Source organism: Amborella trichopoda, chromosome 13 (genome assembly GCF_054954075.1).
Source record: "Amborella trichopoda isolate Santa Cruz 75 chromosome 13, AtrichopodaSantaCruz75HAP2 v2.0, whole genome shotgun sequence".
NCBI lineage: Eukaryota > Viridiplantae > Streptophyta > Magnoliopsida > Amborellales > Amborellaceae > Amborella > Amborella trichopoda.
Window position 1 is genome coordinate 19,344,505 of NC_142348.1, and position 72,089 is coordinate 19,416,593.

A 72,089-nucleotide genomic window follows, 5' to 3' on the forward strand; every position below is an offset into this window, starting at 1 on the left:
CAGACCATGAGAAAGAAGGAGTACAAGTCACAAACCAAGAAAAGAGCAATCAAGTTAAAGGAAGATTCATTTCATCACAAAACTAAGGTTACAATTATCAGTAGCTACAAAGAGATAAATTTGCTCTAAATAAGGCTCCCATCCAGGGATACGACATCCAAATACGTTGCCTCCTTTCAAAACTATGCTCTCTTCAAGAGAACGATATTTTTATTTTCAAAGACTACTTGGAAACCCTAGAAAAAACCACTGTCTTCTTCTTACCATTGGTTCATGAAAAAGAACTAGATGGTAGTTAAGGGAACAAGCACAGATCCGAGCAGATGATCACCTGCTGGACATATTGGCAATCCGTCCAAGCGATAAGCATTGAAGTTGCCTAAATCATTCAGGCGTGAAACCACCATGAAAAGGATTACAAACCAGCAACAATCACCATCACTCGTCATCATCTTCGAATGGACAAGATTGGGTTCAGGTTTGATGAACTTAAAATCTGGTGTATAGCCTTAGACTATGTTTTCCGCATCTCAAACCAATCTCGAAGATCTGGAGGCACGAGCTCACCATTGATCATACGATCATCATCAGCACCTTTTTGAGGATGAACATCTTCACCCACAAAGGTGATACTTTGATGCGCTGTAAAAGAATGCAGAATAATTCAAAAGATATCCAAGACATCGAAAATAGAGGAAAGGGATGACTAAAAGAGCAATAAGGTGTTCATCACACCTAAATCTAAAGACCATGAGCAAAAGAAAGCCAAAGAGACAAAGGGGAAACTGTGAGATATTTTTACTAAACACAAAAGGTAAAAAGAAGAAAAAGTTGAAAAAGTACCTTTTGAAGCTCGAACCCTGGTACCAGCAGAAGCCATGGCGTCACAGGCAAACACTCCAAAAAAGAGGAAAATCTCTTCTCTCTCTCTCTAGAAGGAAAGCGGGGAAGCCAAAGAGGTAAGAAATTTCTCGAAGGGTAAAAGAATGCCATTCTCTCTACCTCTACGCCTGCTTTTATAGGCCGTTTCTATCCTCGGGTCTGTCATAGAAACATGTCACATTCCTGGCAATGCTTCATCTGCTCACGGTTCCATAACATAAATGTTTCGCCTTCCTAGCAACAATCCATCTGCTCACGATTTTGTCACAGAAACGCTTCACCTTCCTGACAACACTTCATCTGCTCGCGGGTCTGTCACAGGAAACACGGCTCCGTTCAAAAGAGCTTTCTCCAGCTCTTCGCTCACACACACATGTTGTGGCTCTGGTGTGTCTTCCCGAACAAACACACAGCTACGTCACACCTCCATTCTCTTACAGCTCACCTAGGGTACCTGCAAACCCTGGGAGCCTTATGCAAACAAGATCCCTCTGACCTATACATCGTCAAGGAAGAAGGATCCTTGAGCTAGGCATGATGAACACTCGATAAGAATCATCATGAGTAAGAAAGAGGTTTTAGGTGCATGAAAGTATGGGTAAAATGGCCAAGGAAAAAAAAAAAAAAATTATCATGGTGAAACCCACAAGGGCTCCATGAGTAAAAATGAAAGATGGGCATGGCCATGAAGCCATGAGTAAGAGAGTCATGAAAATGAAAACCGGGTATGGTGCAATGCAAAAGGGCGCCATGAGTAAAAACAAAAATCAGAAGTGGACGCGACCTTAGTTGAATAGGAGTTGGTGAAAACCATTATTGTGGCACCACTCCTACCCAGTTCAGGTGAAAACCCAAAAGGGCGTTGGACTAATGAACAGGTTGATGCAGTTCCTTAACCAAAGACGACTTCAGCAATCTACAGAAAGAAAATTGGAATGTACTAGGTGCAATCCAGACCATCCCTTCCCCACCAACAAGATTGGGACAAAACGCCCACTAAGGGCACCACCCACAAGCCGACCCCTAGAGCAAAAAATGAAGTTCTTACAACACTGGGATCAAGTCTGCCAAGGACCCTCAACTGGTGCAAATAAAGCAACTAGATTGGAGCAAAACGCCCACCAAGGGCACCCACTTGCCGACCCCAGAATCAAATTGAAGTTCCTACAATACTGGGATCAAGTCCACTGAGGACCATCAACTGTTTCAAATAAAGCCACTGATGTGGGGCAACGCCCTCAAACAAGGCACCCACTTAGAGCCAAAGAAAATCGGAAGGTACTGGGAGCAATTCAGACCAGTCCTTTCCCACCAACTAGATTGGGACAAAACGCCAACTAAGGGAACCCATTAGTTGATCCATTAGGAGGTCTTATTGAGATAGAACGGTAAGCCCTTCCACAAGGCACCCTATCAACAAACTCTCCAAAAAAAAAAAAAAACAGATTCCAATTTCATTGGGAAGGAAGCCCTTAAGCAAGGCCCCCAATCACTAGAATCCTATTCGGTCACACCTCTGGGAAGAAGCTTTGCATGATCTCCTCCTCAAGGATTGTGCTGACATCAGTGATCGAGAATTTTTTTTTTTTGAGAGGCAATGAAAATGTCGTAGTAAGGATTCGAAGGAAGAACTTCGACATCAAATTTTGTTCCGAATACTACACTTCTCGCTTTTCTCGAAGAGAAGCATTCAGCGGGGCAAGTTGTTATATGTAATTTTTGACGTACTTGAATTCCTAAGTTGCATAAAGAGAGAGCCAGTAAAAACCTGGCCTTGTCGGTGCCCAAGACACTGCCAGACCACAGAACGCCTAAAAATAAGCTTAAATGTGGGCAACTTTGAAAAGAACACTAGAATGGCCTCAAAAAGAATGAAAAGGGTAGTTTGGGATTCCTTAAGAATGCTCACAAAGTTTCGTTACATTCCGATGAGATTTGACATGATCAGGGCGAAACACAATTCTCAAGTCCACCTCCTATCATGCTAAAAAGATACTTCATAACCACATACCTATTTTTCGCACTTCAAAACAATACCAGAACACCGCTATCAGATTTGGAGTATCGAAAAACCCTAAGGACCAAATTTGGGCTCAATCAGACCTTCCATGACTATTCTATGCTCAAATTACTACAAATGGGTAGGTTTCATACTATTGCGATGTGGCCTCAGTAAACCAGTTGCCATATCTGAAAACATTTTTTTCACCCCTTGGGACAATTTTCAAGTGCTCATACCTCGCTCATTTGGAATCAGAACAAGCTCAATTTTGGTCATTTTGACATATGAGACACGTCATGGCGTGGCTCGAATCAAGAAAACTTCAAGAGAAAAGGTGGGACCAAAAGCATGAAAATCAGAATTTGGGGAGAGGACATCTCGTACTTCGAGACATCATAACCAAAGATGTGGGTATCGGATTGATGCAAATGTGAGTCCGTGGCGATCGCATCGTTAAAGCGTACAATTTGGTATAATTTTGTGTTAAACTGAAGGACATATACCATGAATTTCATGGTTTAAGATGGCAAGAGTTTCCCGGTAATTGGAATCCCATTTTTCGGTGACTTCCCAAATTTAGAATGTACTCAAATGAAGATCAAATAGGACAAAACCTAGTGCAGAATAATCACGACAATGTCCTCTTCAAATCAAGATAAAAAAGCAGATTCGAAACATCACGGATCGCACTACATTGGCGATCAAAGGCAATGAACTTGGCCAGATTTTTACCATTCAGGAAAAGTTCATTTCAAGGAGATCAAAGGACATCAAAATGTTTAGAACGGATCAAGCATCAATTCTACTAAAATGGATCATCCCAACCACTACCACAAGAGTTCGAAAAAGCTCCCGAAGTCTAACAATGGCGAGAGGTCCCTCGAGTAGGGATGGTTCCATCATTAGCCCATAAAATTTAAAGGGTATTTTGGTCATTCTGTCCAAAAATGGGAATTTATTTTAATTCAATTAATGTGTAATTTTCAGCAATTTAGCTTAGTTTTGAGTGTTCCACCCATGTTTGGGGGTTGCTATATATAAACAAGCTTAGGTCAATTGTAAAAAAGATAGATTATTAGTTAATGAAATTGAGGTATTAGCTTGCATTTACTCAGCTTTGCTTCAAATTATTGGATCCAATGGCCAGTAGAGAGAAAACTTTTAAACAGAGAATTTACCCTTAGCCTATCCCCCTAGCCTGCCCAGTGGTCCACGTGCACCAACCATGGCTCGTGGCTAACTGTTCTTTTTCTCTTGTGTGGAAACAAAGAGGTTAAAGCGGCGTGCTCAGGCTAAGTTACGTCTCAAGTCCACCCTCTCTCCTCTCTTTCTCTTCTTTCCCATTTCTTCCTCTCTCTACATCGTCTTGCCTCGCACAGTAACTCAGAACCGCAGCAAACCTACAGTCCCATCTTTCTCTCTGTGCCTTTCTCTCTTTTATTGAGTGATAAGTTTCGGAGCCAAAGCACCAGCGATCCCATCTCTCTCTCTTTTGCCTCACAGAGTAACTTGAAACTGCAACAAACATGCAGTCCCATCTTTCTCTCTGTGCCTTTCTCTCTCTTTCCGCGTGATAAGTTTCGGAGACACAGCACCTACGACCTCGTCTTTATCTTTGTGTCTCTCTTTATTTTGCCTCGCGCAGCAACTCGGAACCATAGCAAACCTACGATCCAGTCTTTCTCTTTGTGTCCTTTCTCTCTTTTACCGTGTGACTAGTTTCGAAGCCATAGTACCTACAACCCCATCTCTCTATGTGCTCGTCTTCTCTTCCTAGCAACTCAGAACCACAACAAATTTGCCGTTTTGTCATTCTCTCCTCTTTTCCTCTTCACATCCTAACTTTGAGTGTGACAATAGCAGATCTATTGTCTCACTCCTTATCTCTTATATCGCTCGTTGTTTCGTATTGAGCTGCGATAATGCCCAACCTCAGCTTCCTATAACTCCTTTCTGCCCTTCATTTTCTCCATTTCTTCTTCTATTTGATACCTCACGCTATCCACCACACGCTCAATTTGATACCTCCTAGAGGAGTCTCAAGAGTCTCAACACTCAGATCACGACTCTAACTTCCTCTCCGTATAGTGGTGTTGAGTCACGAAAGATATACACGCTCTTGCTATCACTCACTCAAGTGGAGTCATCTTGAGTTGGTAGTCGAAAGATTTTTGACTCTTTAGTCCCTTTGATCAGTTTCATAGCGTTTGCATGGATAGGGACCTATGTCATCCCTTCTTCGTCATTCTTCATTCGCCAGTCAGTCCCTATTCGAGGGCACCATTGTAGAGGAGTACTTTTGAGTTCACATTGCAAGCACTAGAGTAAATGAACGAGACGATGGTTTGAATGTATTTTTCAGCACCTTGGTCCCTGGTAGGAAGCAGGCCAATAAAGTCTACAAAACAGTGGAAAATTCCTGACAGTTTCATAATGGCTCTAGAATTGCTTAAGATCGTCATCAGCACTTCAAAAGACCACCTGCTAAGTTTCATCACGATCAGACATGTATAAGGAAGCAAGCACACAGAAACAGTTTTCAAAAAATTGGCGTCTAGCACCATGAAATGGACCCTACAACTGGAGCTACATTTTTATTGTCTCAAATTACTGTGGAACCACTACCATTATATTCGGCAGGGTAAAAAACCTCTATGGGCCATGTTTCAGATTAATTGGACAGTCAAGAACAAAGATATGAGTAAACATTGAAACAGGAGTGGTCGTACACTATTCCCGTGTGGCCTCACTACACCATTAAAGGTGGCTGTTTTTACAGTCACAGGTAGTCGCTTTCGGGGCCCGTAACACACTCGTTCCAAGTCGGATCACTTGAGCGTATTCATATCATCAAGACAACAATCCAATATGTGGTACGCCCCATGACAATGTCCGAGCTGGGAGAAAGCTAGAGAAAAGTTGTCGATCCATGAAGAAATTGCAAAAAATTCAGCAGCGACATGCCTCGCTCGATGGACCAGATCATGACGGTCGTCCCACGGATCAATGCAAAACCAATTCCATTGTGTGCGTAAGGTCTAGGACTATCATTGGTCTGAACTTCGTACATGATGGATGGTCAGATTTCATGCATGAAGCCGATGAAGTTACAGAAATTTCGACCGTCGGATTCTAGGTTTCGGCCAAAACTCAAAAGTTACAAAATCTTTGTTCAGGCTCCAAATCGCGTTCTGTTTGTTGCCATGCGATCGTGATGAAATGCTTAGTATGCTACGATGAAGAAATCACAGAAAAAAAATTAAGGAAAGACTGTGCTATCGATTCGATATTTTCAAGATTCAAACAAATTTCAAGTCTCATGATCATGACTCAAAAACATGATTCATGGGTCGAAGTTGGTATCAAAACGATCACCATGTCGAGCCCAACAAGAAAACAAAAATCTTTCGATCAGACGAGCATCATAACAACGCCAAGTCAGCCACAAAAGATCACGCAAGTTCTCGGGCAGCCACAGGGACTATTCTGGAATTCCATACATTGTTAAACAGGGCAAAACATTCCTTTTGCAACAATTTTAGAGTTTCTTTTCATTCAATTAAATCTTAATTTTCAGCAACTAGGTCTAATTTTGAACACTCCACTCATGTTTGAGCACAACTCTTTATAAACAAGCACTGCCTCATTGTAAAAAGAGCTTGGGACAGATAAAAAAAAAGACACTCGATTCATTCTTGGAGAATTCAATGAAATTTTCATTGTTTCATGAGCATGTGAGTACGTCTTGGAGAGAGAGAGGAGAGAGGAGAGAGAAGAAAAGGGTCGGTACCCTTCGAGCAGGTAGTTTTCTCTCTCCTCCCCTCTCTCTCCCCTCTCTCTCTTTGATCTCTCTCCCCTCTCTCTCTTCTCTCTCTTTCTCTCTATCTCTCTCTTTCCCTCTCTTTATCTCTATTCGTCTCTATCTTGTCTAACCTCTTATGTCAACTGGCGAAACCTAACGTCGGATGGTCTTCCTTCTTCTCTCTGTCGAAGAGACCTAGTGCCGGTTGGTCTTCTCTCTTCTCTTATATTAGTTGGCAAGACCCAGTGCCCGTTGGTCTTCTCTCTTCTCTTCTATCATCCGGTGAGACCCAGTGCCAGTTGGTCTTCGCTCTTCGCTTCTATCAATCAGCGAGACCCAGCACCTGTTGGTCTTCGCTCTTCTCTTCCATCAATTGGCTAAACCCAGCGACAGTTGGTCTTCTCTCTTCTCTTCTATTAGTCGGTGAGACGCAGTGCCGGTTGGTTTTCTCTCTCTTCTCCTGTCAACTGGCTAGATCTAGCGTCGGTTGCTTTCTCTCTCTCTTCTTCTGTCAGTTGGCGAGACCTAGCGCCAGTTGGTTCTTTTCCTCTTTCTCCCATCTTCTGATACAGTCGGCAATGTCTAGCGTTGATTGCATTTTCTCTTCCTTCTTCTCTTTCATTCTATCTGTTCCCTTCTTCTCTTTCATTCTATCTGTTCCCTTCTTCTTTTTAACCCCTACTCTGCTACTCTCTTGTTCGACTAAAAGGGATTGAGGTTAGCCTCCCATGGTAGTCTTGTCGTCTAGCCGTAATGTCGTTGTGCCTAGATCACTTGGCCCCCTTTACTTCCACGACAGATTGACCATCGTGCCTAGCTAGTCAATATCGGTAATAACGTCTAGTAGTGATACCGTGAGTTAGTCTTAGTTATCGAGCCCATTTTACTACCTCATTAGACCAATTATCCATTAGCTTAGTCGTTACTCTGATCCTCTCGCTTGGTTGAATTCTTCTCTGCCCCCCATCTTTCTTTCTTTTTCTTGAATGCGCATGCTGGTGTACATTCATCAGAGAGGAAAAAGGGTGAGGACTGACCCACCTGTCCCGTAACGTTTACTATATATATTTGTGATTGCAAAAAATAAGAAAAATACGAGCTAAGGGAGGCAATTTCGAACCAATTTTATTATTGGGGGGCTTGCTTCACGATCTAAGAGGGCACCCGCGAGAGTCAGCCCGAGTAAGTCTCGAACCTACCTTTTAAATTCCTCTCTCATTGGTTGGTAACACCTGCCCTCGTTTTCAAACGAGGTTTTCGAGGGAGCGATCTCACAAACATCTTAGGTCTTCCTCGAAACTTGAGACATGTGCCGCCTGATCCTCCAGGATCCGAAGGGCGAGATCAAGGCACCTAACCAACTTTGCGACTCCACTGGGGACTTACTACCCCTTAGTCGGATCGTTCTTATTTGGTTAGTTTCTTCTTTATCTACTTTCATCATCTTTTCACATTCACTAATGGCTGCTGGGTTTTGTATCCCATTCTTCCAGATCGGGGATTTTCTTATCCCTTTATTCGAAAGTATCCTTAGGGAACGAGGTCCTTCGACTTCGTTCCCGAAAATCCTCTTGAGCAAAGATCCCTTGTCTAGCTCCCAGGTATTAACCTGGACCGGTGTGAGAAGGGACTTGATGGTCCCTCACTCTCCATCTCTTCGCTCTAGTGGAAATTCCACCAAGGTGCTTTGCATGGGCGGCACTTATGTTGCCCCACATCGCATGCACCCAGCGACCAGTAAGTCATTTACCGGTCATGTTTATGAGGTACACCGGAAGGCTGCCCAATCCCTTTCTACAAAAGGCAAGCGAGTTGTCATTGCTTCTAAGGGTCTCCATAAGGCTACTCCCCACATTCCTACACCAGGGGTCTCTATCCCTAGAGGCTCAACACAGAGAGGCGGAAACCCCATAGTCTCCACCCCTTACACACACCACAAGACTCATGGGTCACCCACTCGAGTCACACTTTGGGGAAACCCTTATGTTACCTCAAGTCTGTGTCCAGGATCGAACCTTGTGAGGCTAGATCCTCCACATGCCACTTATGTGCATCTCACTACTCCAGGCAACGCCATTATTGCGCCAACCCAAGTACACAGGAGACGACCTCCTAGTCCTCCTCCCATGCACACACAAGCACATCCTTAAGGGGCAGGCCTGCACCTGTTCTCTTACAGACACCTACTCGTAGTTCTTGGCCTCTTAAGGCCAGCTCACCTGCACGAGCCTGAGTGAACCCCCAAGTCCCTCAAGATCGTTCTTCAAGGGGCACACACACGTCGCCATCTCAAGCTTCCCCTCGTCCTCGACTCAGGACTCCTTATGAGTCACCCTGCTCCCGCTTGCTCCTTCTTCATCAAGAAAGCACCTTCAGCCTTAGTACTTTAAGGTTTTCCCCAAGAGTACCATCCTGAACCTGCCCCAACACTTTGGTCGTGTCTCTGGAGCTCATAAGAGAGCTTGGGGCATGGACCTCACAGAAGATCGAGTCCTTCATCCACCCCGGCCTAAGACGACTCCAGTTCCTGGCCCTCATCCTTTGCCACACCTGATGGAGACAGCTCTCTCCTGTGCAAGAAGGGTTGACCAACTGCAATCTAGATCACAGTTCTACCAAGAGATCCATCAAAACCTCAAGGCTAAAAGTGATAGAGGTCTACAAATTTTGACTGGGGGGGTGACCAAGGCAGTCAAGACAACCAATTTTGACGACCGCTTCACCTGAATCCCTTCTACCGCCTTCAAACGATGAAGCCTAAAGAAGAACCTTATGAGACTTATGCTGTGGTTACTGTCATAGAAGGAGACCCAGCCACTCAATAAACATGGTCTCAAGACCGTCGAGAACCGATCCAAACGCAATTTAAATACAAACGCCGAGTTCAATCAGGGCATGCTGAGCCCTTACTGACTGATCTACCATGTCCGACCCGTCAAGCTCGCAAACCTTCTATCGCCACTAAGGTTGACCTTCCTAAAGAAACGGTTAGTGTAATGGTCATAAGCTAGCCCAGTGATGCGCAGGAGGATCACATGAACAAGCTTGTTCATGTGATCCTCATCCTATGTCTGAGAAGGAAGCAGTCCAAACTTGCGTGCGGAATATGCGACCTGAAATTGCTCTACATGTCTAGGCCTCCAATCAGACCTCCATGTCAGAGTTAATCTCTAAATCAGTTCGCATAGAAATTTTGTCACGCCATGATGGTGTGACATGGCAGCAGTCTACAAGTTCAGCAAATAACCGGGGCAATGGTAGCTCTCTGAATAACACACAGGGCAGCCAACAGAAAGGGGTAATCGGTGCAACCGTCATCGTCACTGATTCAAAGAATGCTTCCCCCCAAACTCTGAACCTCTCTAAAGGGGTAACCGCGACAACAATAACACTCTAGGCTAACAAGCAACAACCATCGTACAATAGGGTACCTCCACTGGCCAACTTTGATCAGAATGATTCTCTCTCCAGGCATAGGAATAAGGTCTATCCCTTAGAGAAGGAATGGGTCCCTGCGATGTTCCTGTTATTTTTGGAGCAGAATATGAACGAACTTCTAGAAACCAAGTTCCCCGAGCAATCTGGCCTTGACGATCAGGCGAATAATTGTACTTACCATCGGAGGATTAATCATCCTACGGATGACTGCTAGACGTTGAAGGACATCATTGAGGCCCTGATTTAGAAGGATCAGATAATGCTTGAAGACCTAATGAAGGCCTTCGGGGCAGCTGAGGCCTCCCATGTTGGAACCACCCAAGAGGAGAATGAGGTGCCTGGAATTCTCTACACCTTCTTCATTATAATGCTTCAGGAAGGCATAATCACACCGAAGCAGGCGAGGCAACCCCTTTGCCTTGTTAAGGGGACTGAAGATCGTTGATGTCCATATCATCAGATAAGAGGTCATTACTTGTCAGAGTGCACAATTTTCCTTGACATATTCGCAAAGAAGATGTAGGAGTATCAAGAATTATACAATCTTCCTGTAAGTGATCCCCAAATCTCTTCCTCATTGGGGCAAGAAGATCTCACAAGGCCGGACCTTCCCATTAAGACTCAGACTCTACGGAACCCTTGACTTCCAAGCCATTGATTATCTACCATGGCCAAAGCAGACTCAAGTCTTTGAGGCCAGAAGCAGTTCGTCAAGCTAAGGCTGTTCGCCAGCTCGACCGGACGAATCACACATTACCTCGAAAAATCGGCACCAAGGGCTACTCCTCGGAGAAACAAGACCACTCAACCCATAGTCGAGCAGGAATTTCTCAGGTCCCTTCCCCCATTGCCAACTTTTTTGGACTTCATCCACGACACGATCCTTTTTCCTTATTCATCCTGTCAAGAAGACGTCCCCATGACATCTTCCACACAGCAAACGTCCGATGAGGGTGATGACGTTAAAAGCACTCCCCAACGGTCTGACCTAGGGAAAGACCTAAAATATCTGCTGCACCCATCCAATCCTGTGATGACATAAAAAGCTGTCCAGATCGATCTGATGGGGGGAACGACCTTAAAAGTCTCCCACCTTTTTCGCCTTCTTCTCCTGCTTCTCCTTCTCATTCTCTTATGTCTTTTATAGATACGACCTTGATGTGCCAAGACTTCGAGGCTCTCGACCGGGATGTTGAAGGGATCATTATAAGCAGGAGGCAGCGAAAGCGATTGAGAAAGACCTTGGCATATGCAGCAGGATTCTTAACAGTTGCTGATGCCCTGGCAGCTAAAGCCAAGGCAGAGACACCTTCATCAAAGAAGCATAAGAAGTCGAAGCCAAAGAAGCCCCAGTGGTCCCCTGAGCCTGACTTCTAGCAAAGGTTGAGGGAATCAAGAGGACAAAGCTTGTATTCTCAGGGAACTTGCCACATGGTGCAAATTTCAGGAGCAATACCCACCACGGGACTGATAAATCTCAGGTCAAGGAGGATGCTGCAGCTTCCACCCCAAAATTCGGGCACCTTAAACTTCCCTAGTCCTCCACTGCCCCCTATTCCAATGACTAGTCTGACTATCCTACAGCTCCTTGGGCTCCTTCCTAATCCCAATACACCTATTCTCCAATTCCCTAAGACTATTTTGACCCCATACACTCAGTCTCTCCCAAGCCTCCAACTTCCATCACCCAAACTAAGCCCACTGTGCAATTAAGTTAGCCAATTGGCCAAATAAACCATCTTTACCCAAACCTACTCCTCAACCTAATATACTTACCAAACTAGTGGTAGGACCAAGAGCACAGGGCCTTGATCAAGAGAAAGTGAAATATGATGTGATAGGGCATATGCGGAAGCTTCCAGCCCTTCTCAGTATCTATGACGCCCTCATGCTTTCAAAGGATTACAGAATGGCTTTAGTTCAAGCTCTCTCTGACCCAGAAGTATACGAGACCGAAGTAGAACTTATCGAGATAGACCTGGCAATTCTACAAGGATGTATGGCAATCACCTTTTTAGAGGATGATCTGCTGCTAGGGTAAAAGTTTCATAATCGCCCTCTCTTTCTTGTTGGAGAATTACATGCATACCCCATCAACCAAATCATTTAGATGGAGGGTCGGTAGTCAACCTCATTCCAAGAAGGGTCCTTACTCGATTAGGGTTGGGGTCCGAAGACCCTACCCCGACCCACATCACAGTTTAGGGGTTTAACCAATCATGAGAGAAACCGACCGTCACGATACGCCTTTGTTTTAAGATCGATGAGCTGAACGATTACGCCCAGTTTCATGTAATCGACACCGACACTTCGTACAATATTCTCCTCGATCGTCCATGGCTCCATTATAAAGGGGTGGTGCCATCAACATTGCACCAATGTTTCAAGTATAGTCGAGACGGGAGACAACATACGGTCTATGCTGACAAAAGACCATTCCTTGTAGCTGAAACTCACTATGCAGATACAAAATATTACTTCACAGATCTGGCGTCGCCTCGAAAGCTGAGAGAAGAAGGTCACGAGTCTACAAGCAAGACTGTGTCCTTGTCTCATGAAGATGTTGAGGGTGTTGGGAGGACGTTAGTGAACATGTTCAAGGAAGACAGGTAGGGCGGAATTTTTCCCCTAACTATTCTTCATTCCAACATTCCAACGATCATCCCTCAAGAAACTCCTTCTTCATTCGAAAAAGAGTCCTTACCCTCTGCCACCAGTTCTGAGCTACCTTGGCCATAAAATGAGCCAAAATTCATTCCTGAGATCGAGCAAGCCATGGGAGTAGAATTCCCGGCTCCAAGAGTCACCTATACGCCGAACCATCACAAAGTCTTGCATATCCCCATTGCATTCTTGAAAGCTGAAGCAGCGTGACAACGGCCACGAAAAGTCTTTCAAAATCAGGTTGCTATAAGTTTAGAGGATGTTCTTCAGACCGTTGTCCAACCAAAAGTTTTACTTTTCCTCGGTCTCTCAGGAGAGAAGTTCGGAGAAGGCAACTTCCTTCCTCTCATGGGCAGGATCCTCTAGCAAACTTGAGAACCGAAGTCCGCAGCCTCAAGAGCCAATTGGAGTTCATGCGTATCGCCTCAAATCATCTCAAAGAGTTTGTGCCAAAGACTGAAAGCTACGACGAGCTTGAAGTAAAGGCACCACTAATGGAGGCCGAGCCCCTCCTGACTAGACTATCTATAGCAATCAGGCTCACCAAATCATGAGGAAAATAAACTATGAGCCTCTGGCCAATAAAACATTGTAAGGAGAAAAAGCAATGACCCCCTATTTCGAAGCTATCCAAGCCGCGACAGCCCACTATGGGGCTAAACAAGTCCTAGGGTATTAGTCTCATGGGACAATGAAAGTTTCGAGAGGCATTCAAAAAAGAAAAAATCACATGAAGCGCAGCAAAAGTAAAGAGAGTAAAGTCAATCAAAAGAGAAGAGCTTTATTCACCAGTCAAAACTTTTTACAAGTGCTAAAAAAAAAAAAAAAAGTTGGAATGACATGCTCAGAAATGATCAATCATCTTATTGATCCCTGCACTGTGGGTTTCAAGAGAAGTCTTGGTGCCTTGAAGATGTGCCTTCAGCTTCACCACTGTTTGAGTCATCTCTGTCATCACCATAGATTTTGACTCAATTGTGCCATCGAGTTTGAAAGAGGCCTCCATGGCCTTCCTTTGAGCCATCTCCATCTCGAGGCCCGTGAATTTTTCTTTCAGTGTTCACATTGCCTCTCTGACTTCGATCATTCTCTTGAAGCTCCCTTGTGCCTCTTTCTTGAGGTCCTGCTGGTAGCCAGCTATCAGGGCGTTCTTCTCAAGACAAGCATTTATCTTCTCGCGACTGCGCAAGATTAACTCTTCCAAGGAGGCTACCCTTTTGGTTTCTTCCTCGAGATGTAGCACTCCCAACTGCCAGTTCTCCAACTCGTTTAGAGTTGCATCAAAATGAGAAAGCACCTTTGGCGCCATCCTGACCGCAATAGTCCCAACAAACTCCCTTAGTTTGACCAAACCTTCTCTCAGCTCATTGAAAGGCAGCTCCCTCAAGCCCTGGAGGCCTGCTCTAAGCATGCCTTCAATCATGCTGGAAACACCACCAAAAACAGGCCTAGATGGTGCTATTGAGGCCACCACAACATAAGACACCTCGACCTCAAGGACCGGGCTTGTTGAAGTGATAACCATCTGAGCCACTTATTCCTCTGAAACGAGGGCAAATCCTAGAGCTTCTTTCCCGTCAGGCTCATAAGCAGCCCCGGCCTCAATTTGCACGGCCTCTTCGAGGCCAGCCTCACTGTCTTGACCCTCTCTTACAAGGACCTCCACTTCTGTCTCAACAGGCTGGAGAGGAACGAGTCCCCTTTGTTCTTTACTCTCCTGAGCTATCACCTCAGCATGACCAAGTTCAGGAATGGCCTCTTCTCTTTGGCCTTCGCCACCTAACTCATCCTTGGAAACGGCTTCCTCCACGTGGCCCTCGCCTTCAATAGCTAGAACTTCAGCCACAAAGAGCTCAGCCCCCTCATCTTCATGACTTGGGACCATAGGAAGAGCAACCTCTAGGTCTCGGGCATGTCATCAACTCCAGCTCTTCTTCTTGATCCACAACCACTGCCTCGGTCAAGGCACTAAGCTCCTCATGCATGGAGGCCACATCGACATCAGAGCCCCTCTCTAGAGCAGTTTCTTCGGAGCTTTCATCCTCCTCGGTCTCCATCCTAGCCGCCCCTGGACTTGAGGGCTCCTACATAAGGTCAAGAGTCCCCTCCCGATCAGAAGCAATGTCAATATGCTCAGAGCTCTTAGAGTCCTCTGTCTCGGTTTCTGAAGAGAAAGAAAACATTTTAGAAGAAGCAGAAGATGGTTCAGAAAACACAAAGGGGATACTAGAAAATCAGAAGAGGAAGGGCTACCTTCTAGTTCTGACACCACGGGGAGCTTGTCGCTTTTCCGCTTTCGAGTACACCCACTACTTGAACACACTACACGAGTGTCCGCAGCAGTTGGGCGTTTTCTTTTCTTTCCCATGTCGGAGTAAGAACTGCTACCTCAGATCCACCCCTTGAGGAGGCCCTCCAGCCAATTTGCTGTGGGGACCGCTCCCGATTAAGGCATTCAAGTCCTGTGGTGGGCGCTTCTCATAACCAGGGACCTGTCGCCCCTCATCCCAGTCCAAGATTGAGCTAAGATTGTCAAAAACACTTCCGGTTATCGTCTTCATTGCAAGGAACTCTGACGAGGCCTTGTGAACTGCTATCTCGTGTGGAAGCCCTAAACCCTGCCAGTTGGAGGGATAATCCAAGAAGAATACCTCACCAGGAGCAGGAGCATCCGCTGGCCTCCTTTGTCGGGTGTCTTGGCGCCAGTTGCCATTCACTCCTTTCCAAGGGTGGTCTTTCTCCCAAGAGCCCTTACTGGTGATTCTCCACCAATTTGCATATGCCTTAGTTGTTCGGACTCTCTTACCAAAGTAAGGTAGCATGTATTTGCTGGTCTCTATCACTTCAAGACATATGGACCAAGCAGTTCGTACATGTTCCAGCAGCCAACACTCTCGGAAAGGCCAAGCTCCTTTGCGCTCCCCTTATACACCTTACTCTGGTGCTTCTTGAAGAATACCGCGAAGGGGCTGCTTTGGTCAAGCTCGTGTTGACGGGCACAGCTTTGGGGGAAATATCCCTCTAGCTGAGCACTGTGTGGAGTCCGATAAGTTAAGACTCCCCCTCTGATGCTCAGCATGAACATGAGTTCGTTAATCATTGTTGGGGCACCGTCCAGCTCGTTTCCCAACTCATCGACAAAAGGACGGTCGATGAAGCTCCCAACGGGAAAAGGGACTCTTCTCATGTTCAAAGAATTATTTTTTAATAGGCCCCGAGCTTCCCCTGGCGTATGGAAGATGGCCCTATGGTATGCTATCTCCATCAAGAAGGGCCACAACTTATTTCCTGAGCATTGATGCTTGACGTAGGTGTTAGGAAAATAAGCCTCTAACCACTCGTACACGTAATGCACATGGAATGGGATTTTAAAGTCCCCATGAAAAGCTTATCCTCCTATGATGTCATTCCCTCCCTCCTTGCCCTTATAGGCCTTTCCTCAAGAGATGGCCCCTAAACCATGGTATATGTTGCATAGGACTGGTTGAGCAAGGGCATACTTGTGCCCTCTAGCTATGTCGCATGCCACATATAGTACCCCTAGGCGAATGTCGTCCCCCCAGCCAGGAGGCAAGAACTTGCACAAAAATTAAGGCCAGGTAGGCGGCCAAGAAGACACGGTCATCATCAGCCTCGAGCTAATATATAGGAGGTGTCTCCTTTGCAACTGTCTTCCCTTTCCCCTTTGGAGTACCCTGACTGCCCTCAGGATAATCCCCACTAAAGAATTTCACCCAGTCTGTAAAGGTGACCCTACCATTCCTAGATCGGCCAACAATTGACTGGTAGACCTCAAAGATCTTAGGAAGGTTGGCCAGCGGCTCTTCACCCCCCAAGTGAATGCCACCAAAGATGGCTGAGTTGGAGGGCACAAACTCGTCATACATAGCCCCGAGCATTGGGAGACCTCTAATAAAGTGAAGATCTAGTAAAGAGATTCCTGCTTCGCCATGACCAAGAAGCCAAGTATTGCTCACATGGCTCCATGTCTCCAGCAATACCTTTACTATATTAGAGCAATGATCATAGTAGCTGCCTGAACACTGGACCACCACTAATAGCAAAGTTTGCTCAAGAACGCTTCCATACAAAGCCAATACCTTGACAGTCTAGGAAGCGTATCCCTTCAAGCATTGATGCTCTCCCTGAATCCGGAAGCCTTTGACCGAACACCTTAATAATCCCTTTGTCTGAACCATTCTCTTCCCCAAGGTGGGTGAGTTCTCCCCGGAGGATTTGTTTCGATGCATACAGTGAAGAAGTGCCATCCCTTCTTCCATATAGACATTGCCACTATTGTCGTCCCGCACTTCAAATCATATAGGGTCAGTAATAAAAGTGACGCTAAGAGGCCACTCTGGTTCACACAACGGTTGCGTCAGCCAAATGGGTTCCCCTCTTGATAAAACTTCACTCGTAAAGTCACGGGCGCCGATTTCTCCTTCCCTGGGGAGCCTCTTCACGTCGGGGATCTGGTAAGAGGAACTAGCCATTACAAAGGGCTGAGTGGTTCACTCCCAAAAGTAACCTATACACTGGAACAGACCCAGTTGAGTCTGTCCAACACTCAGCGCCGACTGATCCTCTCAAAACACTTAGCGTCGGGTGAAGTTCTCAATGCTCAGTGCCGGTTGAATACCAACACTTAGCGACAGTTGAGTCTTTTAGCACTCAACCCCGGTTGAGTCTTTCAACACTCAGCGCTGGTTGAATGCCAACAACTAGCGCCAGTTGAGTATTTCAGCACTCAGTGCTAGTTGAATGCCACCTCCCCAGCACCGTTGAGCTTGTCTAAGGCCAGCGCCTATTGAAAGTGAATTTATCACACGTGCCACGAATCCTAGATGTGACACCTCAAAATCAGTCGTGCCGACTGACAGCTATCGCCACGTCCTTCGATGCTGCTTGACACACGTGCGCTTAGTAACCGTATGATTTCCAAGGACAACAGTTCACCTCCAACAACCGTACAGAATCTTGTTGTTTGCCGAAGGTTCTTCCCTGCATAAACTATTGTTGAGGTCCCACTGCTTGCCAAAAACTTCAATAGAGCGCTCTTTCCTCACGGTTAAAGAAAACATGTGTTTAAGTTTTTACCCTTGGCAAAAAAATAAGGGAAAACGAGTCTTTCCCCCCTTATATAGACTACACTACCCTCTAAAGCCCTTCACAACTTCGAAATTCCAGTTGCGCCCAAGGAAGGCCCAGTGACAATGAGTCAGGTCGAGCTTCGACACAAAGCCCGAGGTAACTCTCATCGATCCATCCCCAGTGTCGGTTGACTTAGCGTTGGGTGTGTTTCCAAATACAACCCTTGCACCGGTTGACTTAACGTCGAGTGTATTTCCAAATACAACCCTAGCGCCGGTTGACTTAGGGCTGGGTGCATATCCAAATACAACCCTAGCGCCGGGTGTATTTCCAAATACAACCCTAGAGTTGGTTGACTTAGTGTCGGGTGTGTTTCCAAATACATCCTTAACGCTGGTTGACTTAGCGTCAGGTGTGTTTCCAGATACAACTTTAGCGCCAGTTGACTTAGCGCTGGGTGTGTCTCCAAAACGACCCCAATGCCAGTTAACTCAGCATCGGTTGTCTTCAGATAATACCACAGGTCATTCACAACGCCATTTGTGTTGTGAGAACTCAGCGCTGGTTGAATGGTCGCAATAAACCATCAGCGCTACACATGGCAACAGCCGTATTTCAAGCCGTGTATGCCCTACCACTATCTTGAGTGGAGTTGCACCTAAAGCCTGGATGTGTCATCCCTAGTAGACTTGCTGTTGCACCTAAGCTGTGACCTCCCCAATGGAGTCATGAGCTGTCCCACATCCCCCATTAGGAGTCATACCCATATTGCGGCCCATCATCCTCAATGAAGTTAGGATCATTCTCACCTTCCCAATACCCAGTGGATCAGCTTCACACTAAGCTACCTTACCCCCAGGGAGTCGGGTTACCGGTCATAAAGTCTCATCCTTCACCTCAGACAGGGCCTTACCCCCTTTAAAAACCACAACAAGGTCCACTTCTGCTGGTCATCCTTCATCAGGACACCATTTCCACCTAGCCCTCAGTTTGTGAGTGGTCTTAATCATTTGATCCCCAGGGAGTCAAATTACCGTCCACAGGCCTATTCCCCATGGAGCTCAACTTACATGGCAATCCACACAATGGTCTGTGCTGCATGACCCTAAACTGCATAGCCCTGGTCTAGATGCATGACCTTAAACTCCACGGTCCGTGCTGTATGATCCTAAACTGCACATCCTTGGTCAAGATGCACGACCCTAAACTCCATGATCGAAGCTATATGACCATAAACTGTAGTGGAGGTCTAGTTGTACGACCTTAAACTGCATGGTTCTAGCTGTACGACCTTAAACTGCATAACCAAGGTCCAAACTATATGACCTTAAACTGTAGCGAAGGTTTAGTTGCACAACCTTAAACTGCATGGTCCAAACTATATGACCTTAAACCATAGTCTACGTTCTAGCCGAATGATGTTAAAAGGCTCAGCACCATGGTCCAAACTATATGACTTTAAACTGTGGCGGAGATCAAGTTGCATGACCTTGAACTACATGGTCTTAGTTGTATGACTCTAAAATGCATAACCACGATCCAGCCATATGACCTTAAACCATAGTGCACGTTCTGACCGCATGACGAGAAACGGCTTTGCCAAGGTCCCGGAGGCATGACCCAAAAAAAAAAAAAAACTTACCCCCACATACGCGCACACGCCTCTACATGCACTTTCACGCAAGCCTTTCCTAACCTTGGTAGTGTGCGCACATCACCGTCATTACCTCCCCGGTGAGTTCATTCATCTCATCACTATACATCATTCTCCAGTGAGTCTCACCCATGCCCACAAAATGACGAACCATCTCGTCATCCAAACTCGTTGTAAGTTAGTGGGTCACCATTGTCCACTCACATTTCATATATCACCCATCTTTCATAGGTAGCCTCGAGCCATCCCACCAAGTGAGCCAAACCACCACCATACTCACTCCATGGCCTTCATAGACTACCATCCATCTCCATTACGGTCCAGCTGTATGACCTTAAACCATAGTTCACGTCCAGACTGCATGACGTTAAACTGTTTTGCACAAGTCCCGGAGGCACGACCTTAAACACGTCCTCACAAAAAGAAAATATAAAAGAATAACGAGCATGGTGTATACCTGAACAAGGGAACACTATGAGTAAAAATGATGGACGGGCATGTTCATGAAAGCATGAGTAAAAGGGTTCCGTAAATAAAAACTGGGCACGGTGAAAACTCGAAAGGGCATCATGAGTAAAAATGGATAAAATGGGTGGACATGGCTCAAAAGTCATGGGTAAAAGAGCCCCAAATAACAAGAAGTTGGTGAAAACTGTCTCTACGGCACCACTTCCCCAGTCTAAGTGAAATCTCGCAAAGGGCGCTTAGAACAATAAAATCAGCTGGATGCAACATTCGCTTCCACAGACGGCCTCAACCAAGACTCCCTTCATCATCAAGACGTCTAACAGGGAGTAGACATGAAAATCACCCCTCATCTCCTTCTTCAGTCCTGGGTGAGCAGGTTGCCTAGCCGACATCCTTCTTCAGTCCTGGGTGAATAGGTAGCCCAGTCAGTGTCCTTCTTCAATCCTGAGTGAATAGGTAGCCCAGTCGACATCCTTCTTTAGTCTTGGGTGAATAGGTAGCTCAGTCGACATCCTTCTTGAGTCCTGGATGAACAGGTAGCCTAGTGGACGTTCTTCTTCAATCCTGAGTGAATAGGTAGCCCAGTTGACGTCCTTCTTCAATCCTGAGTGAGTAGGTAGCCTAGTCAACATCCTTCTTCAGTCCTGGGTGAACAGGTAGCCCACTCGACGTCCTTCTTCAATCCTGGGTGAACAGGTAGCCCAGTCGACATCCTTCTTCAGTCCTGGGTGAATAGGTAGCCCAGTCGACATCCTTCTTCAGTCCCGGGTGAACAGATAGCCCGGTTGATATCCCTCTTCAGGGCTGGGTGACAATGTAGCTCAGTCATTACCCTTTTTTAAGGACCCTTTCCCCATGCATGGAGTGTGCATGCCTTCTTCTTCTCTTATAGACCTTCTCCCCATGTACAAAGTGTGCATGCCTTCTTCTTCTCTTATAAACCCTTTCCCCATGCATGGAGTGTGTATTCCTTCTTCTTCTCTTATGGACCCTTTCCTCATGCATGGAGTATGTATGCCTTCTTCTTCTCTTATAGACGTTCTCCCCATGCACGAAGTGTGCATGCCTTCTTCTTCTCTTATATACCTTCTCCCCATGCACAGAGTGTGCATACTTTCTCCTTCTCTTATAGATCTTCTCCCCATGCACAGACCAATAATGGTACTCTGATCGTCAAAATAAAACATGGTGTAGCAGAAAACAGACGCCACAAAAAATTCTATTCTCCCCCTAAAGTATCTACGGATGGACCCTCGAACAATGCATCCCTACGTCTGAGCACCCTAGTTACATTACGTGAATCTCCTCGACGTTCATGTGGTTCTGTGGCTAGGATGGAAAATAGTAAAAGCCGAAGGAAACTTTTCGAATCACTGTACTTCTTGCTTATCTTGAAGCACAACATTTGGCGGGGCAAGCTTTTTGGACGTATTTTTCAGCACCTTGGTCCCTGGTAGGAAGCAGATCAATAAAGCCTACAAAATAGTGGGAAATTCTCGACAGTCTTAGAATGGCCACATAATTGCTCAAGATCATCATCAGCACTTCAAAAGGTCATCTGCCAAGTTTCGTCACGATCAAACATGTCATCGGCCGTGAACACCTAGAAACAGTTTTCGAAAAATTGGCCTATGGTACCCTGAAACGGACCTTACAACTGGAGCTACATGTTTAGTCTTTCAAATTACTGTGGGACAACCACCATTTAGATCTGACACAGTCGAAAACCTCTATGGGCTAAGTTTCGGCTTAATCGAAGGGGCCCCAAACTATTCCGGTGCGGTCTTACAACCCCATAACACCATTAAAGGTGGTTGTTTTTACAGTCACAGGTAGTTACTTTCGGGGCCTGTAACTCACTCGTTCTAAGTTGGATCACTCCCAAATTTGGTTAACATATTTGTCTCATCAAGATGGACAATTTAATATGTGGTACATCCCATGATGATGTCTGACCAGGGAGAAAAGCTAGAGAGAAGTTGCCGATCTATGAAGAATTGCAGAAAATTCAACAGCGACAAGCCTCATTCGATGGACCAGATCACGATGCTCACACGACGGATCAATGCGAAACCAATTCCATTGTGTGCATAAGGTCCAGGACTATCATTAGTCCGAACCATGTACATGATGGACGATCAGATTTCGTGCATGAGACCAACAAAATTACTGAAATTCCAGCAGCCATTCCAGATTCCGGCCAAAACGCAAAAGTTGCAAAATCTTCGTTCGGGCTCCAAATCGTGTTCTGTTTGTTGCCACGTGATCATGATGACATGATTAGTGCGCTATGATAAAGAAATCATAGAAAAACATTAAGGAAAGATCATGCTATTGATCTGAAGTTTCCATGATTCAAACAAATTTCAAGTCTCGTGATAATTCATGGCTCGAAGTTGGTATCAAAATGATCGCCATTTAGAGCCCTATAAGAAAATAATAATCTTTCGATCAGACAGGTATCAGAACAACCCCGGGTCAGCCACGGAAGATCGTGCAAGTTCTTGAGCAGCCACAAGGACTGTTATGAAATTCCACATATTATTAGATAGGGGCAAAACAGTTCTTTTGCACCCATCTTTAGAACTTATTTTAATTCAATTAAATATTAATTTTAAGCAACGAAGTCTAATTTTGATCAATCCCCCCATGTTTGGGCAGACCTCTATATAAACAGGCACTACCTCATTGTTAAAAAGTTCGGGACAAACAAAAAAAAGGCGCTCGATTCATTCTTGAAAAATTCAATAAAATTTTCATTTTTGTTTGAGCCGGAGTACATCTTGGAGAGAGAGAGAGAGGAGAGAGAAGAAAAGGGTCGATACCTTTTGGACATGTAGCTTTCTCTCTCCTTCCCTCTCTCTCCCCTCTCTCTTCTCTCTCTCCTCTCTCTCTTTTCTCTCTCCCTCTCTTTCTCTCTCTTCATCTCTCTCTTCTCTAACCTCTTTTATGAACTGGCGAGACCTAGTGCCGGTTGGTCTTCTCTTCTCTTATCAGTAGACCCAACGTCAATTGTTTTTCTCTCTTCTCTTCTATCAGTCAGTGAGACCCAGCGTCGGTTAGTGTTCTCTCTTCTCTTCTATCAGTCTACAAGACCCAGCGTCGGTTGGTCTTCACTCTTCTCTTCTATCAGTCGGCGAGACCCAACGCCGGTTGGTCTTCACTCTTCTCTTCTATCAGTTGGTGAGACCCAGTACCAGTTGGTCTTCTTTATTCTCTTTTATCAGTCAGCGAGACCCAGCGTTGGTTGGCTTTCTCTCTCTTCTCCTATCAACTGGTGAGATTTTCACCGGTTGGCTTTCTCTCTCTTCTTCTGTCAGTTGGTGAGACCTAGTGGCAGTTGGTTCTTTTCCTCTTTCTCCCATCTTTTGATACAGTCGGTAATGTCTAGCGTCGATTGCATTTTCTCTTCCTTCTTCTCTTTCATTTTATCTGTTCCCTTCTTCTTTTTAACCCCTACTCTGCTACTCTTTTGTTCGACTTAAAGGAATTGAGGTTAGCCTCCCATGGTAGTCCTGTCGTCTTGTTGTAATGTCATTGTGCTAGGATCACTTGGCCCGCTTTACTTCCACGACAGATCGACCATCATTCCTAGCAAGTCGATATCGATAATAACATCTAGTAGTGATCCTGTGAGTCGGTCTTAGTTATCGAGCCCGTTTTGCTACCATGTTAGGCCAATTATCCATTAGCCTAGTCATTGCTCTGATCCTCTCGCTTAGTTAAATTCTTATCTCCCCCCCGTCTTTCTTTCTTCTACTTGAATGCGCATGCTGGTGTATGTTCATTAGAGAGGAAAAGGGGTGAGATCTGACCCACCTATCCCGTAACCTTTGCCCTATATATTTGTGATTGCAGAAAAGTGGAAAATAAGAAGAATATGAGCCAAAGGAGGTGATTCCAAACCAGTTTTATTACTGAGGAGCTTTCTTCGTGATCTAAGAGGGCGCCCACGCGAGTCAGCCCGAGTAAGTCTCGAACCCACCTTTTAAATTCCTCTCTCACCAATTGGTAACACCTGCCCCCATTTTCGAACGACATTCTCGAGAGAGAGATCTGACAAACATCTCAGGTCTTCCCTGAAACCTGAGACGCATGCCGCCCGATCCTCCAGGATCCGGAGGGCAAGATCGAGGCACCTAACCAACGATGCATCAATTTTTAGGAGAGTTTGTGTCTAAACCATGCTGGTAGACAGCCGGAGGGCTTCGTAACTGTTCTAAGAGGGTAACTGCTCGGCCATATCCTTGAACCCGTAAACGATGAGGTAAGCATCTAAATATACCTTTGTCAAAAAATCTCTCTCATTGTTGGCTCCTATCCTCATAAAGAAGAGTGCACACGTACGTTTAAAACACGTCCCACCTGTGCACCCCTCGTGGTTATTTGAGAAAGGGTTTTCTCTCACCAAGAAAACCAAGCCCCGACGAGAGAGATTTCATGACAAGGCCTTTAATGATGAACGACCTTCATGAGCCAAAAGGGGAGAATGAAGTCCCCGAAGGAACCTGCAACGTGACATGGATGGTGGAAGTCAAATCAGAACCTTTGGTCATGCAACTAGCTTTGAGATCTAGAAGAAGGACCACTAAGATAAAACCACCTAGAGATACCACGCCGAAGAAGGTTATGCTTGCCACAAAAATACAAACAGAAACTTCCAATGCTACTGGGCATGTAAAACCGTCCACAGATAGGAATATTAATGACTATAATGTAACATCCCACTTGAGAAGAATAACAACTGCCATAAGAGTCTATGACACTCTTATATTGTTCAAGGAGCTTCGGCAGCCCTAATATAGGCCCTATTGTCTCCATAAAAGTTCCAAACTGAAGTCGATCAAATAAAACTTGACTCAACAGTTTTGGCTGATGTTATGCCGGTCACTTTCTCAAATGCAGACTTACAGTTGGGAGAAAAACATCACAACCGCCCTTTAATGGTAGCCGGAGTTCTACATGGCACCTGCTTGATCGAATAATGATAAACATATGATCAGCTATAAATCCACTCCCTCTAAGGATGCTGAAGACCATAGGGATGAATATCAGGCCACTCAACAAGCCATTGGAAGCATCAGGTTGAAGCTAAGAACTGGGAAACTAGAGATTTACACCACATTCCAAGACATAGAAACTGAAGCGTCATATAACATTATGTTAAGATGCCCTTGGTTGCATGACAATGGCATCATCCCCTCCACTCTGCACCAGTGCTTCAAATACTTCCACGAGAGTAAACAACATATGGTTTATGCTAACCGAAGTCCATTCACCAAGGTAGAGTCTCATTTCGCAATCAATAAATTCTATAACCTCGAAAACCTGGATCCCTATTATATGGAGATGTCGGAAAATAAGAGTGATTTCGACGATGATCATGGAATCGAAGAGGCACTAATAAGGGTTTTAAAAGGTTTGGCTATTGAAGCTAGCACATGACCTCTCACTTCGGTGATACCAGTCAAGGTAGAGTAGGACATGTCGCGCCAATTTGATGATAGTCAGATCAGCCCTTCATTGAAAGCGAAGTTAAAAAACGGAGCACCAAAAAGAACATAGAGCCCTCCCCTTGAAGAACAGAAACTCCAAGCCACAATAGAAGCTATATAACCCTCAGGCTCATCAGATCATGAGGAACATGGATTATGACCTGACCACCAATCAAGGCTTAAATAATAGAAGAGGAATAGTGTCTCCTTTTCAATCCATCGAGAATATGTCTTGTGTGGAGGCCTAATACTCAAGGACTTAGTAAACTATAGCCCTTGAACTCACCTCGAAGAGCATGCATAAAGGGAGGTGGACAGTTCAGTTTGCTATGGCATCCACGAGCAACCACAGTAGCATTGATTTCGATAATGATGACGAGGTAGAACCTGCCTCCTAACAATTGGAAGATGGAGGGAAAGCCACTGTTGACGATCTGATCGAGATCGATATGGGTGAAGAAGACGATCACATACCCACCTTCCTGAGTCATCTTTAAACCCAAAAGAAAAGGAGCAGTACATAGACTTTCTTTGCCTTAACCTTGATATGTTTGCATGGAATTACCATGAGATGCCCGGTTTGGACCCCACAACAGCTACTCATAAGCTTGTTGTTGACCTTAAAATCAAGCCCGCAAAACAACCTCAAAGAAAATTCCACCCCGATATAGCTTCTCAAATTGAAGCCTAACAAAGGGCGAGTTCATTAGGGAGGTGATATATCCCTAGCTAATGTGGTACCAATTAAGAAAAAGAATGGACAGATAAGGGTTTGCATAGATTTCTGCAATCATAATGCTGTCTGCCCCAAAGATGATTTTCCTCTACCCCTCACGGAAATCATGATTGATTCCATAGTAGCCTGCGAGGCATTCTCATTCATGGATGGCTATTCTGGTTATAACTAGATCCAAATGGCTTAGGAAGTTGAAGAATTGACTGCATTAAGAACCACGAAGAAACTTTACTGTTATAAAGTCATGTTGTTTGGTCTAAAAAACACGGGTGCCAGCTACTAACGCACTATGACTGTCATATTCGAAGATATTTTACATGATGTCATAGAGTGTTATGTTGATGACTTGGTGGTCAAGGCAAAGGACTAGTCTGCTCATCTCACTGATTTGGAAACCGTGTTCAAGAGACTAAGAAAGCACCAATTGAAGATGAATCTCTTAAAATGTGCGTTTGGGGTGAGGTTTGAAAAATTTCTGGGCTTCATCGTTAGGCACAAGGGGATTGAGATAGATCCCGCAACGATACAGGCTATACAGGAGATGTCATCACCAAGAAACTTGCGAGAGTTAAAATCTCTCCAAGGTCGCTTGACATACATACGAAGGTTTATTGCTAATCTCTCATGGCGATGTAAACCTTTCTCTCGGCACCTGAAGAAAGATGTCCCACTTGTGTGGGATGAGTCATGTCAAAGGACCTTCCAAGATATCAAAGACTATCTTTTGAACCCACCAGTCTTGATAACTCCTATACCAGATAAGCCACTCATTTTATATGCAACGGTTCTTGAGGGATCTTTGGGTGCTCTTCTCGCCTAGCATAATGACGAGGGGAAGCAAGTGGCATTATATTACCTCAGCCGTATAATTATATCTGCCAAATATAACTATACTCCCATCGATAAGATGTGCTTAGCATTGGTATTCGCTGTCCAAAAGTTGCAACATTATCTTCTGACACATTCGGTGCAACTGATATCCTATGCCGAACCGATCAAGTATCTCATGAGTCGGCCCATCCTATCAGGATGCTTGGCTAAGTGGGCCCTACTCCTTATAGAGTTTGACATCATGAATGTTCCACAAAAGGCTATCAAGGGGCAAGCCCTAGCCGACTTCTTGGTTGCTCATCCTTTACCTAAAGGTTCACCTTTGAATGAGGATCTACTTGATGACAAGTTCATGTTGGCAAATGAACCAGCCCAATGGCAAATGTTCTTCGACGGAGCTTTCCAAGCGTCAGGACCTGGCGCGAGCACATTGTTTGTGACACTCGTTAAAGGATTTTTGTCGTATGTCTTCTCCTTGAACGAGAAATATTCGAACAATGAAGCTGAGAATAAAGCGTTAATTATTGGCTTAGATGTGACACTAGAGTTGAACCTTGGACACCTCAATATCTTCGGCAATTCTCAGTTAATCATTCGACAACTAAAAGGGATATACAAGATTCACAATGATGAACTCAAGCCGTACAATAGTACAACAAGATACCTCCTCGGGAAAATGAATGAAGTCACCTTGACTCACATACCCCATGAATTGAACATCCAGGCTGACGCATTGGCTACACTAGGGGCCACTATGTTCGTCTAACCTACGGTCCCGCTTCATGTTCTTGTGCAAGAATGGCGAGCTATCTCCATGGAGGAAAGAGCTGATTTCAGGGATGAAGATTTATTATGGCCAGAATTTCCCCCATACCCTGAAGGGGCTATGGGAAAGTTGATAGAAGAACCCACCATCAATGGTGTTGTGGCCGCCATGGAAGCCGCCTGACCGGATTGGCAACAACCCTTTTTAGAGTATTTAGTACACGACCAACTCCTGCAAACTAAAGAAGATACATTGGCCCTTAAGAGGCGGGCTACAAGGTTGCTAAATGACCAACTTTATCGAAGGTCGTATGATTGGATGCTATTAAGGTGTCTTTTACATAAGGAAGGTCAAGTAGCTTTGAAGGAGGTGCATGATAGGGTGTGCGGTATGCACTAATCCACACCAAAGTTGTATCACCAGCTTCACTGAATGGGATATTTTTAGCCCACTATGCCAAGGATACATTAAAGTATGCAAAAGGATTTCATGTGTGTAGGTACATGCACATTACATCCATCAGGCACCAGAACCATACACCCGACCCTTATGATGTAGCCATTCTCTCAATGGGGGATGGACATAGTGGGACCCATTACCCCAGCATCAGCTGGGCCCCCCTCTTATTTTCTCTCTCTCCCCTCTTGGGCTGGTGGCCATTGGCCCGCTCTCTTCTTCCCCTCTCACTCTCATCATCTCTCTCATCCCCTTCTCTCACCCTCATTTTGGGTCGATGGCTCAATCGCTGACCCACTTCCCATATTCCCTTGTCTTACTCTCTCTCCATCCTTCTCATCTCTCTTCATCTCTCGCAACCATTTCATCCACTCACCTTATTTCCCCTATATCACACCGTCCACCAAATCATCTCATCCCCACTCCATCACCCTTGACACTTGGCCCACATCAGATTCGAAAACCACAAAGGTGTCGATGCACTGATCATACACTACTACCCAGTTGAGTCACGCCATTCACAACTCTTACGAGTCTACCACTTCCCTGATGAGTTGCATTCGTCACAATCCCTAATGAGTCCCTATCTCAACCACTGCACAAAACATATATATATATATATATATATATATATATATGTAAGAAAAATATAAAAAAAAGAATATAGGCGAAATACTTTGGTGTTTTACCACTGCCACAGACTTTCCATGTTTGTGACGATTTATTGAACGGACCCGCAATAGACGGTGTGCCGTCCATCCATTGCGGTTCCACATGATTTTTTTGACCGCCACAGACTAGTATGTCTGTGTTAGGTCAGTGGCAGTCGAAAAACACATGGCACTTGGTTTTTTCAAACGGTGATGAGCATATGAGCCAAAATACTGCTAATTTTTTCCCATAGGTGCAATGCTTATATATATATATATATATATATATATATATATATATATATATATTAAATAAGAGAGAAAAATTTAGGGATCTAAACCGTATTAAATGCATTAAAAGTGATGATTACATGGTCTTGGTGAACAATGGCGAGGTCAACGAAAGATGGAGAGTTTGTTTCAAAAAAGTATTAAGTGACGAACACAATGGGAACATAGCGGTAGAAGGAACAGGTAGTACAAATGAGGGCGAAGGTCATAAATACATTTGTAGGATTAGTAAGTCAGAAGTGAAAGAAGCTTTGAAAAGGATGAAGATAGAAAAGGATTTAGGACTAGATGGTATGCTGATAGAGGTTTGGAAGTCAATGCGGGATATTGACTGGCTGACGAAGCTATTAAACAAGGTGTTGAAACAAAAAAATTGCCAGACAAATGGAGGAAAGGTATTGTGGTACCTACTTACAAGAACAAATGAGGCATACAAAAGTATATGAAGTATGAAGGGATCAAGCTTGTGAGTCATACAATGAAACTTTGGGAGAGAGTGATTGAGCAACGACTAAAGCATGAAACTAGTGTTAAACATGGTGTTATACCAAGGAGGTCAACAATTGAGGCTATTTTTCTACTTAGGCGACTGATTGAGATGTTTAGGGTGAAGGAAAAAGATCTCCACATGGTCTTTATTGATCTAAAGAAAACTTATGATAGAGTACCTCGATATTTGATTTGGAAAATATTGGAAAAGAGAGGAGTTTCCAAACACTACATCGACTTGGTGAGAGATATGTACGATGGAGCGCTAATTAGTGTACAAACAACTTGTGGAGAGATGAGTGAGTTTTCAGTGAAAATAAATCTGCATCAAGGGTCAATATTGAGCTCGTACCTCTTTATCTTAGCTATAGACGACTTAATTAGACACCTACAGGATGAGGTACCATGGTGCATGTTATTTTCAAATGACATAGTTTAGATCGATGAGATCCGAATCGGCATCAATACAAAGTTAAAAATTTGTAGGGATGTAGAATCCAAAGGTTTTAAAATTTGTCAGACTAAGACAAAGTATATAGACTGCAAGTTTAACAATAATAGGAGTAGAAACGAGGAAGTCATTAAGATTTACTGCCATGAAGTACAAAAAAGACTGCACTTTTGATATCTTGGGTCAATAATCTAGGAAAATTGAGAAATTGAGGAGGATATCGTATGAGGACCTTAAATTGGTTTTTTTTTTACTGAAACTAAATAATAATAATAATAATAATAACAATAATAATAATAATAATAATAATAATAATAATAATAATAATAATAATAATAATAGTAATAATAATAATAATAATAATAATAATAATAATAATAATAATAATAATAATAATAATAATAATAATAATATAAAAAATAAAACAAAATACTTACACAAAGAAAGGATTTTGAGTGATGGTTCATTGTGTTGTTAATACACCACAGGAACCATTCTTTGCATTTTTTTCCTAATATATTTGGAAAGAAGTCTTGTTATTTTGGAATAGATGGGGGAATGTTAGCCTTTTTGCTAAATAAAATGTTTCAAAACAATTTTTATTCTTAAAATTTGGTGCTAGTCTATTTCTATAGTATAAACCTCAAGGTCAACACTTTATTTTCACTACGTTTTACTTTAAAAGTAGTGTTTACTACTATACGATGGCAGCCAAACAACCACCTGTATATGACGTGTTACAATTTTTTTTTTTTAAACGTCTCTCTCTTTATTATTATAAAAGGGGAAAGTTTATAGAGGGTTGTAACCTTAAAGTGTAAAATCACAAATATACCGCAAAAATTTATTGAAAATGTTGTTTTAATGATGGAAAAGCACTCTAACCGGTCATCTCGACAAGGAGTTGTATGAATATGAAAGAAAAATTTTGAGTCCCAAACATAGTACATCTTGTAACTCATTATCTAGACCGTCCATTTTCAAGATTTTCATATATTTATAGGTCCACTCAATTTTAACTATTTTTGAAATTTAAAATTTTCAATTTAAAATTTTCTAATTAGGTATGGAAATAGATTTTAAGATAATACTAAAAACTTTTTACAACAAAATTGATAAAATTTTAACGTGCACCTTAATTGGATTGTTTAAGGTTATAGAAACGTACCCTTATTAAAAAGGGGTGCTCTCTTTATTCTCTCACTGATAAGCAAGAACTCCATGTAGATAACAGGAACCTGAGCATTTTTTTTCTTACAGTGATTCCTCCTTCTCTCTTTTTAAATGGGTGCTCTCTCTCTCTCAACAAAGCGTTCTCTCGCGCGCTCTTCTCACGCGCTCTCTCTGATAAAAAGTCTCTCCAGCTCAACCTCTACCTCTGTATCTCTTTAAATTGTGGGACTTTGGAAGAGTAATTTTGCGAAGTTTTTGATTAAGTCCACTATTATCATTTTGGATTTGTTGTGGCTGGGTTACAAAGTGGAAGGTTTTGTGGTATTTGGGTTTTGACATTGTTTAATCTAGAGAATGCTTGAGTTGCTCTTTCACTGTTTTCGGGTTTGGTTCATATGCTTGTGCCATGTAAGTGACCTCATTCCATTGAAAAAATAGTCCTTTTTTAATAAAATTATTATTTATGTTTATTGTTAGGAATTTTAGACACTGTAAAATTATTAAAAATAAAATTATTATTTCTGTCTATTGTTGGGAATTTTAGACATGGTAAATTATTAGAAATAAAATTGATTATTTCTATCCATTATTATGAATTTTGATACTGTAAGTTTTATGTGTAAGTGACTTCATTTTTCCTGAAAAATCATTATTTGAAAAAAACTAATATTGCTATAATATTTCGAGATATTTCTGCATTTAATTGTAATATTTGCAGCATAAATCTTAGATATTGTAACTGTTATATGCAAGTATTATATGCAACTATTATGTCTAAGTATTATGTGCAAGTGGTATGTGCAACTGTTCTGTGTAAGTATTGTGTGCAAGTTTTATGTGCAAGTGTTCTGTGTAAGTATTGTGCGCAAGTTTTATGTGCAAGTGATTGTTACAAATTGCTTCAAGAGAATTTATGTTAATAATCTCAAGGATATTTTGATAATACGATATTATTGTTTTCTGATATCTACTACATTGATATGTGGCTTGTATTTGACACAATAATATCTTTTGAATTTATGTGCATGGTGATAAAATATATATGCATGACAACATGCTTCTGATAAGATTTGTATGCATGACAATATGTTTCTGATAAGAAATGTGTGCATAGTAATATGCTTTTGATACAATATGTGTGCATGGAAACATGCTTCTGATAAGATATGTGTGCATGTCAACATGCTGCGGATGAGATCCTGTGTGATATGTGCGGATGGGCACATACTGTGTGAATGCTGGTGCCAACAGCTGAGATCTTTCCCTGGCTCTCTATGATAGGATGAGAGTTAGGATGTGAGTGTTTGGGACGGTCGTGCCCCTCAAAATTCTATGTGAGGCACTATCCATTGGGACCTCTTTGGTACTGAATGGCCTCTAGCCAGAAGGGCAAGGAGAGGGCCACGTCTTGCAAGGCCTCTGCTTATCAAAAGCCCCAAAGCGCAATGGAGACTGTGTGCGTGTGTGAGGTACTACGCAACGGATTTACCCGTTGGTGTTGCTTCTTCCTGTGGGATAGTAGAAGTTCTAACCTTGGACCGAGGCCTGGGACCTGAGGTTAGTGCTTCTACTGTAGGACTTCTGTTGTTGTGAATGCTTACTGTAAGACTTTTGTTGTTAAAATATTCACTACAGAATTTCTGTTGTTGTGAATGCTTACTGCAGGAATTCTGTTGTTAAAAATGCTCAGTGTAGGATTTATGTTATTGTGAATGTTTACTGCAGGACTTCTGTTATCGTGAATGTTTACTGTAGGACTTATGTTGTTGTGAATGCTTACTGCAGGACTTTTGTTGTTGTAAATGCTTGATTGCAGGATTTCTGTTGTTGTGAATGCTTGATCGCAAGACTTCTATTGTTGTGAATGCTTGATCGCAGGACTTCTGTTGTTGTGAATGCTTACTGTAGGATTTCTGTGGTTGTGAGTGCTTGTTTGATTATATATGATACTTAATGTTGATCTTAATATGAATCGTGTGCATATGGTTTATAGATCATGCTTATTTGCTTTGTCTAATATGAAATACATGATATGTGTAAGATCAGAAATGAATCTGTCTAATAGCATATATTAGAATGTATGAAATCAATACGTCGAAATTTTACTTAATATGCATTCTTTAGAAAATATCTACATTTGTCAATTATGATTATTTTTTTTCAAGGTTAATGATGGTCATTTACTGAGTAGCCAAACTCATAAAACTGTGGTAAATTTTTTTTCAGAATAATTGTAGTGGGAGGAGTTTGGAAGAAGTTTGTAGTTATGAATACATTCTCCTATGTAATTTTTGTCTATAAAAGTTGTATATATATATGGACCTCAGGTTATTATTACAAACTGTGAAATATACTTTGTACAAAAAGCTTTTGAATGAAAAAATTGTTTTGGAGCAATATATAGTAAAATTTTTGAATTTGTTTTGTTCTATATCAATAAACTGTCACATCTTAAGAATTTTAGTGTTATAAAACTTGGGGTGTGACATATCGCACACAGAATTAGAGCTGGATGGGTGAAGTGGAGATGTGTAAGCTGGAATTTTCTGTGCCGAATACCAATGAAAATGAAGGGCAAGCTTTATAGGAGAACTATGAGACCAACTTTGTTATATGGGGCTGAATATTGAGCATTCAAAAAACAATATACCCATAGAATGAGTATAGCGGAGATGAAGATGTTGAGATGGATGACTGGCAAGACAATAAGGGATAGACTTCGAAATGAATCCATTCAAGAGAATCTAGGTGTATCATCAATAAATGATAATATGATATAGAGCCGACTTAGATGGACTAGCCATGTGTGGCATTGATCAAGTACAATATTGTCTGGAGGTGCGAGTTAGTTCAAGAGGAAAGAGTTAGTTCAATTTTTTTTCAGAATAATTGAAGTAGTTCAAAAAGATATGGGGTCTTATTGCCTCACTAAGGGTATGACCTTTAATAGAGTAGAATGATGGACCAGGATTTGTATATCCGACCCCAATTAATTGGGAAAAGGCTATGACGATGATGAAGATGATAAATGTATATATATATATATATATATATATATATATATATATATATATATATATATATATATGGAGAAGTCTTTCCAACGCCTATAGGCAAAAATGAACAGTGATTTCGCCTACCCTCATCACCATCCAAAGTTCATTACACGATCACGATTGTCATGTAGTGCTTCGTTTTTAATTTTTTTCTAAAAATATGAATGATTTGAAATTTGGAGCGTGTATACATCTTAGTAAGACACACCCAATATAAATATAAAAAACATAATTCGTAAAAAATTAATTGATCAAAATACCACTGAAATTTTTTGGGGGTATTTTGGTCAATTCATTTCATGTAAAATATTTTTTTTTATATTTTTCATAGATTCACCTATGTTTTATGTACACACGCTCCAAATTTCAGATCATTTCGATTTATAGAAAAAAACTGAAAAATGAAACACTACCAGACAATCGTGACCGTGCGATGAACTTTAGACGGTGATAAGGATTAGCAAAATCACTGTTCAATTTCGCCTATAAGCGTTTTGTAGTATCTTCCATATATATATATATATATATATGTATGTATGTATGTATGTATGTATGTATGTATGTATGTATGTATGGGAAAGGTTTTTATACTTCCCCTATAGCATAGAAAAACTATCCTCCCCTACCATCCAGCCGTCCAATTTTGATCAAGAGAGCCACTCACCATTCGATCTTAGATCCGACGTCTCAAAGTATTTTATTTTTATTCTTTTTTATATAAATTGTATGAATATGAAATTTGGTACGTGCCATCTTTTCATTGGGACGCACATATAAATAGTTTTAAAAATAATTTTTCGATAAAATATAATGACCAAAATACCCCTTGAAATTTTTAGGGGTATTTTGGTCATTTTATTTATTGGAAATATTTTTTTATAGTTTTTGCTAGTGTGAGTTTAATAGGGGATTTGACATCCCAAATTTAGAGTCAAAATAGTTTATAGAAACAAAAAGAAAAATACAATAGTGTAGAGACATGACAATGTGATTGGGGCAATCTTAGCCCTCCATTCAAAATGGAGGTTTGGATAAGGGGAAGTATATAAGTTTTATGCTATAAGGGAAGCATGGAAAGCTTGTCCTCTCTCTCTCTCTCTCTCTCTCTCTCTCTCTCTTTATATATATATATATATATATATATATATATATATATATATATATATATATATATATATGGGTTTGTCTAGAGTTCATAACCCTTCAAAATACAAAGGTTCAATTGGGAGGGGGTTGTGATGAGTATATTTATACAATCATTATTTTTTTAAAAAAAAATTATTTAAATAAGTAAATTTACCATTCAGTAAGGACAATTTGAAATTTTTTAAAAAATACAATGGTATTTTGGAAGTCAGTGTCCTAAAAATTTATTTGTAGAGTACCCCTATCCTTTACTTAAAATTTCAAGTTTACCCCTAATGAAGATGGCAAAAGTATCATTTGTCTTGTAGTAATATTTACAAAATTTCCCCACAAAAGTAACTTTTTTTAAAAAATAGATTACAAAGTTAATAAATCCACCCTTCACAACTCTATCTATCTTGAACCTTTGTAATTTCAAGGGTTGTGAAGTTTAGATTATCCTTTGATATATATATATATATATATATATATATATATATATATATATATATATATATATATATATATATATATATATATATCTGAGTCCACTAGCTCATATGAACATATGAGCCCAACGACTTAGATTGAATCTGGGCCGATCTGACGATCAACGATGCTCGGTAGTATTTGAATTTTATTTATTTTTTTACAAATCCAAATCATTTAAAATTTTAAGAGTGTGTTTATAAAAAATAGGTGAACCTTCTAAAAATATAAAAGCAATATTTTACATGAAATAAATTGATCAAAATACCCCCTAAACGCTTTGGAGGGTATTTGTATCATTTTATTTTTATGAATAATTTTTTATATTTTTATTACGTATGCCTTGATGAGAAGAGCACACATCTAAATTTTCAAGTGATTTGGATTTGAGAAAAAATAAAATAAAATTCAAGTACTATCAGACATCCGTGATCGTCAAATCTGCTCAGATTCAATCTGGGCCGTTGGGCTCATATGTTCATATAAGCTAGTGGACTAATCCTAGCTTTTTCCATATATATATATATATATATATATATATATATATATGTGCAAAAGAAGGAGGAGAAGGATATGATTTAGAATATATCTCTCTTTTTTCTTCACCGAGGGCTGCAAAATAAGAGCCATTGATAAGACCAAAACTTACTCGGATAAGGGATGACTCGACTCCACCCATCATCCAGGACACATGTCCCAAAAGGAATATACTTTCTAAAAGAAGACTAACAAAATCTACTATAGCAGTCATTGTTCATATCACTGTAGCAATTACTAAATTACCATCCTACTGTAGCATCACGTGACATCACTATACAAACTTAAGACTCTTTGAAGTCCACCGACACCTTTAGGCGAATTTGAAGATGTTTGAAGTCCACCGATACCTTTAAGCGGATTTGAAGACGTTTAAAGTCCGACCCTGGCCTCTATATAAGGGGCATGACGTCATTCATCGGGCATCAAAATTTTAGGAGTGTTTCTTTGTAATAGTTAGAGTGTTTGCTTTCTGTTTGTTTCTTTAAGTGTGCCTTGCTGAGAAGTTACTATTTGGATTCTTGTTCTATATCTGGTGGTGTGTCAAGTTCTCTGAGTCCTTCCAACTTCAAGCTCTATAATTTTATTTAAGTTTGTTTATGGGTTAATTTCTATATTTGTGTCTTTACATTCCGTACTGAAGAGAATCCTGAGACTCTTCAATTTGGCTTTGTAAGTTTTGGTGAATTTTGTGAAATAATGGATTATATGTGGTTTTGTTCTTTTAATTTATTTTACGCATATATGCATATATGCTCATAAGGATAAATCCTATAGAAAGAACTTATCAAAAACTATTAAAACTGGAAGCATAAGCATATATACGCAAAATAAATTAAAAGAACAAAACCACATTTAATCCATTAATTCACAAAATTCACCAAAACTTACACTGCTAAATTGAAGAATCTCATGATTCTTCATTATGAAATGTAAAGACACAAATATAGACATCATCCATAAAAAAACTTAAAGAAACTTACATAGCTTGAAGAAAAGGGAAGGACTCAAGGAACTTGACACACCACCAGATATAGAACAACAATCCAAATGGTAACTTCCCAGCAAGGCACACTCAAAGAAATAAACAGAAAGCAAATATTCTAACTATTACAAAGAAACACTTAGATAGCAAATACTTCTAAAATTTTGATGCCTGATGAATGAAGCCATCCCCCATTATATAGAGGTCAGGGTTGATCGTCAAACATCTTCAAATCCGTCTAAAAGTGTCGATGGACTTCAAACGTCTTCAAATCCACCTAAAAGTGTCGGTGAACTTTAAAGCCTCTTAAGTCCACATAGTGATTCTCGTGATGCTAAAGTGGGATGGTAGTCTAGTGACTGTTACAATGATGTGAACAGTGAGTGCTACAATATATTCTATTAGTCTTCTTTCTATAAAGTAGATCTTTTTGGGACACGTGTCCTGGATGATGGGTGGAATCGAGTCATCCCTTGTCCGAGTAACTTTTGATTATATCAATGTCTCTAATTGGTGGCACTCGACGAAGAAAAAGGGGAGGTATATTTTGGATCATGTCCTTCTCCTTCCTCTCTGGCATCTTCGTCATCTTATTTTGCTGAGGTAGCAGAAGTGGACATATTGTCATCATCTTCCAATAGTCGTAAGAGTTGTTTTTTAAGATCTTCTTTTGATGTATTAGGATTTTGTACTTGGAGTACTTTTAGATGACCTGTTAGGGATGATGATCCTTGGTCATTAAGGATTTGTTTAGATATAATCTGTTCATTTTGGGGGACACTTTTGAGCACCATTATATCGGGGGAGAGAAGGATTTGTCATACTTGTCCCACCATTTTATGGAGATTTGCCTTAGTAACTATGGGATATAAGCCTATCTTTCTTCATCAGAATTTATCTGATAGGACAATTTTAGGATCCATGGTACTTCATATAACTCCATAAAATAAATATGGAAATGCCTTTTTAGACTTCTTCTGTTATAATAAAAAAACATTTGTTGGGACTGTCTAATCTCTGGGGGAGAATGTTGGGATTTGATCCCAAATTAAAAACCAGTTTGGAAAGTCTTTTAAGGCATGCAGCCTAAACAATGAGAACCAACTATGAGTTGCAAAAAGTGTTATGGTATGAGAACATATCCTATGCTTTTATATTATCAAAATAATTGTAGGCACTTATTTTAGAGCTATTGTCTTGAAGAAACTTGGGTTTCAATGGACCAAAACCCCAGTCCCTATAGCACAGTACATCTAATATTTGCAATTTTGAAAATGCAAACTCAATTTTGTTCCTATAATTGTGGTTTATAAATACTGAGGCTTCATAGTACTTTCTAGTTTTGCTTCCCAAATGCATGTGATCTTTTAAATAAATTTCTGTTGTTTCATTAGGTGTTTGAACCCTGTAATCATAATATTATTATGTGAGGAATAATAGATGTCTCTATATATGGGTTTTTTTGGGGAGACTGTGAATAGGGACTTTGAGTCCTCAAAGGATTTTGAGATATTTCAATATGCTTTTATGGTGTCTTTATTAAGGATGATGATGATGACAATAGGTTTGCTAGAACTTTATTTAGACCCTGAGTTAGTGTCAATTCCTTCTGCTTTCTTTTGTCCCTGGAAAAAATCTCGAGTTAGAAAGTCTTGCAATGAATTCGATTCTCCCTTAATATGTTCGGTATCGAAATAAAAAACAAAAAGGAAAGCCTGCCATCTAGAAAACAATTGTTTTGATGCTAAGTTTTTAACATCTTTTTCTAAAATTTCCTTAATAGCCTTACAATCAGTTGTAACCAGAAATTTTTTGTTTAAGAAATCACCCTCAAATTTAGTGATACAGTGTACAATGGTTAGAACTTCCTTTTTAATAATAGAATATTTATGTTGTGTTGGATTCCAAATTGTAGAGGTAAATCTTACTAATTGTTCTTTAGTATTACCAAGAAATCTTTGTTTAAGAATTCCTCATAATCCTAATTCATAGGCATCCGTTTCCTCAATTTTGAATGCATTAGGGTGAGGAATAGCCAAGCATGGTAATTTTTTAGCTTTAAACTTTATGTTTCTAACCCCCTTAGTATGTTCATCAGTCCAATAAGGTGGATTCTTTTTAAGCCTTTCAAATAAGGGTTTGCAATCAAAAGCTAAATCCTTATAAAAGTTTTATATATAATTTAAGCTTCCAAAAAAACTTTGGAGTTGTTTTTTATCTTTTATTTCATCTGGAAACTTATCCGCAAATTGTATGGCTCTCAATCGGAATGATGGTTCCTCTATAAATATTGTGACCAAGAAAAATTATTTTTTATTGAAACAATTTTATTTTCTTGGCAGATACTACTAAGCCAATAGATTTTACTGCTTTGAGGAAAATGTTACCATGTTTCCAATGTTGGTCTAATGATTCTGAAATTATAAGAACATCATCAATATAGACAATTGTGAAGTAGTATAACGGTTAGAAATATTATTCATAATATTATGGAATTCTGAAGGGGTATTTTTTAACCCAAAAGCATTATGTTCCATTCGTAGTACCCAAATGGAACAGTAAAAGTAGTGTTATACTTATCTTTTTCAAATATTTGGATTTGCTAATATCCAAATTTCATATCGAATTTTGAAAATATGTCAACATTATTGAGTCTATTAAGTAAGTCCTTTTTATTAGGGATAGAATAACTAATCCATCTAAGGGCTTTATTAAGAGGTTTGTAATTAATGACCAATCTAGGAACATCTCTTTTTATCTCTGTAGCCTTTTCTACATAGAAAGCAGGGCAACTCTAAGTGGACTGACTTGGTCTGATCAAATCCTTTTTTAACAGTTCCTGGATTTATTCTTTACAGATTTCTTATAACCTGTTGTTCATTTGGATAGTCCCGGATTTAGTACGAACAAGTCTTTCATTAAAATCATGCTCATATGGTAATTTTACCACATGTTGTTTTCTACTCCAAAATGCATTAGGTATTTTTGAACAGACTTCTCTTGCCATCTTATTTTGAAATTATCTTATTCCTTTTAGGATTTTGGGGGTTTTCTAGTTTCTCACAAATTGTTTTGTACCATATTTCTTCTTTAAGAGATAAAATGAATTTTTCATTATTTTCAGTCTTACATTTTATATGATTGATCTCTTGAACCCGGGTTTTTTTTAGAAATTCAAATTTTACCTTGTGTCCTTCAACTTTAGATTCGATTCATGTTTCATCAAATTTTGTTGTTGGATAAAGCATATTAAGGAATGAGGTTCCCAATATAATAGGCTTAAGGTTTTTGACCTTAATAAAAGGTATAATGAAGTAAGTACCATTATTACAAATGGCAGCTTCTGATAATTTATATTTAATTATCATTCTGCTCCCATCCGTTATATTAAGAACCTAAGTTGTCTTATCAAAGTATTTTGTAGGATCCTTCATTAATACAATTTAAATCTGTTCTTGAATCTATAAGGATTATTGTCTAGAAACTATATTCTTTACTTACTACAACAGAGTATACCATTTTTAGGTTATTATTTTGTCAACCATGTTTATCTATTTCAAATATTTTAATTTTCCTTTTGTTATTGCATTAACACTTGCAGTTTTATTTTCTGGATCTAGTTCAAGAATTTGGTCAGAGACCTGGTTAAGGGTCTCGGGTAAATGATTACTTTCTTTAAGATTAACTTTATCTTCTTCTATCAATTCTTCAAATGATTTTTCACTCTCTTGGTATTCTTCTTCTTCTGCCCCTTTTTTAGAAAAATCATTTGCTAATTCTAAAATATTAACTGTAATTTTTAGAGTTATAAGTTCATTTCGAACTTCATTCAGTTCATATCTTAGTTTTTAGACATTTGGCTCTTTATTAGCATTACATTTTTTGTGGACTCTGTCCATAATATTTTTGAAGTTATAAGGTTCTTGTTGTGACTGATTTATTACTTTAGATTTTGGGCTTTCTTTAGCCATTTTAGTATATTGTTGCAAAGTCTCTTTTCAAGCATGGGTATGTTCGATCTTATCTATAAGATAAATAATTAGGCCTTCATCACTGGATAATACATTTATCCCCAAACCAATCATGTTCATGATGGCCTTGTAATGGTCACATTTGCAATTTTTAGTATTGCCACTTTCTTTTTCGGAATCAGAAGAACTGCTATCAGAACTAGACATGATTAAATTTTCATCTTCAATAGTACCAATAACCATTTCTTCTTCAGAATCTGAAGAAGATTTATCTAAGAGCTCATTTTCAGAGATAATTTGAAAGAGTTGTATTTAACTTCATCATCTATTTCTAGAGAATTGATTTTCCTTTTAACCCGATATTTATTTTTGTAATGTCCTAATTTTTCACAATTATAACATATAGGAATCTTTCTCTTATTTCACTCTTTGGGAAATTTAAATATTTTCTTCTTGAAGGGTTTACTCTTGTTTTTTAAAGTTTTATCTTTTATCCTTATGCTTCTTATAAGAAGTGTAGCCAGTAATCTATGTTTCATATCCAAATTGTTCATAGAAATCTCCTAGTTCCTTTTGACCAGTTATTTTTCTTTTTTCTAGTTGTCTTTAAAGCTTAATATCAATGCATAGAGCTAATCCTTCTTATTAGAAGTGTAGCCAGTAATCAAGGTTTCATATCCAAATTGTTCATAGAAATCTCCTAGTTCCTTTTTACCAGTTATTTTTCCTTTTTCTAGTTGTCTTTAAAGCTTAATATCAATGCATGGAGCTAATCCTTCTACACAAATTTCTGATGAAATTTTTTTTTTTTTATATATATATATATATATATATATATATATATCTGAAAAAAACTAAGATTAGCCCACTAGCTCATATGAACATATGAACCCAATGTATCACCATACCATTATAATGTAATGAAACCACACTTTTAGAAAACTATGTTTGTGGTATTTGCATGACCCAAACGTTTGCACATACACTCTCTTCATCTCAATAATCATTCTAACAAAAAAAATAATTTTCACCTAATATAATGAATCTAGACCTTCCATTTGATAAATTTCAAGATCTTTAACTTTATGAATTCAAAATTAATTTTTTATTTTTTAATATTGTTAATCTAATGATAATAAAGTTATCTAAAATTTTTAGAAAGAAATAGATCTAAACACCTCACCGAAATGGACACCCTACGTTAATTGGGCCAAAAAACACTTTTCAAGTTGTGTTTTCATATTTTTCTTTTTTGTAATTGTTCATTAGAATGAAAAGAATATATATTTTAAAAACTGGGTCAACCAAATAGCCTTAGTATGGTTTTATATTGTTTTATCTTGTATATGCTCTTGTAGCATTTATTTCAATAAATTGTCATATAGGTTTTATATGGTTTCAATAAACTGTCATAAATAGGATCACATACACAAGCACAAGACCTTAATATGGTTTTATATTGAGTTTTAAGGTTCAAAGTTACTACTATTAACAAATTAGGATCACTTAATGAGACCCTATATATTTTAATTGTTATCCAAATTTCTCAGTCTCATTAAGTGATCCTAATTTTTTAAAAGTATTAATCTTGAACCTAAAACTCAAGGGTTCGACATGGAAGTTAGGTCTCAAAATATTGCCATAATCTATCGTATTTATTATAAAGTTATGAATACCACTTACCCTGATGTCAAGAAAATGGATAAAAGAGGACAAACAATATGCTTTCAGACTAATGTGGAAAAATCCAATTTGATAGTCCCAAAGACTATTACTTGGGACCAGGTAAGAATACCCACAAATTGGAGTTTACACAATGAAACTCCTTCTAGACCTGTCCAGAATACCAATGTTAATACAATTGTAGAATTTCCAAATGGGGAAGTTCAAATAAAGTTCAAATACTGTTCAATTTTCAAAGAAGTGCTAGGATTCATCTAGCTTCACGAAGTCCTAGAATTCCTACTAAAAGTTCAACTTCTTACATTCCTAATATGGAATTTGAGCATCAACATACCAATGCTATTTTGCAAGGTTTACGTAGAGTAGGTGGTAACATCCAACAACCTATTTACAACATTGAAACACCAAAAATAGATAACTCAAGACCTTTATCACCTGAACCATCTTTTCTGATGCTGAATGCTATCCACATCTTACTATGATAGAAATAAAATCTTTTGAAATTAACTATGAAAAAATTGAAAGATATTTTAATGCAGAACATAATAAGGAGATAAGGGATATAAGGACTAAACAGAGTGCATATAGATGTAGAAGATTACAACCAAAATAAAGTGTCAAAGGAGATGAACAGAGTAAGCGAGGCGGATCAAAGCATCATAAATAGACTGAAAGAAACATATCGGAAAATGAGCAAAAGCACAAGCAGACTGGAAAGAAGAACTAAAGCACACCAAAGCAGTAAATCTAGACTGAGAGGCTCTAAGCAGCTCTCTGAACTAAACAAACAACCTACAAGGCCTTTTATAGGCACCGGACTTGAAATCCGGATTCCAAAACATAATAAAAAGCAGCAGGTGGCCAACATATATAGTGGACAGGTGGCATAAACAGTGGACAGGTGGCCGACATGAACAGTGACAGGAGGTCATCATGAACAATGGACAGGTGGCATGGACAGTGGACAGGTGGCCGACATGAACAGTGACAGAGGCCATCATGAACAGTATAGTCGTCCTTATCTCGAACAGTAGTGAACAGTGGAGTGACAGGTGGCCTTATCTTGAACAGCAGAGTGACAGGTGGCCTTATCTTGAACAGCAGAGTGACAGGTGGCCTTATCTTGAATAGTAGAGCGACAGGTGGCCTTCTCTTGAACAGTAGAGTGACAGGTGGCCTTCTATTCTGTGTCATAGTCTAGGGGTAATCCATCAGAATCATTACTTTGTGAGGAATGGTTGGATGGACTATGTGAGGGGCCAGTATAAGAATCATCACTGGAGCTATCAGTTGGCCTTTCAGGCGGTGGAGGATGGTCAGCAAGCCATATATGTAATTGGTGTAAGAGGGCAGCACTTCGGGGAGTCTCATTATTCCATACTGTTGTTCCTATATAGACATCCAAAGGAATCTATTCTGGTCGGATTCTGTTAATGCAGCACGTGAGGATTTTTAGTTCTTTCCATAGTTCAGTTTGAAATAACCAAAAGTTCAGGAGATTAGAATCATACCATCAAGTGGTTTGGATATGGGGGTGTTGGGTGATGAAAGTATGTTCAGAATAAATTAGGATTGAAGGTCTAGGTAAAAGGCTATAATAACATAAGGTCTGTGATAACAATCAAAGGATTCGGTCCATTGATTATAATGGTAATGTTTCAATGGAAACTTGTAAAAGTTGAAAGCTCTGGGGTTGGCATGGACATAATTGTTCCATTGTATGAAATGACAATGTCTGAGACAAGATAATAATTTTCTCACATGAAACTTAAAACAAATATGGTGGTTTGGGTAAGATACCAGAGAAAACAAAGGGCTTCCATGGGCATATTATATAGTGTCTGGTCCGGAATAAGGATAAAAAAAGATATGTAGGATGACATCGAATTCCTTGAAAACATTCTCTATGATTTTTGATTAATATTTCATGCATTTTCTATTGCATAGTCTCATTTCGTGCTTCTATTGTCTTAGTGAAAATGATATCATAAATTTCATCAGGAACATGTCTTGGTTCATTCTCATCCATTCTTATTATGGCTCCGTAGAAGGGGATTATTTGAAGCATAGTATCTTCAGAATATTTCTTTCGAGAAAACATATAAGCTAAGATATTGTTATTTCCAAAAATATGTTTATATTCAAAATTCCATTGTGAAAACCAACTTGCTCATCTAAGTAACTGTGGATTTGGAAGTATCTTGTTTTTGAACCTGAGCATAATCGAAAAACTTGAAATATCCATTTCTACCACGAAAAAATGTCCTATCAGATGAAATTGAAAATTTTTAATTCCTCTTTTTACTGCAAGGATTTCCTTAAATGTAGAGTGGTAATGAAGTTCAGATTCTTTTAATTTTCTGCTTTTATATCCACAAATCATTCAATCTTTATCTTTTTCTTCAAGTACGATACGTGCCCAAAATTCATCCGAAGCATCAGTTTGTAAAATCCTTTTTCTGGTAGATGGGATTTTTAAAGAAGGAAGATTATGGGAAAGTCTTTTGAGCTCTAGAACACACTCAGTCTGTTTTTTGTCCAAGGTGGTGCTTTTTTCTTCCGAAGGAGATAAAGTGGACTAGTGAATAGAGCAAGCTTTGGAATAAAAGGGGACATATAATTTACAATTTCTAAAAATTGTTGAATCTGCTTTACGGAAAATAAAATATCTGGAAATTCTAGTAAGTGTTTGCTATATGAGGCTGGAGTTTATACATTCCATTATGGAAATACATACCAAGGAAATCAATTTCTGTTGTAGAAAAAACACATTTCTTTTCAGAAAGCATAATGCCATATTTACAACACAGGGAATAGAATTTTTCTAATAGAAGTATATGACTATCAAGATCTGGAGAGAAGAGGAGTATATCATCTATATATACTAGTGCCTGTGTCGTGATTGGTTAAAAAATGTTCCTTAAAACTTTTTGAAAATATGTAAGTGCATTTTTTAAATCAAAAGGCATGACAGTCCATTGAAAATGATAATTTGGTAAGCATAAAGCTGTTTTAGGACGATCATCTGGATGAATTTCTATTTGCCAAAGACCTGATTTTAAATAAAATTTAGAAAAGATGTGTGCATGAGAAATTTGAGAAAATAGTGCAGTTTGGTTTGGCAAAGAGAATTTATCATCTGCAAGAAAAGCATTCAAAGGTTGATAATTGATTACTAACCTAAGTTTTCCTCTGATTTGTTTTGCTCTTTTATTTACATAAAAGGTTTCACAATCCCAAGGAGAACTTGTAGGTTCAATCAGCTGTTCCTTTATCAAATCTTGAATTTCAAGTTTAGCTTGTTCCAAAAGATCTGAATTTAAACCTCTGTGTGAAGCTTTTGTGGGATTTATGTCCTCATTCTTTTTGAAAGGTAGTTTGACATAAAAGTTTTGATTTCTCCAAAGAGGGTTTTTGCATTTTTTGTGAAACTCAGTATGGGAATTTGCACAGAAGTCTGTCAAAATTTTTTGTTGAATGGCTTCTAAACTGTGAGATTGGTCTAGTGAAGCAATCCAGGGTAAGGTTAGGTTCTTATAATGTAATCCTTTGGAGGTCCATTGAAGTTTTACCTGGTGTAGGACATCAAATCCAAGCAATAGTTCTTTATTGGGAAAATGGGATCCTAACAGTTTGTGCTGGATAACAAGTTTGGGAAAACGTTTTATCAAAATGGGTTTGCTAATCTGGTTTATTGTAAATTTTTCACCATTAGCATCTCGAAAAGTTTGGTTGCATGTTTCCCAAAACTGTTTTGGTTTTGCAAATTTGGTTTTAAGATACTAGCTGATGCTCTTGTATCAAAAAAGTCTGTTATGTGCAAAGGTTTGGCATAATGTTTAGAAAGTATCTGGACCAAGGCTATTGGGGTTGGCTAAAAGGGTAAACTGGCTATTTCTGCATGACTTTCCTGTGGAGACAATATCTTTGAGATATAAGTGTTGCTTATTTCATTTACCTCATTGTCATTTGAATATGCAATAGACAATAGGGTTTATGAAGTTTGCTTATCATCAAGAGATAACACCGATTCTAAATCATCATCAATTCCTCCTATCTTATGGTACCTCTTATTCATTTCTGAAAAGTATTTTTCAAGATCTTGTTTCTTGAATGTACAACATTTGAGTTGAAAAAACTCTTCTCTTACAACTATTTGTTCATGCTTCACTGGGCCTGAGAATTCAGCAACAAGATAATTAAGAAATTCAATAATGGACTCACTATTTCGTAACTGCATTTGTTTGTATTCTCCAAGACTTATGTACCAGTCAAAAAGTCTTCCTCTTAATCTAACAATGACTAAGCAATTGTATCAGCTAAAGAATTAGCCGGATTGAGCATTTCAGAATGCATTCATCCTTGGATTTCTCTAAATCTGTCATTCTATCGAGATGGTGGAACATCATCAATTGTAAAGCCTTTGGAGGAGTCACCATATGTGGGGATCGGTTGAGGTTCTTGGTGGTTAGGTGGTCTGAGGTCTTCTTCCGTTAAAGGGTCAGGTTCAGGTGGTTGTTTTGAAGGATTCATCATCAATAAGGATTCAGAATCCATAGAAGAAGAAGACGTATCTTCAACGAGTGTTTCAGATGTATTAGTCATATCATCTGAGGAGTGGGTTTCATTTTGAAGATTACCTTCAGGCTCTTTTGTTAAGTTCTTAAGAAAAGAACTCATATCATTTAAGGGTTTAGAAGAAATATTCTTCTGAGCCGGAACAGAAGAGGCCACAACATCTGATTCAGTGTTAGAATTTTGAAACATTTGGGTTTCTTGTTTTGGTATTTGGGAACCAGTGGAAGGATGGGCAGTGGTTGGTGGTGAAGTTGTCTGGGGACTGAAAATTGGATGTTGGGATGAAGATGGGGGGGTGCACACTTGGTTTTTTTCTTAATTGGGGAAAAAACATTGCTTCTGGAAATAGTCTTTCCTGCTCAAATGTCCTTAATGGTCTAAAACCATTAAAGAAATGATAAAGCCAGCTTTTAAAGAAATGATAAAAGAAGAATTTATAAAAGCAATGGAGAAAGCTAGAGGAAATATGTTTTTCTTTAGATGGTTCGGTGAAATTTTTGTAAAACAACATAAATTAACTTTTCCTTTTGAATATAAAGAAAAATATTTATTAGAATAACCTCAAAAGTCAATATGGCAACTGCCCAATATAGTAAATATAAAACAAATATAGGGGGATATTGAGGCCAAGCATCCCCTAGAGGGCATTATAGAGGTTTTGGGAGTAAAAGCTACCCCTTACCAAAAACCTTTAGCAAGTCCTAATAAAGAGGGATTTAATGAAATCCCTGTACCTAAAATCAATAGGACAATAAACTAATAAAATTGAATAAATAGTATCTAAAATAGATACTATAAAACCTGTGCCATCATAACCAGTTAAAACAAATGTCACGACCAATAAGACTTTATTGTTTGAACCATCTCCTGAATTATCCAAAAATAAATTCTGGTTACAACCTATTAGCACTGAACTTTTGATAAAGTGACTACTAGATTAGAAAATTTGAAGATTGATGATAAACAAAAACAAAAAATTGATATCCTTGAATCTTCAAATAATATGATTGAAGATATTACTGAGGAATGCTCAAAAAAGGACTTAAATGAGCTCGAAGAAATGTTCAAGCAGTCCTTAAATAATAAACCTCCTGAAATAAATAAAGCAGGTTATGGTCTAAAAACAAGACCTACTGCTCCAACTAAAATGTATTATCCTAGGCCTTCGCCTGTAGATATTCAGCATGAGGAGGACATCCTTATGGGTTCTGCTATGTATGATGGCAAAGCCATTGTAGAATGGAATCTAATTACCCTTAGTGAATACTAGATCCTTACTTTGCTAAGACATATAATGATGTATGCCGTGGAAAGTATAAATAATGGAAATTAAGATTTAGATGTAGATAAGGCAATTATTACTAGATTTACTGGATAGCTGAGAGGATGGTGGGATAATTATCTCAATGAACAAGAAAAAAATTATATTCTGACTGCTAAAAGGCAGTATGTACAGACACAAGAAATTCAGCCCGGACAAGTGCAAAATATATAGTATGCTGAAGACGATACGGTAAATACTCTGTTGTATACGATTGCCTTACACTTTATTGGTAATACAACAATCCTAACTCAAAGACAGTCACACTTACTTCAAAATCTGAGATGCCCTACCTTGTTCCATCTCAAATGGTATAAGGATACTTTTAACTCCAGACTTCTTATAGTAGAAGATTGTAGGACAAATTACTGGAAAGCCCAGTTTATAGCTGGATTTGATAGGTTATTCGGGGAAAAGGTAAAAAATAGGCTTAAAGCCAAAAATAATAGAGAATTAAATTATTCTAACTATACTTTAGGAGAAGTATATGCAGAAATATGTGCTACAAGTTTAGAAATTTGGATAGACTTAAAACTCAGAAAACAATTAGAAAAACAAAACCTAACTAAAAGAAAAGAGTTAGGAGATTTCTGTGAACAATTCGGGTTTGAATCTATAAAATCCAAACCCCATATTGCTCACCCAAGAAACAAAGAATCTTATAAATCTCATAAGAAAAAATTGAGAAAGTTTAAGAAGAAATTCCCAAAGAAAAATAAACCAGAAGATGAAAAGAAAAGAGAATAAACAATTTAAATATTGATGAGGGTCTTAAAAGGCAATTATGCCAAGTGCTTCTCACCTTTGATGACGAAGAAACAGATTCAGAAGAATCTATTAATATAGTAGATGAATTTGACTCTGAAACTTCGACAGACAATGAAGATTGTAATAAACTGATTGCAATTGTGACTATTATAAATAAGTATTATTAATGAATGGGTTAAGTCTTAATGTTTTGACTAGAGAAGAAATACTAATACTAGATATAATTAACAAAATAGAAGACCCTATTGCAAAAAGAGAATCCTTAATACCTTATATGGCTAAAACCCAAGAAAGCATTTCTCAACAAAAAGAAAAACTAGTGTATGACTTCAAAACTATTATCAACAGAATAAAACAAAAAGAAACAATTTACAGGGAACCTTCTACCCAAGATTTGAAATCCGAAATCAATAATATAAAGCAAGAAATAAAACTTCTTAAAACAAGAATAGTTAAAATAGAAAATCAAGAGGTTTCAATACAAAATTCTAGGTATAAACCTTTTATCGCCTTTACTTAATGAATTTAAGGATATTGACCAACAAATAGTTCCTGAGGTTGAAACCAATCACATCTCAAAAAAAAGTCTAAAAGGCATGATATATGTAAATCTAGTAGATAAGGTCATATCCCAGAAATGGCATATATATGTAACCATTGTGATTAACAAAGAATTTAATTTCCAAACAATTGTGCTCATAGACTCAGGAGCTGACCTAAATTGCATTAATGAAGGATTAGTCCCTTCTAAATATTTTGACAAAACTACTCAGATTCTTAATAATGCAGATGGTAAAAGAATGATGATTAATTATTATCAGACGCAACAGTCTGCAATAATGGTGCTTGTTTCTCAAGCTGTAATCTTAGGGACTCCATTTCTGAATCTTCTATATCCAATAAAATTATTGGATACCACTGGTATTGAATCTGAAATTGGTGGTAATAAGGTAAAATTCAAATTTATTGACAAACCTAAAATAAAGGAAATAAATGAGATTCGAAATAAAATCTAAAATAAGGAAAAATTCTCGTTTTCTCTTAAAGAAGAGATTAATTGTAAATTAATAGAAGAAAAGATAAAATCCCTTCAATTGCAAAAAGAAATAGCTTCTTTCCGACAGCTACTGGAAAAAGAAGTATGTGTTGAGATTCCAAATGCCTTTTGGAATAGAAAACAACATGCAGTAGAATTACCCTATGAGTCCGATTTCAATGAAAAACTTATCCCAACAAAATCTAGGCCCATACAAATGAATAGCATATTGTTAGAAAATATGTAAAAAAGACATTCAAGATTTGTTAGAAAATGGGCTTATTAGAAAATCATACTCCCCATGGAGCTGTCCTGCTTTTTATGTGAAAAAACAACTGAATTACAAAGGGGTGTTCCCAGACTTGTAATTAATAACAAACCCCTTAACAAAGCTTTAAGATGGATCAGGTATCCCATCCCTAATAAAAGGGACCTACTTAATAGACTTTATAGAGCTAAAATATTTTCTAAATTCGATATGAAATCTAGATACTGGCAAATCCAGATAGCACAAAAAGATAAGTATAAAACTGCTTTTATTGTACCATTCAGACATTATGAATGGAACGTCATGCCCTTTGGGTTAAAAAATTCACCCTCTGAATTTCAAAATATAATGAATGAAATATTTAAACCTTATACCACCTTTTCAATTGTATATATAGACGATGTATTTATATTCTCATAATCAATTGAACAACATTGGAGGCATTTACATTTATTCCACAAAATTATTGTAGATGCTGGACTTGTTGTCTCTGCCAAGAAAATTAAATTATTCCAAAGCAATATTGGATATCTTGGTCATAATATTTACCAAGGAACAATTGTTTCCATTGACCGTGCATTACAATTTGCTGATAAATTTCTAGATATCTTAACTGATAAAACTTAGCTACAGAGATTTCTTGGTAGCCTCAACTATATTGCAAATTATTACAAGAATTTGACGTCTGATTGCAAGCCTCTGTTTCAACGCCTTAAAAAGAATCTGCCAGATTGGGGGGAGGAACATACACATGCTGTAAGAAAAATTAAACTAAAAAAGAAACAACTGCCATGTTTAGTAATTGCCCATCCAAAGGCTATAAAATAATCGAGACAGATGCTTACGATCTCGGTTATGGAAAACAAAGACTCCAACTTGATGAGAAAGAAAGATTAGTTAGGTTTACATTTGGGACTGGGAATTCCACTCAGAAAAAATATTCAACTCTCAAAAAAGGAATTTTATCAATTGTAAAATGCGTCACTAAATTTGAGAGTGACATTAAACCAAGAATTCCTTATAAAAGTTGACGGCAAAGCAGCCATGGATGTTAAAAACTTAGCATCCAAACAAATATTTGCTATATGGCAAGCTATTATTTCAGCATTTGATTTTAAGATAGAATACATTAAAGGGGAATCAAATTTCCTGCCTGATTTCTTATCTCATGAGTTTTTGCAGGGATACCAGGAGAAGAACGACGAATCAAGCCTTATCAAGCAACAATAGTACGCCTTCTCCTAAATCAAAGGAAGAATACAACAAGGCTAATAGCCCTGATACAAAACAAGGGACACCTAATATAGAAAACGCTATACTTCCTATCATGGTAATTGAAAATAAGCACGCTCTAAAAGAGCCAAATGAAATTGCAAAACTATATCTAATAGATAATTTACATCCTGAGTTGGGTCATAAAACTCGTGAATATTATGAAAAAATATTGACTGAAATTGATTCAATCAGAATAGTTCGTAATTAAAGAAATAATAGAAACATTGGGTATTCCAAATTTCAAATTTTCGAGATAATATCTTATGAAGAATGGGGATTTGATCCCATGAAATACAAATATCTTTCAGTTGCCCTAAAATTAAGGGCATATAATTACTATGACTACATAAAAGCATGGGATGTGGTTCTGTGCTTCCAAAAACAACTATGGACCCATAATTGGTTCTTGCAATTCCGGCTCAACACTAAAATGAGTGAATTCCACAATGGTTTAAAAAGTGGATATTATACTGGGGTCCTTATCTAGATATCTATCCTTCAATACCAAAACAATCTTTCGAATTATTTCAAATCTCTAATAGAGGGATGAATTTAGTAGACATGTTCATACACTTTACGGCCATATATGAGGTCCCTTACCCCCAACAATAACGAGTGGGATTATATCCCTTACCCCCAAAGGGGAATACTCATAAAATGGTAGGATTCATATAACTAATCCTATATATCTACGCAAAAGATAAAAATTGAGAGGCTAAAGCAACCAATATCGAAAAACCAAATCCTAATAGGATTAATGATTATTTTAAGCTCTTAAAGGAGCGGAGTTCTGAATTATGAAATAAAGAGCTCAATCGACAGCTCCTACTAGCTCTAAATGAAGAAAAGCAGGATGATATGTCATTAGCTTCTTCAAAAGAAACAAATCAAGACTATGCCCAGGAAAACAAGGATGACTGCTACGTCATCTTGACTCCTAAAAATTAAGGAGCATACATCGGGTCGGTCCGACTCCAAAACAATCCAGGACACGAAGGGCGGAAGAAAATGACTAAAGCCATGACGTCACTCTCCACCGACAGAGGCTATTGTAGCAGATACGACATTTTACTGTAGCAAGGACAAGTGGCAGACAAAGAACACTATTCAATATGCCAATCACTGTAGTTGTCACATGACAGGTTACTATAGCGTCAGTGCAATAATTGAAGGCTACTATTCGGACTTCAAATAAACATTTTAAAATCCAAATTTTCGCCTATAAAAAGGGGAAGCTCATTTGGGCATCGGGTGTGAGAGAGTCTAAGTCCCCTGATTAGGAGTGCTTTCTTTGAGTCTTATTCTGTATGTTTAGAATATTTGCTGAGTATTGGTGAGCTTTTATAAAGGTGTGCTTTAAGTACTTTGAGTGTTATGTGTGATTGCTTTTGGAGTGAAGTACTGCAATACATCCCAGAACAGTTGCACTTGTTCACCAGTTATTGTCATTGCTTAATGTAAGTTCAGTTTCTTTTATGGTATGATCTTAAGTCCGCTTGTTTCTTTATATCATTTAATCACTTTTAGTACTTTGTATTCTTGTTGTCTTGTGTTTGTGTATGCGATCCTATTTATGTATGCGTTCTTTGTTTATGACCTTGTTTATATATGCATTCTTTGTCACCTCATATATTGTCAAAATGAGTCCTCTCAAATAATGAATCTAGACCGTCCCTTTGATAAATTTCAATATCTATAACTTTATGAATTCAAAATTAATTTTTTCTTTTTTAACATTGTTAATCTAATGATGATAAAGTTATCTAAAAAATTTAGAAAGAAAAAGATCTAAACACCTCACCAAAACGGACACCCTATGTTAATTGGGCCAAAAAACACTTTTCAAGTTGTGTTTTCACATTTTTCTTTTTTGTAATTGTTCATTAGAATGAAAAGAAGATATTAAAAATTGGGTCAAACAAATAGCCTTAATATGGTTTTATATTGTTTTATCTTGTATATGCTCTTGTAGCATTTATTTCAATAAATTGTCATATGAGCTATCTTTTTAAGGGAAAAAATCATATACCCTAAGTCATATAATTATAATCTCAAATAAACTCTCATGTTTGTGGAAAGTTCGTAGACCCCTCCAAATTAACAGAAAATAACATTAGCCCCCTCCTTAATTTTAAAATCACAAAATTTATTTATTTTCTTTTCTATTGACCCCTCATCCGAACCCTAAAAAAGCTCACCCTTCTCTCTCTCTGCGTCACATGTGAGCCCCCTCTCCTCTCTCTGTCAACCTCCCTTATACCCCGCATCTCTCTCAATCGTAAAACTCACAAGCAAGTTATATAGCAACCAAAATTCTATCCCTTAAACCCCACATCTCTCTCAATCGTAAAACTCACAAGCAAGTTATATAGCAACCAAAATTCTATTCGGATGCTTGAGTAATTAGAAAACCAAAAAAGAAAAATATTATAATTTAAATAATGAAAAGTTCAAGGACGGGTTTAAAGTTTTAAACAATTTTCCCTTTTAATTCATAGGAAGTCTAAGGGATTTTAAGGAAGAGCCATACATCTTTTGCCCTTTTTAAAAGAGCTTAAATGTATATAAATGGTGTTTGGTTACTGTCAAAAAGTCCGGAGCGCCCTGAACCTCAACCAAATATAAAAGCTCTTCGTCTCTTTTGAATGACAAGGTTATCCTTCTGACTCCCATGCCATTACATAATTAACCTTCTCAATACATAAAATAAGCCTCTTTTCTCATTCACATGAGGATGTGTGCAACTAAAAATTAATCTCGCCGGCAAGTATTTCCCAAGGAGGCATATTTTGCAAATTGGTCTGTGAGAAAAAAGAAAAGAAAAAAAAGAAAAGAAAAGAAAAGAAGAAGAAGAAAAAACATGAATAACAATGATTAGAGTACAATTTTGTGGATTTTTTTTAATGATGTGATTATTTTCTTTTTGTTTGAGCATTAATGTTCTTAACTTCAACCATTGGGAGCAGACTGAGACTAGCTGAGTATGATTGTTTGTTGGTATTATGGAGTTGGAATTCAAGAATGGGAGCAAAAAAAAATTTGTGTATGATTAGCAGGTATTTTAGGACTTCAATTCAGCCTGAGGTATAGGGCCAATGCACTTCCCTTGACCACATATCATTTAATTTCTTAAGTCAAAAGATTTTATACTCTTGTAAGAGCATACTACCTATTTACTTCTTTGAGAGTATTTTTGGGTCTAAAAAATATTAGGGGATGTAACCTCTTCAACCTAGCAATTAACTTCAAAAATAGGACTCAAATTGCATTTTGTTTATCTAGAGAAAATAACGTGCAAAATTGAATAGAGACTTTATAATTTTTTTGAGTGAGATCTAAGTGTTTGAAAAACTCAAAATTTAAATTTGTATTAAAATAATAATCTAAGAAAAAATAGTGCCTAAGTCACAAGATGTTGCCTGGGGCCTGGCCTGAGCTAGGCAACCACGACTTGAAAATAGTACTAGGCCTAGGACAGGGTGGGCCCAGTTCAGCCCCACCCCGTCCTTTTATCTCGCTTGTTTTTTCTTTTGTCTATTGTTTTGTTTTTGCAGTTGGATAGCACGCCTACCCCGACAGGCTCAGCTCTGTCAAAGCTAGGATTGGGCCAAGCCTGGCCGGTTGCGGCCCTTATCACAAGAGTCACATGACGAGGTGACGAGATTATTAAACGCTTGTGAGCGCACATAACAGAAGAGTATGTGTGGGTGGGCGCTACTTGAGACCTCCAGGTAAGAATTATTTATAGCTTAATTAGTTTACATGTATTATATTGTGCGGCTCTAAACAATCAAATTAGAGCCTACCTTCAAATAGTATTGAGAAATGTAGTTTTAACACTGGAAATTTTTGTGAAAGCCTTAAAATATATTTTAACTTTTATTTATAGAGTTTAAAATTTCAAAAAATAGTGTAGATCGACCAATCTATGAAAACTTGAAAATATTGAAAATTGGAGGTTCAAAAATACACTATTTCCAAAACTTGAAATCCATTTTTTTCTCATTTCAATGCATCTTGATGTCGAGATGATCAATTTGAGGATATTTAAGCATCAAATCAATCTCTTCTGGTGAAATTTTTGAGGTCGGTTCTAATTTGATTGTTTAGATGCTCGGCTTTATATAAACTTCTCCCTTATAACTATTATTAAATAATTAAAAAAAATCCAGTGAAGATAAAACAAGATAAGAGAGAGAGAGAGAGCTTTCTATGTCCTATGATATGTAATAGCAACCGGTATTTTTAAAGCTGATTTCTCGTATAAGGTATCCCGGTTTTCTTGCTCATTCATAAAGGGAAAAAGGCAGAAATCATTGAAGTTTGTAGATAAAACGCATAGTTGGAAAGGAGATACAAGCACCAATTGGACCAAAACGCTTTTGACCGCTTCCTCCCACTTTCGCTCTCCTCAAATCCGGACTTCCCATAACATGAAAGAAAAAAAGAAAACTACTTATCCGCTTTTTTGGCTTTATGTTATAAGGAAGTGCTCATATTTTCTTTATATAGATTGACACTATGTATTTTTTGGTAGAGGGAGATCACAATCTTTATTGATTCGTTAGATATAAAATCGAGTTGTTGGGAATGTCTTATTGATTGGGTACAAAGTACAAAATAAATTTTTTTAAATATTATGATACATGTCAATCGTTAGATTTCACATTGAATGAGTGAGAATGATTGTGATCATTTTGTTCAAAAAATAAATAGTTTCATAGTATACACTCCTTTTTCTTTGTGGAGTAATGTAGTGGACCTTAAAATGTGTAGGTTTGTCACATTTTAAAATGAAGTGGTTTGGTCGGAATTATGCTGACGCTATTAGAGGGGCTAAGGTTGGGAGAATAGGATGCACGATTCTACCGTGAGGAAGTTTGCCGCTAATGGATTATTGTTTTCTTGTGTCTGTCTTGTGGGAAAGTGGGAGACAAAAGCACGTTCTCGATGTTTCTCAATATAAGTATCTTACGAGAAAGCCACTTGAGATAAGATTTTAATGCCGCATGTGTGTTCTAATTGAAGATGACTCAGCGAACGTGATCAAGTGGTGCTTAAGGCTTTCGAATTGTGTGTTTTTATCGATGAAATCATGCTTGGTTTGGCATCCCACGAGGTGGTTTGTGCCTATTTTAAGTGGGGCTTCAAATCAAACGTTGATGAACTGGCCAAACTTGCGATTGCACTGTAGCTGTGCTCCTTTTCCTTCTTCTCTTTTTGTCAGATTTTATTTTGTCCTTTCTTTATTTTTGTTGTTTTCTTTGTAATTGGTTCATTACCTTAATGAAATTCAAGTGCTTTCTCAAAAAATAGGAAGATTCTATTGGACCCAACACACAATATCTTTTCACCAACTTCTAAACTAAAAGGTTAACAGTGAATAGTTTGTGTGTCATTTTCGTTAGGACGCTATTCAACAATTAGTTTCTATAAAGTAAAAACAATTTATTTATTTTTCACATGGCCTCTAACATGTAAATTATCGTTATATTTTACATAGGCAATCGTCCTAGGTGCTTGTATGTGCCCGCAGTACATGGACCTTAGTCACTCCACTTGATAGTCTAATACTCCAGCTGCTTGGGCCTACATCCATCTAAATAGTTGGATCCACTTAGTCAGACACTCACGTGGAGGGGGAACTTATAGTGATATGGGCCCCACTTGTGTAATTGATGGTGTCAATGTCTTAGGACCATTTAAACTCCCATGAACCTGACCTTAAAGGGTCATAACCCGGTGCTGGTTTTGCTGAAACAAGGTTCAGGGAGGGGTGGGTTGGAAATGGTCCTAACTTTTGTTTTATGTACAAAGTGACCATTCTCAATACTTTGAATTTGCACTCTTGTGTTGACTACCCAAGCGTTTTACCCTCACACCAAATGACAGGCCCTTTAATGAACTCATGACCTTCTAAGATCTAAAAGATTGGGTTATTTTCATCGTAGACAGAGTAGCTGGATTTGTGTAGCTTCCCACTAGAGACTGTATATTCCACCTTTATTTCTTTGGAGGTTCGAATCAAAGTGGTGTTCCATTGAAACATCCAAACAACTTTTTCTTGGAAACAAAAAAAAAGGAAAAGTTTAATGGGTCCTTTGGTTCGAGTGAGATAGTTTGACACCAAAATATTTATATATGCAAACAATCAACAACAATAAATTTACTAAAACATACCTTTTCTATGGTTGATAAATACAGTTAAAAATAGGCAGAGAGAGAACACGTCAAACTTGAAATTGTGTAGATAGTTTCTCTCTCTAAAATTTTTAAAATAATTTATCTATCTAAAATTTAAATTTTGATATTTTCTTTCTCAAAAAATCTAAATAAATTTTTTCTCTAAAAATTTTGAGATATTTTCTTTATCTACAACTTGAAATTTGCTATACTTTCGCCATTTAGAAATTTTGAGATATTGTCTCTCTCTCTAAAACTTAAATTTGAGTTAGTTTCTGTCTAAAATTTTTAAAATAGTTTCTCTTTATAAAAGTTTAAAATTTGAGACAGCTTTTCTCTAAAAACTTTGAGATAATCTCTTTGTGAAAAAAGTTTAATGTAATTTCTCTCTCTAAATTTTTTGAGGTACTTTCTCTCTCTAAAACTTAAAATTTAATGTAGTTTCTTTTTAAAAGTAAAAAACAAACATGTGTAACCTATGTTTTCAAATGAAAAACGTTTACCAATGAGTATTTTTATACGAACCAAACGACCCCTGAATAATGCCCAATCGAAATGTTTCCCATTCTAAAAGTCTATTGCTGAGATAGATTTAAGGTGTGAAATACATCTTAAGTCATTTTAAATGCATATGTGGTTTAGATCATGATTTTGTAGCTCAGAAAATAGTGCTGAATTCTTCACAAATAATTAAATGAACATGAAATCATGAGTCCAATATTCATCTCTAAGGAAACTTTTTGAAGGAGAACTCATTTGGTACATCAAAACAGTGTCTAACAAATTCCTCGTATGTAATCTGATGCTCTCCAAGCAATTATTCAATAATTTTTTTTAATATTGCCAAAAAAAAAAAAAAAATCCAATAAATGAATTATTTTGAAGTGCAAGCTTGTGGGAGGCCATATAAGCCGGGACCCTACATTAATCCAATGTGGGCAGCAGGTCACGTTGCGGTTGCCCATTCCTCATACGAAAAGGTTAAAAAAACTAATAAAAAATAAAGAGATGTACAACATAGGGAAGGTGCCCACCTCTCATTAATCAAGAACCAAATATGCCGAAACACATATATCCATTGCAAATAGTTCCACAACTGCTTGCTGCCATATGTTAATCATGTCACATAGTATTTCAAACGATGGGCTACATAACATGATTAGATTGGACTTCTACCTTACAATATTTGGGACTGAAATTAGTGGTAAGATTTTTATGGAAAAGTTCTATTTTAACCTTCGGTTCTTCTATAGTTCTTTTTGGTTGTTGCTTGTTAGTTTGGAAACTTGTTTCATGTGTGCTGGACTGCATTTCTACAATATACAGTCCAACGGTATAAAGCATCCATCTTAAAGATGGATACAAATTGGTGGTCCATCTAAAAACAATTGTAACTAACGGTCAAAATGTTTTCTTCATATAATTATTATTTCTAGCTTTCATTTAGTTTTTTTTTCATATTCATGATCTCCATGTTAAATATTTTATATTCTCTAAGAATTAGGATCAAATTTTATTTATAAAATACATTTATTGTCAAGCTCGCATTTCTACAATATGCAAGCTGGCCGCATAGAAACCATGTCGTTCAGTTTTTACTTTCCTAGTTTTATCCGTTCACCCAACCGTTAATGACATATGACTCACTTTATTCACATCTCCTTTCAAGCTATGTAAGAGATGGATTTTGGATATAAAATTATGAAATCAATAATCTCAACCACCAATATCATGAATTTGAACCGAATATTTTGAACCTAAAAAATAAGGGAAAGTAGATAATGAGACCATTTATCTTTAGTACAAGGTGGTCACATTTAATCTTGACCACTGGATGTAAAATTAGATAGCCGCACTTATTCCATTGACCAAGATCGACCTTCAAAAGAAATTTTTTCGAACATTGTGACACACTGAACCTAAGATTTCACATATAATGGTTGTATGTAATTGTGACCTGGTAGGGAATGCAGTCCCCATCTCGTTTTCGGGCGTAAAATCATCGAAAGAAGTAGGTAGAGAAAAGGGTCCCGTCAAATTGCTCTTCGGGTGAGAGTCAGGCTATAAGGCCCACTCCCACTCGAATGGCCGATAGAGATGACTCCTAATATGGATGAATATGAAGTCCAGACAGAAGTTTCGAACTCTGGGCTAAGAAAAGCGGGGAGATTTCAAAGAATTTTTAGAAATAGAATCGGAAGTGAATAAGAAAGAGAATGAAATGAAAGTATACCCAAGGACATGACCCCAGCTCCAGTGCCTAGGGTTTGTACCTGTTTAGAATCAGTAGTCACACGACTTTTCCTGATCCTTTAGGGGTTTTTCGAGCGAGACAAAAAGAGTAACTGGGGTTTGAAAAGTCAGGATATTCAAGGTTGTTGGTTTGGTTAAGTTGAGCCAGAGTTTTAGGGTCTAGGGTTTTGGTATAGCTAGGTTTGGGGTTGGGACGGTAGGGTCTAAGCGCATCCATTAGTTATCCGTCCTCTATAATCAGGGAATTGACCCCATATTTAAAGACAAACATCCCCTTTGATCACTGTTGAAGTTTGGGGTCAAATCTGGGCCCGTTCAGATTGATCGAGAGTGATAGTTAAGTCAACGCCATTGAGATACTCATTGCCTAGTTATTTATTATGGGTTGCATAATATGATGCTTACGCCACCTGTGGTATTACAATACGATGTGGTTTTGGGAGGCGGTGTGTCAGATGTGAAATGAGGGTGACACCCTCGTTGACGAGACAAGAACCTTCATCAGTTGGTGACTGCCATGTGTCCTTCTCTAGAACATGCTCTGGGCAATGGTCTGGCCAATCAGAGATTGTCGATGGTGGAAATAACATTGACACGAGTTCCACACTCGTTGCACTCAATGAACTTTCAACACACTTATCTGCCAATTTAACTAGATAGGGACCGATGTTGTTGTTAGTGTCATCAACAAGCATGATCCTGTCGTTGACTATAGTCACAACCTGTTAGTTCTTGCACTTCGAGGCGTCTGTTGATGTATCGATTTGATGATCTGGATAATTATCTCCTCAATGCTACTGGGACTCTCGTTGGCGACTTTTACAATGCAGTTAGATCTACTTGCTCCGTAGTTGCTTCCAAACTTGTAGTCCTTGATTCCTTACTGTTTAGTTCAAACTTCAAGGCGTCTTTTAAGGTTTCAAGCTCTGCTAGGTAGCCTGGGTGTTGTGTCATGGTTTGTTTTGGGCATTATGGTTGGTTCGGGGTTTTAGGGTAGCTGTCTCGGGGGATTTTGGTTTTCCTATGGTTTCCTTGATCGAGACCGGGGTGTCTACAATAATATACAATCATATATATCTATATATATATATATATATATATATATATGTATCATCATTATCATCAACACAACCTTTTCAAAATTAATTGGAGTTGGCTATATGAATCCTGATCCACCATTCTACTCTATTAAATAACACACCCTCAGTGAGGCCATAAGCTCCCATATCTTTTCAAACATCTTCCAATCACATCCTTTTGGGTCTACGCCTTGCCCTTTTCAATATTTCTATTTGTACTAACTTGCACTTCCTAACAGGTGTTGTACTGGGTCGGCCCTATAGTTGGCCCGCTCACTAGCGTCTACTCCCTCCCATCTTATCTCCTATTCGCACCACACCTAAATATTCTCAAATGGATTTATTTCAAATTATATCCCTTCTTTCCTTATTACTCAAACATCTCAACATCATCATCTCTGCAATACTCATTCTATGCCCATATTGTTTTTTGTCTACCCAACATTTTGCCTTATAAAGCAAAGCTAGTTTCAAAGCTGCCCTATACAACTTGCCCTTTAGCTTCATTGGTATGCAGCAATCACATAAAATTTCAGTTGTACATCTCCACTTCGCCCATGCAGCTCTAATTCTGTATATGACATCTTCCTCAATCTCTTCATTTTTCTAAATTATCAATCCAAGATACCGAAAGTGCTGTCTTTTTCGTACTTCCTGGTTGTTAATCTTAACTACTTTTTGCTCTCTACTCCTATTATTATTAAACTTGCATTCCATATACTCTTTTTTAGTCTAGCTAATTTTAAAACATTGGATTTTAGATAATCCCTCCAAAGTTCTAACTTTGTATTGATGTCATTTCAGGTTTCATCGATCAAAACTATGTCATTTGCAAACAACATGCACCACGGTATCTCATCATGTAGGTGCATAGTTAAATCGTTCATAACTAATACAAAGAGGTACGAGCTGAATGCTGACCTTTGATCTACATCTATTGTCACTGAAAACTCATTTGTCTCTCCATTAGTTGTTCGTATACTAGTCAACACTTCATCGTACATATCTCTCACTAAGTCAATGTAGTGTCTGGAGACTCCTTTTTTTTCCATCACCTGCCAAATCAAATCTTGAGGTACTCTCTTGTAAGCTTTCTCTAGATCAATAAAGACCATGTGAAGGTCGTTTCTCTTTGCCTTAAACTTTCTAATCAGTTGCCTAAGTAAAAAATATCCTTGGTTGTTGACCTTCTTGGCATAAAACCAAATTAATTTTCAGATACACTTGTTTCATGCCTTAGTCGTTGTTCAATCGCTCTCTCTTAAAGCTTCATATTATAGCTCATAAGCTTGATCCCTCGATAGCTCCCACAATTCTATATGTCTCCTTTGTTCTTGTAAATAAGTACCACAATACTTTTCCTCCTTTTCTCTGGCATTTTCTTTATTTTCTACACCTTGTTGAACAACTTTGTCAACTAGTCAATACCAATCTCCCTCGAGTACTTCCAGACCTCTATCCAGATATCATCTGGTCTTAAAGCCTTTCATATCTCCATCCTTTTCAAAGCTTCTTTCACTTCTGACATCCTAATCCTATGAATATATCTCCGCCCTCATTTATACCAATAGTTCCTTCTTCTACTATGTTCCTATTGTGTTCGTCATTTAATAATTTTGTAAAATAAGCTCTACTCCGTTCGTTGGCCTCATCATCCTTCACCAAGACCTTTTGATTCTCACTCTTAATTCAATTATTATGGCTTAGATCCCTAAACTTTTTTTTTCTTATTTATGCTAATTTAAAGACCTTTTTTTCACCTTCTCTTGTTCTCAGTTTATTATATAGATTATCATATGCCTTAAGTTTAGCTTTACTTGCTATTTGTTTAGCTATTTTCTTAATATTTTTATATTCTTCTAAATTTTGATCATTTCGATTACACTGCCAAGTTTTATAACATTATTGTCTTTGTTAATAGCCCTCTAAACCTCATCACTCCACTACTAAGTTTCATTATCGATTTTTTTTCCCCTCAAGATTCTCTTAAAATTTCTTTGGCCTGTATCTTGATACAGTCTGCCATCTTATTCCATATTATATTTACATCATGTTTAAAGTTTCATTTTCCTTCTTCAACTAATTTATCATTATATAAGTATATTTTATCATTTTTAAATTCTACCGCCTAGTTCTTGGACAACCATTACTTTCAGCCCATTTCTTCCATGTATTTATGCAGACAAATATAACCACGAGTCTATGTTGGGTAGTCAAACTCTCTCCTGGATAACCTTGCAGTTTTTACATGATGGTCGATCTACCTTTTTTAACTAGGAAGAGGTCCACTTTTATAGGTTATTAAATGTCCATCTTGTTTTTTAAAGTAAGTGCTTGCTATTTCTAGATTGTAGGCCATAAAAAAAATCTAGAATAGTTTCACCCATCTCAGTTCTTTCCCCAAACCCATATCCCCATGTATCCCTTCATATCCTCTATTATCCTTTCTTACACAACCATTTAAGTCTTCTCCTAAAAAGGTCCTCTCTCCATTTAGTATGTCTTGAATTATTCCATCTATGTCATCCCAAAATTATTTCTTAATTCTACCATCTAATCCTACATGTAGTGCATTGGTACTGATTACGTTAATTATCTCTTCCCGTAATACAAATTTAATTAATAGGCTCCTATCACCTATACTTTTAATATTACCTACTTAAATCTTGGTCCACTATTATGCATACACTAGAATTGATAGTACCACATGTACTTTTTTCCATCTATTTTGAGTTGGTTTTGGCCTCGAAAACTTGCTTTCATAACATGATCTTTCCATTTTCTAACACAAGCGGCACCTGATGTTGTGGCATTATGAATCTTTGATGTATGATGTATTAATTTGTAACCTCTTCAGTATGCTCCTTATTCTTCTACAAAACCCGAAGAGTTGGAAATGGGGAAAGAGAGAGGCCCTGCATAGATACAAAGATAGAGAGATATCAACAGAGGTTTGATCCAAGATAATTGGTGTGTTTGCTTATAAGGTCCAGAGAGGGAGCTAGTACATCCTCGAAAAATGATGGGTCTTCTTTATTTGGGATTAGAGGAAGCGAAACCCAATAAAAAATATTTTATGGAATTTCTCAAAAAAATCGTTTTTTATTTAGTGATTTTGGTTCAACGAACTTAATTTCGAGCACTCCCTCTCTTATTGTGAATTGTAGTAGTAAATTTTAAATTTTGTAGTTGTTTTGCTATAAATTTATAACTGAAATTTTAGTTATTATTATTTATTTATTGTTATACTAGGTATAGATTTATTTTGAAGTGCTTGTTTATATTAAAATTTTGTGTCTATGTGATATAGAAATAAAATTGTGTTAATTACTTATTCATAGGTATATTACTGATTAAAAGTTATGGACATCACTGGAGAAGGTGGACGGTGCTCAAGTGGTGGACCCGGATGTGTTCTATGAAAACAATTTTATGGATGCGAGTTATGATGATGTCATAGAAACTAGGGATGGTGAGGACAATGATTTCTCACTGTTTTGTGATCAACAAGACAATAGTGGGGAACAAAAGGATCTATTTGTAAGAATGAACTTTGAATCTGAGGATGTTGCGTATCTATTTTATAATACATATACCCAACGAAAAGGCTTTAGCATTGGTCTTGAGATGCCAAAAAAGGATTATGACAACAATTTGGGGATGCAAGATTTTGTTTTCTCAAAAGAAGGCAAATATGATCCAAAGTATGCAGGATATATTCATCATCGACCAATAACAATGGAAGGATGCAAGGCAATATTAAGGGTACGCATGTTGAAAGAGGGAAGCAAATTGTAACAAAATTTGTTGAGGAGCACACCCACATGTTTACATAGCCATCAAAGGCACATCATTTGAGATCACATCGGCGCATCCCAGCCGCTACCTTGAACTTGATTAAAGCAATGTCTTTAGCAAGGTTTGGAGTGCATAAAATTATGCAAATTTTATTAGAACATGTGAATGGAGCATATGCTCGGGGTTTCACTCACGTAGATGTCGAAAACCTTATCCATAGCACCTGTGGGAAGGCGAGTGTTAGAGGGAGAGATGGGAGGCTCTTTCGGCATACTTTCGTAAGGCTGTTGAGGCAGACCCATAGTTTTCTTTAATAAAATACAGCTTGATGAAGTAGGCTAAGTCTGTAATATACTATGGATTGACTCGTGTTCAAGGATATCATATGATTTTTGATACAACATATAAGACAAATGCATACCACATGCCTTTTGCCCCCATTTTGGAGCAACCACCATAGAAACAATATAGTCATTGGTTGTGCACTAATTAGACATGAGGCATTAGAGTCCTTTAGTTGGCTATTTGGGCATTAGTTAGAAGCTATGTAGGGCTGGAAACCAGGTTGCCTCATTACTGAACAAGATGCAGCCATGACTGCTGCAATTAAATAAGTTCTTCAAAATGCACGACATCGATTATGCAGATGAAACATTTCACGAAAGTTTCAAGAAAAATTGGTTCATGTTGAGCGAAGCACCTAGGGTTCTTACATGAACTGCATAGAATCACTATCGATTATAATGACGCAATTAATGTTTTTGAGGATTGTTGGTCCAAAATGCTAAAAAATATGAGCTCGAGGGAAGTGAACTGTTAAACACTATATAGGCATGTTATTCTCAGTGGGTTGATGATTATATAGAGGATACATTTCGTGCTGGTGTGTTCTAGCCAATAGAGCGAATCTATGAATAGTTTTATTAAAGATTTACGAAACAGTGCCAAAAAATGCTCATCCCCGAGCACTACATCATGACAAGATGAACTATCGAAGGGAATAAAGGGATGCTATCTGATGTCGAAGGTGTTGAAATTAAGGCTAACTATACAAAATCCCAAACTACTCATTACAATGATTTAAGTAGAGTCGCCTTTAAAGTTGCATCCTAGGGATCAGATAGTGAAAGACTCTGGGAATTTAAAAAAAATATGCTCATGGAGTATAATAAAAAAGTGAAGAGGAAGAGATTGGAGTATGAAGAAGAGGAAACTTGTTTGAATCAAGATAGCAATATAAATGATATCATGCTTAGTTATACTTGAACCACAATGTGCTCGAACAAAAGGGCGGCCCATCACTACAAGAAAGAAAGTACCATGGGAGGTGAAGACAAACGAGGAAGTGTTCTGTTTACCAAAATGTTGGACATGATAGGCGTACTTATCCAACTTTTACAACTTAAGGGTAAAATTATAATTATGTTTACAGCTGCTCGTCTAGAATGTTATACTTTAATATTGTCATGTGAATTTTAAATAATGCATTAACTAATCCCTATTTTACGATTATGTAGACTTCACTATGTATACGTCACTTTTTTTTATGGTATATCGATAATACAGTTGCACTAATTGATTGTTATGTTAAATGCTTAGTTCTTTCCATTTTCAATTGGTTGCCAAGCTAATGTATTTCCTAAATATTCTATGACTATATCAGTTTGGATAACAATGCAAGAAGTCAAAGCAAGGACCATATCTTTAAGAACAAGACTATAGGTTTTTGAAAGCCCAATGGTCAACCCTCAAGCTCATCATCTCAGAATATTTTGCAAGCCCAATGCTCAATAATCAAGCGCATCATCTTAGAAATTTTTTGCAAGCCCATTGCTAATGGAGACGTCCTTGTCTTGAGAATGGAGCTTCAAAATGGAATTTTTGTATAACATCCATATGTTGTAGATTCACATTGCAAGTAGAATTTTGTATAGCTTGAAAGTGTACGTTGAATAGCTTCGAAATGAAATATTTGTATATCTTTTCCTTTTGCTCATAGAATTTTTGTATGCAAATAGAATATTTGTATATCTTTTCATTTTGCAAACAGAATTATGTATAGCTTCCATTTGTTGCAAACAACATGTAGATCTCTCGTGCCATCCCACGACTTAGCTATCTCACTCTCTCTCTCTCTCTCTCTCTCTCTATTTTAAGTGTGTACGTTTGTCTCTCTCCCCCTATGAATACTTTATATGGTTTGTGCCGTCAATAATACTCCTTAGCTTCTGACACTATAATAGTAGTACTCCAAATTAGTCACCAAAAAAAAAATCTATGTATGCACAACTACTTATATGCTCAGAAGGCTGGCCCCACACATTTTATTCTCTGTCCGGTACAAAACCTTTTGGTGCCCAGAAGGCCGGTCCGACACATTTTATTCCCAATCCGGCATAAATCCTTCTGGTGCCCATCCGACACACTTTATTTCCGATCATGCACAAAACATTCTAGTGCCCAGAAGGCCGGTCCAATATATTTGATTCCCGGTCCGACACATATCCTTTTGGTGCTTAGAATGCCGGTTTGACACATTTTTTTCCCGGTCTGGCAAAAAATATTCTGGTGCCCAAAAGGCTAAATCCACAAATTTTATTCCCGGTATGGCATAAAATTTGTGGACATCACTGGAGAAGGTGGATGGTGCTCAAGTGGTGAATCCAGATGTGTTCTATGAAGACAATTTTATGGATGCGAGTTATGATGATGTCATAGAAACTAGGGATGGTGAGGACAATGAGGTCTCACTGTTTTGTGATCAACAAGACAATAGTGGGCAACAAAAGAATCTATTTGTAGGAATGAACTTTGAATCTGAAGATGTTGCGTATCTATTTTATAATACATATACCCAACGAAAAGGCTTTAGCAATGGACTTGAGATGCCAAAAAAGGATAATGACAACAATTTGGGGATGCAAGATTTTGTTTACTCAAAAGAAGGCAAACATGATCCAAAGTATGCAGGATATATTCATCATCGACCAATAACAATGGAAAGATGCAAAGCAATATTAAGGGTACGCATGTTGAAAGAGGGAAGCAAATTGTAACAAAATTTGTTGAGGAGCACTCCCACATGTTTACATCGCCATCAAAGGCACATCATTTGAGATCACATCGGCGCATCCCAGCCGCTACCTTGAACTTGATTAAAGCAATGTCTTTAGCAAGGTTTGGAGTGCATAAAATTATGCAAATTTTAATAGAACATGTGAATGGAGCTTATGCTCGGGGTTTCACTCACGTAGATGTCGAAACCCTTATCCATAGCACTTGTAGGAAGGCGAGTGTTAGAGGGAGAGATGGGTAAGGCTATTGAGGCAGACCCATAGTTTTCTTTAATAAAATACAGCTTGATGAAGTAGGCTAAGTCTGTAATATATTATGGATTGACTCGTGTTCAAGGATATCATATGATTTTTGATACAACATATAAGACAAATGCATACCACATGCCTTTTGCCCCCATTTTGGAGCAACCACCATAGAAACAATATAGTCATTGGTTGTGCACTAATTAGACATGAGGCATTAGAGTCCTTTAGTTGGCTATTTGGGCATTAGTTAGAAGCTATGTAGGGCTGGAAACCAGATTGCCTCATTACTGAACAAGATGCAGCCATGACTGCTGCAATTAAATAAGTTCTTCCAAATGCACAACATCGATTATGCAGATGACACATTTCACGAAAGTTTCAAGAAAAATTGGGTCATGTTGAACGAAAGCACCCAAAGTTCTTACATGAACTGCATAGAATCACTATTGATTATAATGACACAATTAATGATTTTGAGGATTGTTTGTCTAAAATGCTCAAAAAATATGAGCTCGAGGGAAATGAATTGTTAAACACTATACATGCATGTTATTCTCAGTGGGCTGATGATTATATAGAGGATACATTTCTTGCTGGTGCATGTTCTAGCCAATAGAGCGAATCTATGAATAGTTTTATTAAAGATTTACGAAATAGTGCCAAAAAATGCTCATCCCCGAGCACTAAATCATGAGAAGATGAACTATCGAAGGGAATAAATGGATGTTATCTGATGTCGAAGGTGTTGAAATTAAGGCTAACTATACCAAATCCCAAACTGCTCATTACAATGATTTAAGTATAGTCGCCTTTAAAGTTGCATCCTAGGGATCAGATAGTGAAAGACTTTGGGAATTTACAAAAAATATGCTCATGGAGTATAATAAAAAAGTGGAGAGGAAGAGATTGGAGTATGAAGAAGAGGAAACTTGTTTGAATCAAGATAGCAATATAAATGATATCATGCTTAGTTATACTTGAACCACAATGCGCTCGAACAAAAGGGCGGCCCATCACTACAAGAAAGAAAGTACCATGGGAGGTGAAGACAAACGAGGAAGTGTTCTGTTTACCAAAATGTTGGACATGATAGGCGTACTTATCCAACTTTTACAACTTAAGGGTAAAATTATAATTATGTTTACAGCTGCTCGTCTAGAATGTTATACTTTAATATTGTCAGGTGAATTTTAAATAATGCATTAACTAATCCCTATTTTACGATTATGTAGACTTCACTATGTATACGTCGCTTTTTTTTATGGTATATCGATAATACAGTTGCACTAATTGATTGTTATGGTAAATGCTTAGTTCTTTCCATTTTCAATTGGTTGCCAAGCTAATGTATTTCCTAAATATTCTATGACTATATCAATTTGGATAACAATGCAAGAAGTCAAAGCAGGGACCATATCTTTAAGAACAAGACTGTAGGTTTTTGAAAGCCCAATGGTCAACCCCCAAGCTCATTATCCCAGAAATATTTTGTAAGCCCAATGCTCAATAATCAAGCTTATCATCTTAGAAATTTTTTACAAGCCCAATGCTAATGGAGACATCCTTGTCTTGAGAATGGAGCTTTAAAATGGAATTTTTGTATAGCATCTATATGTTGTAGATTCACATTGCAAGTAGAATTTTATATAGCTTGAAAGTGTACGTTGAATAGCTTCGAAATGAAATATTTGTATATCTTTTCATTTTGCTCATAGAATTTTTGTATGCAAATAGAATATTTGTATATCTTTTCTTTTTGCAAACAAAATTTTGTGTAGCTTCCATATGTTGCAAACAGTATGTAGATCTCTCGTGTTATCCCACGACTTAGCTATCTCACTCTCTCACCCTCTCTCTATTTTTAAGTGTGTGCGTTTGTCTCTCTCCCCCTATGAATACTATATATGGTTGGTGCCCTCAATAATACTCCTTAGCTTCTAACACTATAATAGTAATACTCCAAATTAGTCACCAAAAAAAAATCTATGTATGCACAACTACTTATATGCTCAGAAGGCTGGCCCCACACATTTTATTCTCTGTCCGGTATAAAACCTTTTGGTGCCCAGAAGGCCGGTCTGACACATTTTATTCCCAATCCGGCATAAATCCTTCTGGTGCCCACCCGACACACTTTATTTCCGGTCGGGCACAAAACATTCTAGTGCTCAGAAGGCCGGTCCAATATATTTTATTCTCGGTCCGACACATATCCTTTTGGTGCCTAGAATGCCGGTTCGACACATTTTTCTCGGTCCGGCACTTAATATTTTGGTGCCCAAAACGTCAGTTCTACAATTTTTATTCCCGGTATGGCACAAAACATTGTGGTGCCCAGAAGGCTGGCCCGACATATTTTATTTCCGGTCGGGCACAAATCCTTCTGATGCTCTGAATGTCGGTTTGGCACATTTTATTTTGTGCCTAGAAGGCCGGTCTGACACATTTTATTTTTTTTCCGGCACATATCCTTCTTGTGCCTAAAATGTCAGTCTGACATGTTTTATTCTCGCTCTAGTGGAAAACATTATTATGCCTAGAAGGCCGGTTTGAAACATTTTATTCCTGGTCTGACACATGTCCTTGAGGAGCCTAGAATGCCAGTTCAACACATTTTATTCTCGCTTTGGCACAAAACATTATGTTGCCCAGAAGGCTGGTGCAACACATTTTATTCCCGGTTCAAAAAACATCCTTCTGGAGCCCATAATGTCGGTCCGAAACATTTTATTCTATGTTCGACGAAAATGCTTATGGTGCTCATAACACCGGTTAGACACATTTTATTCCTTGTCTGACACATATCCTTTTGGTGCCCAAAATTTTCTCGAACATGCCCAAATGCTTCTGGTGCCCGTAATGCTGACCTGGCACATTTTATTCTCGATCCGAAACAAAACCATAAAATTTGGGAACTGTTTCAAACATGCAACTTATGAATTTCCAATAGAAATTTAGGACATAGAAATGCTAGGAAATAAACATAAAATGTATGATCATGGAGATAGTCTCCATTTCTAAT

General features: G+C 38.3%; 1 protein-coding gene and 1 long non-coding RNA gene across 2 annotated transcripts; both read left to right on the top strand.

Annotated features, from left to right (window-relative positions):
• Positions 1–27,139: 27,139 nt before the first annotated feature.
• On the top strand, positions 27,140–33,149 carry LOC105420632 (uncharacterized). The gene is made up of 2 exons (XM_011625003.1): positions 27,140–27,819; positions 33,005–33,149. The coding sequence occupies exons 1-2, from the start codon at positions 27,140–27,142 to the stop codon at positions 33,147–33,149; spliced, it is 825 nt and encodes a 274-aa protein (XP_011623305.1).
• A 20,529-nt stretch (positions 33,150–53,678) lies between these two features.
• Positions 53,679–57,746, top strand: LOC148779065 (uncharacterized). The gene is made up of 3 exons (XR_016046807.1): positions 53,679–53,888; positions 55,986–56,162; positions 57,208–57,746. It is a non-coding gene; the product is annotated as an uncharacterized LOC148779065 (long non-coding RNA).
• The last annotated feature ends 14,343 nt before the right edge of the window (positions 57,747–72,089 follow it).

Bases quoted from the DNA above. Each gene is read 5' to 3' on its own strand.
- LOC105420632 (XM_011625003.1), top strand. From the start codon at position 27,140: ATGTGCTTAGCATTGGTATTCGCTGTCCAAAAGTTGCAACATTATCTT. The intron at 27,820-33,004 runs GTTCGTCTAACC...TGCTTACTGCAG, and splicing joins GCTACACTAGGGGCCACTAT to GAATTCTGTTGTTAAAAATG.